Below are 72,089 nucleotides of genomic sequence, written 5' to 3'. Positions count from 1 at the left end.
ACAAGTCAGGAAGACCCGTTACTTCGGCAGACATTCCCACTGCAAAAAAGAGAAAGGGAGAGAGACGGGGAAGTCGGTTAGTCGCAACAAACTATTAATAAAAGCAAGAAAAAACAAGACGGAATGAGCAGAGGCTTCTCACAAATATAGGCACGACCGGCCTCCCGATCACACATAAGAAGGTGAGGATTCACATGATTCCGCCCGAAGACCGCCATCAACACGTCGGCGATCTTTCTATCCACCGCCGACATGTCCTTATAGGTGACCTTAACGAAAGCATTGGATCCCGCCCCGAAACTCCAATAGGTCGGGATAAGCCGTACTCCCTCTAATGACAACCAAAAAGGGTGACGACCTTTAACAGGACGGACCTTGAAATATTTATCCTTAAACCCATGGTAGGAGTCCTCAAACAAACCAAAAATCCTCCGACCCTGGGCAGATCGGAAGGACATGAACCCCTTTTTATGTTTCCCTTCCTTTGAAGGGTTTGTAAGGTTGAAGAAGAAAAGAAAAACACTCACGGACACCGGCAGCTCGAGGTATTCACAAACCATCTCGAAACAGCGGATCGAGGCCCAACTGTTCGGATGCAACTGTGACGGCGCCACGGAAATTCGACTTAGAAGCGCCATTTGGAAGGCCGAAAGCGGAATACGAACTCCGACTTGGGTGAACATGGACTTGTAGAACCAAATCCAGTCGGCAACTCGCGGGTGTTGGAAGTTGATCTCATACAATCGTTCGTGAGGAGCCGGGACGAAAACGTCAAAATTGGCTTCCTCATCAGTCCCTCCGCACAAGTACTCGGCTTGTCGGAACTCGGTGAGCTCATCCTCGCCCATTTGATTAGGCGAGTCCTTCACGTCGGAAACGACCCAAGCATAGGGATCGTACGCCGCAGGAGAAGGGGAAGCCCGGGAAACCGTGCGAGCCATACCTACATGGGGGGACCATCCAGTCAGTCTAAGAGGTCGGTTGCTCAGGCCGAATACAAACACTACCCCCACGACTTCCCGACTAAGGCCCAAACAGGATTAAAACGCAAAAAGACCAAGAAAAACCTACCCTGGAATGGTACTTTCCCCCCTGACACATCTAACCGCCATTAAAAGGCTACGCAACAACAACGAAGAACAAACAGCAAACATGCAAGAACAATGCATAAAAGGGAGAATAGTTCGAAAGTTACCTGAATTAGCAGAAGAAGGACGGAGCAGTTGATGAGGAAAGATGCGAAGGGAGAGACGCGCGAGGGCACCACAAAGGGATGTTGAGGGTTGGGAGCAAGAAGAAGGCAAAAAGGGAGATATGAAAAAGAGAAAGGAGTGCCAAAACTGGCTGTTTAAAAACTGCCTCCCCAGGAAGCGCGAAACGTCTGGGGGCAGAATGGTCTTTTCAGGCGGGGTTTTCCACCCCATAATGAGCATTTAATGCACGGCACTAGGAACGATGCGACGAAACGGTTGCGTGTGCAACCAAAGGACACACGCGTTGGGGGCACGCCCCCCCCCCCCCCCACGAACAGCCGATCAGACGAACCTGAATGAGAGGCAAGACGACGCGCCATTGATAGTTCCCACGACTACCATCGGCGCGTGGGGGCACTGTTACGGCCTGGCCCAAGATCCTCGCGGGTCAACCCGGCCCGAGCTCCACCCGACCCGGTTACGCGCCCTTCAACCGACCCGGACACGCGTCCCGTACGGCTCGCATGTAACTATAGGTCAGCGTCCTTGGAAATATGGGCCTGTCCCCAAGAGGGGCCCACGACTGACATGTATATAAGGGGAAAGCTGGCTCTTCCCCCGAGGTACGTCACCTATTCCATATCATTTTCCCCCTGCCTGCACACTGGCTGACTAGAGCGTCGGAGTGTCTTTGCAGGTGGCACCCCCCTCCTTTCCCTCCAGAACGGGAGCTCGGCTACGAGGCAAATCCGGGCTTAGTACAACTACGAGCAAGGCATCCTCCCCCCATCTCATAACCACCCGACTTGTCCGGCAACCGACTCCGAACAATTTATAATTAATTTTTTATTTATTTTGTCCTTTTTTTATAGGATCATAATTTATATTATACAAAATTTTGATAATAAACGTAGTATATAATAATTACAATTACAAATATTACAAAGTAAGAATAAATAGATAAAATTAATACAAAACAAGAATAGAGTACATCAAAGAATAAAAAAAATGATAAAAATAATAAAAATTTCATAAAATCAACAACATATATCATATGAACAAAAAAATACAATAAAATCAAATTAAAAAATAAAAAATTTCATACACAACATAAATACAATGCAGGAAAAGATAGAAAAAAAATTTATATGAACAAAAAATAATATATTTTTATATAATATATTTTTAGTATTTTTGGTACTCATTTTTTAGTATGTTATAATTTTTTACTATTATTATTATTTACAGTTAATTTTTTTGTTTAATTTACTTTACCTAATAGAATTAATAAATTATATTATAAAAATATAACAACAAACATAATACACAAAAATCACAATTATAAAAGTGTATAATGTCAAACAAATAGTTGAAAAAAAATAATAAATAATAGAAAATAGAACTCATAAATAGAAATAACAAGAATTTTATAAATAATACAATAACATATATAAAGGATAAAGTTGGTAAAAGGTAAATAAATTGTTAGTATCTATGGCTAAAAGCCAGTTAAGAAAACGCAGAAGCTACAAATAGTTGCTTCTTGTAAACGTGATTTTGGCAACAAAATCACTTCTGCGTTCATGAGAAAAAATTTTGCCAAACCAAAAAGTTGAAGCTTTCATGAAATTTAAACGTGCTTTTTCCCTTCTAACGGATTTTCCAAACACACCCTATCTAATTAGGGGTGGAAAAAGACTCCATTCGATCTTGTAGAATAGCCTGCGTTTAACTTGACCTAGTTGATCCAATAAAAAATAAGTCTAAATTGAGACTTTTAAAAACCTAAATCTATCTATCTACTTCTACTTAATCTACTAAAACTGAGTTTTCTCCCAACTAATGAAGATGAGGTGTCGATCCCTCGTGATTCCGTTTTCCCCCCAAAATAACTTTTCTATTTTCTATTCTAAATTATTTTATAAAAAATATCTTTATTATAATTATATTATAATAATTAATATTTAATGAATAATACATAATTATACTAATTTAAGAACATATCTTTATTATAATTATATCAAATCAATATTTAATACATTATTAAACTACTTATCAATTATCAATTGAAAATAGTTTTAATAATAATAATAATAATAATAATAATAATAATAATAATAATAATAATAATAATAATAATAATAATAATAATAATAATAATAATAATGATAATAATAATAATAGTAATAATAGTATATGATAATGATATGATAATTGCACCTATCGTGGTAATTATGATAAGAATATTTGAATCTAGTCATAAAATGATCAAATTTTATGATATTTAATAATGCATATTAATTTTAAATATTTTTAGTCATTTTAATTATATTAATTTTAAAAATATTGATATAATTCTAATTCTTATTCATTATCCAATAATAATAATAATAATAATAATAATAATAATAATAATAATAATAACTTGAAAAACCCGTATATAAACTATTTTAATTACCCGTGTATTATTATTAAAATTCTATTACTTAATAAACTAAAACTGGGTTTTCCCCCAACTAATGGAAGTGAGGTGTCGATTTCTCATGAATCTATTTTTCCGTCAGAATGAATGCACTATTTTCGCTTCTAAGTTTATTTTATAAAGATATCTTTATTATAATTATACTATAATTAGCATTTAAGTAATAATATATTATTATATTAATTTTAAAAAATATCTTTATTATATATAGTTTATATAAAATCAATATTTAATGTATTATTAAACTACTTATCAATTATCAATCGAAAATATTTTTAATCATAATAATAATAATAATAATAATAATAATAATAATAATAATAATAATATGATAATTATATGATAATGGCACCGGTTATTAATAACCAATTTATATTTCTCTAAATAAATTTATTTTAGAAAAATATCTTTATTATAATTATATTACAATATTACAATTAATATTTAATGAATAATGCACAATTATACTAATTTAAGAAAATATCTTTATTATCTATCTATTCTATTATATAAAAATTATATTTTTGCACTTAATAAGAGAACTGATGCGACATGCTCTTAAGGTGTTTCCTAATTTATTTTATTTAATTCGTTACAGCAAATCAATTATAATTAATTAATTATATCAATTAATTAATTTGATTAGACATTCAAATCTCACCATTTATTATAATTTATATGAATTTATTAATTATTTGATTTGATTGGAGTAAATATCGAATTATTTAATAAATAATAAATATAATAAAGAAATATATGAATTAATTTAATTAGTTTATTTTTTTAATACCATCTATTTATATAATAGATGGTATAAAGAAATTTGATAAAGAAATTTGATTTGATCTGGTATAAATAGATTGTATTGAAAAAAATAAACTAATTAAATTAATTCATATATTTCTTTATCATATTTATTATTTATTAAATAATTCGATATTTACTCCAATCAAATCAAATAATTAATAAATTCATATAAATTATAATAAATGGTGAGATTTGAATGTCTAATCAAATTAATTAATTGATATAATTAATTAATTATAATTGATTTGCTATAACGAATTAAATAAAATAAATCAGGAAACACCTTAAGAGCATGTCGCATCAGTTCTGTTATTAAGTGCAAAAATATAATTTTTATATAATAGAATAGATAGATAATAAAGATATTTTCTTAAATTAGTATAATTGTGCATTATTCATTAAATATTAATTGTAATATTGTAATATAATTATAATAAAGATATTTTTTTTAAATAAATTTATTTAGAGAAATTTAAATTGGTTATTAATAAGCGGTGCCATTATTATTATTATTATTATTATTATTATTATTATTATTATTATTATTATTATTATTATTATTAAAATGATTAAAAATATTTTCGATTGATAATTGATAAGTAGTTTAATAATACATTAAATATTGATTTTATATAACTATATATAATAAAGATATTTTTAAATTAGTATAATTATATATTATTACTTAAATGCTAATTATAGTATAATTATAATAAAGATATCTTTATAAAATAAACTTAGAAGCGAAAATAGTGCATTCATTCTGACGAAAAAATAGATTCATGAGAAATCGACACCTCACTTCCATTAGTTGGGGAAAAACCCAGTTTTAGTTTATTAAGTAATAGAATTTTAATAATAATACACGAGTAATTAAAATAGTTTATATACGGGTTTTTCAAGTTATTATTATTATTATTATTATTATTATTATTATTATTATTATTATTATTGGATAATGAATAAGAATTAGAATTATATCAATATTTTTAAAATTAATATAATTAAAATGACTAAAAATATCTAAAATTAATATGCATTATTAATATCATAAAATTTGATCATTTTATGATTAGATTCAAATATTCTTATCATGATTACCACGATCGGTGTAATTATCATATCATTATCATATATTATTATTATTATTATTATTATTATTATTATTATTATTATTATTATTTTCAATTGATAATTGATAAGTAGTTTAATAATGCATTAAATATTGATTTGATATAATTATAATAAAGATATGTTCTTAAATTAGTATAACTATGTATTATTCATTAAATATTAATTATAATATAATTATAATAAAGATATTTTTTATAAAATAATTTAGAATAGAGAATAAGAAAGTTATTTTGGAGGGAAAACGGAATCACGAGGGATCGACACCTCACCTTCATTAGTTGGGGGAAAACCCAATTTTAGTAGATTAAGTAGATATTTATTGATTTCTCTGTATTGATGCTCTTTTTATTTAAAATATTGTGACAATTTAGAGTGTATGTTGTGACCTATGTGATATTCGTTAATTTGGTGTATCTTTTTGGATGGTTTATGTTATAACGTGTTTAAGGAGTTGACTTAAAATTATAATATGATATATAAATTTATAATATGATTTAATGTATGCTAAAATATTAGGACATTATCATATAGATATTTTTTTATTTGTCCGTTAGATTCAACTATTTAAAATCTTAAAAATTATGCAATTATGTAATTAATTGTTTTTTATATAATTATTGTATTGATCATATTAGTGAGACTATTTTCAATATTAATATTTATAAATATGCTATTATTTGTACAATTGATTGGATCATTTTATTTCTTTAAATTTAATTCTATTGAATTAATTATTCAAGGTGCGATCACTATTTCTATTTTCAAAATTTTTTTTAATATTATTTAACAATTCTAATAACATAATAACAATTAAAAAAAGTAAGACAGTACAAAATTGCAATGACGATAAAATTGAAATACCGGTGATAAAATTATGTTGATAATATACATTTGGGTATTACTAACAACTATGTTAGTAATTACTTAAAATAAATAATAAAATAAGTTATATGGTATTATTTTATTTAATTATTACTAATTTATTTGAATTGTTAATAAAATTTATAATTTTTAGATTTATATCTACTCAATTTATATATTTTATTTTATTTTACTTTAACAAAAAATTGAGACGTACATTTTTAATTATTTATTTAAAAAGTATAGCAAAATGAGTTATATCAATTATAATTAAATTATCGATAATTGATATCAATTAATTGATTGTATTAATTTGTATGCTGAATAACATATAATAAATATTGTGAAATTAATTATAATAAATTAATAATTAATAAATAAAAAACTAAAATGGACTTTTTTTATTACTTTTTAATGGCTACACATTTTTATAATTTCACTTTCTCTTTATCTCTTCCTTTCACATTTATTTTTCTTTTAATTTATTGAACTAAATCAATTACACTAATAATTTGTATTAACTAATTAAGTACTTTTTATTGGGTTATTATAATTGTGTCTTTAGACCATAGGTTAAAAATATTATAAAAAATATTTTATAAAAATTGTTGAAAAATAAATATTTTTAAAATGTGTCCTTAAGACACAAATTAACTAAATTATTTTTTAATTTAATGTGTTAGATTCATTCAATTGTATTAATTATAACTAATCAATTGTGTAATTTGATTTTGATTAGGATAAATATTTCATCATTTAATATTTTATTTGATTCATTAAATTACATTAATCATAACTTCAAATATTTAATTTAATTAGAGTAAAAATCAAATTATTTTAATTTTTTATTATTCATTAAACCAAATTAATTATAACTAATTTATTATTTAATATGATCGAGATAAATATTAAATTATTTAATAAATAATATATAAAGCAATGAAATAAATGAACTCAATTAATTCAATTTATTATCTTATTATTTTATATATCCCTTTTCTCCTTCTCTACTCTGTATTTCATATAAAATATTTATAATTTTTTATTTTTGTTCTTTATTTTAATTTTACTAATATTTTTCTATAATTTTGTTTTATATTAATTCTTTTTTTATTTATTTTGATTAATAATTCTTAAGGGTATTATTATTTTATTTAAAGATAATTTAATTTTTTTGTAATATTTTTATAAAAGTTGATTAATAGGTTCTTCTTTAAAATATTTTATTGAAAATTTTTTAATAAGATTATATTTTGATTTTTCTCTTTCATCCTTTGTATTAATTAATTATATTAATCTTCTATTGCAATACATTTTTTATCTACTCCACACATTATCTTTTCTATCTTCTTTTATTTTTCTAATTGTTATTTTTATTTTATTTTTAATTATTTATTTTACTTTTACTCCTCATTGATGATTGGATTTTTGACAGTTTAGAATTTCACAAATGAATTCTCGTTGCAAGTATAGTTTCTAAACTAATCAATAATTCTTTCATACAAAAAGTTGTTTGTCACTAGTACAAACCCCTAGAATTTATAAACCGAAGTATTGAACCTCAGGTCGTTCTCCCTAGGAATTACAATAAAGTGTCTTGTTATTGGTTATGAGTTATTTTTGGGGTTTTGATAAGAAACATGAAAGATAAATGGCAAGAGAGTAAACTAATGGCTAAAAAGGTCTTGGCAAGGGTTGGTGGTCAAGGATCTCTATCCTAATCACTAACCACAATATGAGAATTGGCAATGATTAATCTCATTAAAGCATCCTCTAACTAGTAGTAAAGGAAAGTTAAATGCGATATATCAATCCTAGTCCATACGTCCTAACTCTCCACTAATTCAATTAGTGGGAACTAGAGTCAATGGATCTCAATCATCAATTACTTGAATATTAGCAACTCAAGAAGTCCTAAGTTACCTTTCCAAGCCAAGAGCATAAAATTCTACTCTAAAATCCAACCAAGCATTTCATCAAACACTTGGAAGGCATAAAAGGAAAGCATATGAAATCTACAACAAGAATGAAATCTAACAACAATTATTGCAATGAATCAACAACAACAATCAAAAGGAACACAATTATTATGAATTACTTTGAATTGAATGGAAAGAAAAGAGAAGGAACAAAAGTAGATCTACAACAAAGTATAAGAACAACATAAAGGAAATTACAACAAAAGAATAGAAGAAGAATGAATCTAACAACAAGGAATTGAAGAGTAGAAGTAGAAGAATGAATGAATGAGAATCTAGATTTAAGAACTAACCTAATCCTAATCCTAATCCTAATCCTAGAGAGAAGTGAGAGCTTCTCTCTCTAAAACTAATTTTTCCTCCAAAATTAAAACTAACTAAACTAATGGTAACTAGTATCTAAAGTATGTTCATTCCCTTTCAATCCTTGGCTCTTATATGCAGTTTGGCGCCAAAGTTGGTTGCAGAAACCCTCCAAAATCGCCAGGCACGTGTTGCTTTAATGAGATCACGTGTGGACTGCGACGCGTGCGAGCACGGTACGCGTGCGCGTCCCTGGCCGATTTCGCAATGTGCACGCGAGTGTCTTGTGCGCGTGCGCGTGCTTGGCCGAGATCAATTCTTTGGCTTTTTGTGCTTCTTTCCACTTGCATGCTTCTTTCCTTGCTCCTTTGATCCATGCCTAGCCTATTTCAATCCTGGAATTACTAGCAAGGAGGAATTAGAATTCATCAAGGCATTTTATGGAATCAAGGAGGAATTAGAATTCATCAAAATAAGGCTTAAAAAGCATATTTTTACACTTAAGCACAAATACGGGAGAGATTACAAAACCATGCTAGTTTATAGGTTAAATGAGACAAAAGGTTGATAAAATGCTCTAAATTCAATACAAGATAAACCCTAAAAATGGGGTTTATCAACCTCCCTACACTTAAACCTTAGCATGTCCTCATGCTAAAATAAGAAGAAACTAAGGGGTATGGCATTTATTTGATGCAACTAAACTATATGAACCTATCTAAATGCAACTACCTAAAGTGAATGCAAATACTTGGTTCAAACAAATCAATTCCCAAGAGAACATGTGTAAGCACAAAAGCTATGGCAATAGGAATCAAGTCCAAACCATAATTGTATTGAAACTATCAAAAAGAGTTATAAACTTGCATGAATATAGATGCTAGGGGTGAAAACATGTAATTGAGCATCGAACCCTCACCGGAAGTGTTTACACTCTATTCACTCGGTGTTTAAGGGTTAATTCACTCAATTCTCTTCTAGTCATGCTTTCCAAAATTTGATTTTCTTCTAACAATCAACACATATTCATTGCATCCATACATTCATCATGAGGTCTTTCATTTAGGTTGTAATGGGGTTAGGATCAAGGTAGGATCATTTATGGTTAGGTGGACTAGGACTTGAATCTTTGATTAGCTTAAACTTTCCCACCTAACCTATGCAATGACCTATACAATTAAATACTAATCTAACTACCCATTCTTCACTTTTTCACATACTCATGTATTCTATTTGATTCACATTCCTTATGCATTGATTCTTTTTATTGAGCTTCACTTTGGGGTATTTTGTCCCCTTCGGTTGCTTTCTTTTTCTTCTTTTTCTTTCTTTTTCTATTTTTTTCTTTTCTTTTTCACATTTCCGCTTTTATTTCTTTTTTTTCTTTTTTTTTCAAACTATATGCAAGAACGTCAATGCATAAGGTCCATACATTTAATCAATACATGAATATATTCCCAATTCCTAAATATGGAAGTGTACTACCCCTTTTATCCATCCAATGTTCCCAAGCCTCACCAACTTTGAATAATAAACACTCTCACTAGCCTAGGCTAATCAAAGATCCAAGCAAGGGGCTTTCATTGGTTTTCTGTCTTGGGCTTGTAATGTGCTAAAACGAAAATAAGTTGGTTAATCGTAGGCTCAAATTTGGCTAACAAAGGAAGATAAAAGGTAGGCTATATGGGTAAGTGAGCTAATGAAATGATGGCCTCAATCATATAAATGCATGAATACAAGAAATAAATGGACATATAGAATCAAGCAAATCAAGGATCACAATCATAGAAAGGGAATAATTGCACACAAGAAGGAAAATAAGTGGTTATAAAATGTAACCACATCAATAGGCTTAAGTCTCACAAGCTTGTGTTCTTAGCTCAATACATGCTTCACAAAATATAGAATTCAAGCAAGTTCCATAAAATATATTTTTTCAATCAATTGGGTTGGTGCCTTATAATTAAGTTCCTTGGAAAATCTCGATATTTGACTAAGTATTGTTGTGATTGAAAAAAAAATTCCTAGTTTACCCTTTCCTTTTTCAATAAAAAACAATTTCTTATGCAAAAAGGGTGACTAAGTTTTAACAATTCAAACATGGTTTCTAATCACAACCACAAGCTAAAAAGAAAGATATGCAAAAGGGTATAAAGAAAAGTCCAACTAAAAGTATGAAATCTAGCATCCAAAACATCTAAAATCCAAAATACGTAGTAAGAGTATCCCAAAATAAACCAAAATGACAAGTATATACAAAAGTGCGCAAAATAAGATAACTAGGTAGCATAACTAGAAAATAGCTAAAATGTTCACCGGTCCTCTAATGGTGCCACCGGCAACCTCCCCACACTTAAGATCAAGCATCGTTCTCGATGCTAATCCTGAGGATCAGGGATAGGTACACCGGTAGGCTCTGGCTCTGACAGTGGTACCGGCTGAGGCTGAGTCTCTGTAGTCCGAGGTGGTACCTCCACATGTACTGGCACGTCCTCATGAGTACCCTTAGCATGCAAATCTGCGTGCTCCTCCTCATGGGTCTCCTCATCTGAACCGGAGGACTCTGGAAGAGGTGGCAGCTCAAGGCCCTGGGCTACAAAAAGCTGGTCAAGCCGGTCAAGGCGACGCATGATCTGGCGCTTGTTGCGCTCCATGTAGCGGAAGAGACGCTGAACCAGTAAATAAGTCGGCTGAGGTACGACTGGTGGTGGTAAAGGAAGTGTTGCTGCTGAAGTAGATGCTCCTGCAGGAGCTGATGATGAAGAGGGTGCAGCTCCCTCAACTGCTGCTCTAGCCCGAGATCGGCGGCGAGAGGCAGGCTTCTTGTGCACCTAGGATCCCCATGGAATGGTAACTGGCTCCTTCTGAGGGAGCGGTGGAGGTGGTGATACATCATCCTGGTGCCACGAAACTTCGGCCCTCTGAATCATCTGAGTGATCATAACCGGGAAAGGAAATGTGCCTCTGATACGAGCTCTCCACATAAATCGCTTGATCAGCTGGGGGTGATAAACCTCTTTCCCCCTTTATCACGCAGCTGATCAAGATCAACATAGCAACTGGAATCTCTGTGAAGTGGGTAGTAGGCATGACGTAGTGAGCAAAGATCTGCTGCCAAGTCTTGGCCTCTCGGCTCAGATAACTGAAGTGCATCCCCTTGGGTGCCATGTTCTCAGCATCCATAACCCAAGGGGCATCTGGAGTGGCTACCACTGCTCTCAGTGCCTCAAAATCGAAGGTCATGCAGTGAAGGTCTATCTCAGCCTGTAGGAATGCATCAGTGTCACCGGTCTTAAGCCGGCAGGTAAGGGCATCCTCAATGGCCTGCTCTGTGATAGGTATCTCAATTCCTCTAACAAGCACCGAGTCAAGGGTGTGGCGGAAGAAATTGTAGTAGAACTCCTGCACCCAAGACCGGTTCACCCGGCTCAACTCTCTATCCAGAAAAGCTAAACCTATCCGGTCAATGCGTTGGTGGATGATGTCGGTTAAATCCGATGGAATAACTAGCTTCTTCTCAATATTCAGATTCTTTGAATTGTAGCTTGGGAATCTCAGTTCACAGTAGAGATTGGGAAATTTGACCGTATCCTGAGCCGGTAGTAATTGGTTTGCTTTATCTATGTCATTTAGAGGGTTTTGAGCATAAGCTAGAAGGGAGGCAAAAGTGGGGTCTGATGTTTTCTTCCTCTTTTTGGAGGATGATGCTTTCCCTTTTCTTTTGTCTGACATCCTGAAAAAACAAATATGATATATAAGCACTTAGCCCAGTAGAGGAATAGTAGGCAAAGATGACTTGTTCATGAAGTGAGTTAAGGAAAGAGATTTCTTGGAATGCAAGTAATTACAACGTGGAGAAGGAAAACCAAGTCACAAACCAAGAAAGCAAACAATCAATCACATCATGCTTGTTTATTAAGCTCAATGAGCATCATACCCACAAGAATGGTCAACAAGTTAGTTTAAAACCAAAGAAAGGTTAGTGAGGTAAGTAAGTGAGAAGTTAGAAAAACTGGTTCAAAGGTTAGGAGTAAGATGGTCATTGTCTCAATCAAGAGAAGTTCATGAAAGAATGAAAACAAGCATGCTCACATTCATGAGGGAAATGCAGTCATTGATGATGAAATATGAAATTGCGAAAAGAGCAATTAATTGAAAGCGAGTCATCAATCAATGGCATGGTCACTAGGTTTGCAATAATCGGCGTTGACACAATGAAAGTACACTTCATGTAACTAGGGCAAGTCAGAAACCAATTTGACTGAAAAAAATTACACGTTGAGTATGCCAATTGTTGCAAAAGAAAGAACCATATTTAACAAAAACTGCAAGTGAAGCTCAAATGGTCAGCTTAAGGATTAATTTGAGAATGAGGCATTTGATTAACTTGAGAAGTGAAAATACATGATGATTTAAATAGATGCATATCACGGGAAGCAAAGCAAAGACATGGAAGTGCCGACCGATTCACCCTAGGAACTGAACTTGATGAAGTAAAGAGATCAGAATTTGGAAAGTTACAAGTTCAGTTGCAAGGATCAAATTTTAAGAACAAACAATTTCCAGAAATTTGGGCAGCATTCTGGCAGTAATTTGGATGTTCCCAGATAACAAATAGCAGCAAAAATCAATCATATGAGTTCACATATCAATAGGCAAGCAATCAAAGAAAGCACATGACTCGGACAGCATCAATCAGCAAGGCAGCAGTGAAGCAGAATGCAACAACAGAGCACACCACGCAATATTCAGCATGTAATACTCAAACAAATAAACACAAACGGAGCACTTATCAGGCCTAGAATCCTCTAACCACATCTTAACTACCTAACCGCAATTATATCTATCTATCCTAGCAATTAAAATGAAATTCTAACTAACTAACATTAACTAATCAGTAACTAAGGAAAAGGAAAATGAAGAGAAGCAGGGCAGGGGAACAACCTGGAACGCAGAAGCTGAGATAGAAAGATAGAGGAAGTAGGGGTTGATAATAATGCCGCCCTGTAATGGTGGCGGTGGTGAACCCACGGCGGCGCAGACAGTGGTGCGCGGTGGTGAAGGAGGGGAGATGAGTGAGAGAGAGAGAGAGAGAGAGAAAGAGAAAAAGAGTGAGGGTGATGGTGAGAGGAGGAATGGGCAACGGCGGAGATGGTCGCCGGCGAGTGGTGGTCGGGGAGGGGGGTCTGGGAAGAAAAGGGAGGAAAAGGAGAGACATTGGAGTGAGGGGGTGAGGGTGGAGTGCGAATGCGCGATGAACATCGCGTCCTAGGGTTATCCCATTTTTGAATCGACGCGGGTGCGCACTGTGCGCGTCCGCGTGCATTGATAACATTGGGATCCGACACGTGCGCGCCTTGGGCGCTGATGCGTGGATGGTGAAAATTGGGAAGGACGCGTGCGCGTACGGTGCGTGCACGCGTGCAAGGAGTTGGGCTGGGGGCTTAGTGTTGGCCTAGAGTAGGCGCAACTCTCTGAATTTGGCCTGGAAGTTGCGTCACTAGATCGGCGTGGACGCGGCAGATGCGCGCGCGCGCAGATTCTCTTATAGGCTTATGGGCGCGGAGGCGCGCAGTGCGCGTCCGCGTGATGGGTTTTGGGCCAGGGGCTTGGTGTTGGCCCAACGCAAGCTTAACTCTCGGGTGGTATGTGTGGGATGGTGGCATCAGCCTAGAGATGCGTACGCGGCAAGTGCGCGTCCGCGTGCTTTCCCTTAATGATGTACGGGCGCGGACGCACGTTGTGCGCGTCCGCGTGGGACGAGTTGGGCTAAAGGCACAATCTTCGCCCAAGAGAGGCTCAACTCTCTGGAAAATGTATGGTGGTGCATCCGCTCATGGACGCGTGCGCGTACAGCGTGCGTGCGCGTCCTCCTCTCCCCCCTTTTTTTTAATGCCCCTTAAGCAGAAAAATTTGCCCAGGCGCTCCTTATAATGCCTACAACTCTTTATTTAGTCAACTATCATACAATTCACAAAAATGCAATTTGATTTTGAGGTTTATTCAACTATTAATGAACACAATATACATGTCAATATACTAACAACCAATCTATACAAACAAATCAATGTGAAATGAAAATCTACCTACAATGGCAACTCAAATCACTTATTAAACAAAACTAAAAGAGAATGGAAAGAGTTTACCATGGTGGGGTGTCTCCCACCTAGCACTTTTAGTTTAAGTCCTTAAGTTGGACATTTTGAGGAGCTTATTGTCATGGCGGCTTGTGTTTGTACTCATCCTTGAATCGCCAAGGATCCTTGCTTCTTAATTGGTTGATAGAATTTCCAACCGTCTTCATCGAGCTTGGGTGAAGTTCCACCCAAGATATTCGTTCCCATAGTTGGTCTTCACATAGCGAACCGGGATCCTATATCTTATCCTCACACCCATCTGTGAGTTGAGTTTCATGATTTCTCTGTACGGGTGGTTGGCATAAGTATGGTCAACACATAGAATTCTCTTTAGTCCACCAATTCTTCCTTCTAGACCCATACAAAATGATTCTTGTCCCATCACAATCCTTATACCTTGAAGCTTTGACCTTGGTGAGCTTCACACCGAATTTTCAACCACTACACAATTCTTTCTTACTTTTAATTCCACAAAGAGCTCTAAGTTGTCCATCTGTTTCAATCGAACCATATTCAAGTGAGAAAATAAAGCTTAGAGAGAGAAATTTTACCCACTTGAATGTCGTGTTGGATGGTGACTTGGGAAGGGAGACTTCCCCACACTTAGACAATGCAAGGTCTACTTCCTTGTGCTCTTCTTTGTGTATTTCCACCTCTTGACAAATTTTTTCAATTTCAACCTTTTCCCTTTTACTTGGCTTGGTGTTGTCTTCAAGAGCTTCGGTTTCTCGCCCAATGGGAGGTGATTCAATATTGGATAGGAATTCATTGATGAATAAATCCATCTCTTGATCAACCTCTTCATATTCTTCAATTTCGATATACACCGTGCCAACGTTCTCTCCTTGGTAGATCTCCTTCGGTTTATTCTCTTCTTTATTGTTTACCAAGGATATGGGTGGTTGTGCATTGGTGCACGAAATTGCACTCACACTTTTTGCAATCCGCACAACTAACCAGCAAGTGCACTGGGTCGTCCAAGTAATACCTTACGTGAGTAAGGGTCGATCCCACGGAGATTATTGGTTTGAAGCAAGCTATGTTTATTTTATTATTCTTAGTCAGGATATTAATTAAAATTATCAGTTGGAATTATTAGATTGGAAAAATAAAAGAGAATAAAATCGTTACTTGTTGTGCAGTAATGGGAAATATGTTGGAGTTTTGGAGATGCTTTGTCCTCTGAATTTCTGCAATGTAATATTCAACTCAATTGTTTGTAAAGCACGTCTACGGCAAGCTGTATGTAGGGTGTCACCATTGTCAGTGGCTACCTCCCATCCTCTCAGTGAAAACGGTCCAGATGCTCTGTCACAGCACGGCTAATCAGCTGTTGGTTCTCGATCATGTTGGAATAGGATCCATTGATCCTTTTGCGTTTGTCATCATGCCCAGCAATCGCGAGTTTGAAGCTCGTCACAGCCATTCAATCCTTGAATCCTACTCGGAATACCACAGACAAGGTTTAGACTTTCCGGATCCTCAAGAATAGCCGCCATCAATTCTAGCTTATACCACGAAGATTCTGATTAAAGAATCTAAGAGAAGCTCATTCAATCTGATGTAGAACGGAGGTGTTTGTCAGGCATGCATTCATGAGTTGAGGAAGGTGATGAGTGTCACGGATCATCACCTTCTCTATAATTAAGCGCGAATGAACATCTTAGATAGGAGCATACAAACGTTTGAGTGGAGAAATAAAAACAATTGCATTAATTCATCGAGACGCTGCAGAGCTCCTCACCCCCAACAATGGAGTTTAGAGACTCATGCCATCAAAGTGTATAAAATTCAGATCTGAAAATGTCATGAGATACAAAATAAGTCTCTAAAAGTTGTTTAAATAGTAAACTAGTAACCTAGGTTTACAGAAAATGAGTAAACTATGATAGATGATGCAGAAATCCACTTCTGGGGCCCACTTGGTGTGTGCTGGGGCTGAGGCTTAAGCTTCTCACGTGCCTGGGGCTATTTTGGGCGTTCAACGCCAGGTTGTAACCTGTTTCTGGCGTTGAACTCCAACTTGTAACCTGTTTCTGGCGCTGGACGCCAGACAGCAGCATGATACTGGCGTTGAACGCCAGTTTACGTCATCTATCTTCGTGCAAAGTATGGACTGTTATATATTGCTAGAAAGCCCTGGATGTCTACTTTCCAACGCCATTGAGAGCGCGCCAATTGGACTCCTGTAACTCCAGAAAATCCATTTCGAGTGCAGGGAGGTCAGGATCCAACAACATCAGCAGTCCTTTTTCAGCCTAACTCAGATTTTTGCTCAGCTCCCTCAATTTCAGCTAGAAAATACCTGAAATCACAGAAAAATACACAAACTCATAGTAAAGTCCAGAAATATGATTTTTGCCTAAAAACTAATAATATTCTACTAAAAACCAATTAAAACATACTAAAATCTACATGAAATTACCCCCAAAAAGCGTATAAAATATCCGCTCATCACAACACCAAACTTAAACTGTTGCTTGTCCTCAAGCAACTAGATAAATAAAATAGGATGGAAAGAAATTAAGAAGTAATAATATCTAAGAGTTTTAAATGGAGCTCGTATTCTTATTAGATGAGCAGGGCTTGTAGCTTTTTGTTTCTGAACAGTGTTGGCATCTCCCTTTATCTTTTGAAATTCAGAATGATTGGCATCCATAGGAAATCAGAATTCAGATAGTATTATTGATTCTCCTAGTGTAGTATGTTGATTCTTGAACACAGTTACTTTATGAGTCTTGGCCGTGGCCCTAAGCACTTTGTTTTCCAGTATTACCACCGGATACATAAATGCCACAGACACATGACTGGGTGAACCTTCTCAGATTGTGACTCAGCTTTGCTAGAGTCCCCAGTTAGAGGTGTCCAGAGCTCTTAAGCACACTCTTTTGCTTTGGATCACGACTTTAACCACTCAGTCTCAAGCTTTTCACTTGAACCTGCATGCCACAAGCACATGGTTAGGGACAGCTTGATTTAGTCGCTTAGGCCTGGAACTACTTCCTTGGACCCTCCTATCCACTGATGCTCAAAGCCTTGGATCCTCTTCTTAATCCAATGATTTCTTGTAAATTTTTTTTCACTGCTTTTTCTTGCTTCAAGAATCAAATTCATGATTTTTCAAATCATCAATAGTATTTTTCGTGTTCCTCATTCTTTCAGGAGCCAATATTCATAAAATTCAAGATAAAAATTATGCACTGTTCAAGCATTCATTCAGAGAACAAAAAGTATTGCCACCACATATAGTTAATTATAATTTTTATTATTAAGAACTCGAAAAATAAATTACTTCTTTATTCTAATTATCTACTATTTTATTGATGTCTGATGATGATGAGAAAAATAAATAATAACTTAATTGGGAATAAAACCAGAATAGATATACTAATTACTACTACTACTACTATATATGTTTCCTAAGGTAAATTTCTATAATAAGATTATCACAGAGTTAAAGATAAATTTAGAACTCAACAACCTGTGTTCTGAGAAGTAGATGTTCCTTTGATCTGTGGGGTACTTGGTCCTTCAAGGATTAATTTCTGGTGCTTCAGTTCCCTTAAATCACGCCCTTGCTCTTCTTGTTCCTTAAGCAGTTTGCAAAGCATGCTACTTTGATTGTTTTGTTCTTCCTTTATTTGGTTCATAGCTTCTTGCAAATTGGAAATATATGCCTCAAGATGTTCCCAATATTCGAATTGAGGGAGTTCTGGGAGGACTTCCTGTGCTCTCCTCTTGATTGGATCATCCTGCAGCTGTTGTCTGTCCATTGATATTCTAGTGATTGGCCTCTCAACTGAGATATACTCCGTTATTGCCATCTTCACTCCGGCATCTTTGCAGCGCATAGAAATTAAGCTTGGATAGGCCAATCTGGCGTCCTTGGAATTCCTGTTTTCTATTTTGTATAATTCACACGAGATCAATTGATGGACTTCTACTTCTTTTCCCAACATGATGTAGTGAATCATCACTGCTCTTTTAATAGTAACTTCAGAAAGGTTGCTGGTGGGCAATATAGAACGCCCAATGAAATCCAGCCAGCCTCTAGCTACTAGTTTGAGATCTTCTCTTTTGAGTTGATTTGGGATGCCAGTCGTGCTGGTGGTCCACCTGGCTTCAGGGATGCATATATCCTCTAGAATCTTGTCCAAACCTTTATTTACCCTCATCATTCTCCTATTAAAGGAGTCTGGGTCATCTTTCAGCTGAGGAAGCTTAAAGATCTCCCTGATTTTGTCAGGATGGGTATGAACAATCTTTCCTCTGACTAAGGTCCGATGGTCATAGAGGGCAGCTCCAATTATTCTTTGCCTGTCTGTCTGCCATAGATTAGCATAGAACTCCTGAACCATGTTCCTTCCCACTTTCGTTTCAGGATTAGCTAGGATTTCCCAGTTCCTGTTTCGAATTTGTTCTTGGATCTCCGGATATTCATCTTCTTTCAGATCGAACTTGACTTCCGGGATCACTGATCTTAGACTCATTATTTTGTAGTAATGGTCTGAATATTCTTTAGTTAAGAACTTCCCTTGATTCCAAAGTGGCTTTGGAGTATTCTCTTTCTTTCCTCTTGGGTTGGGTTGTTTTCCTTTAGGGGCCATGATCAAAGTGAGTATGTTTTTGTGATCATGGATAAGCACACCAAACTTAGAGGTTTGCTTGTCCTCAAGTAAAAGAAGAGAGAGAAGAGGGATAGGAGGAGAGCAAGTGTGGAATGGTGGATGAGGAGAGGGGCGCCGAAAGTGAATATAAAGGGAGGGGGTGGGTTTTCGAAAATAAGAAAGAGATATAAGATAAAAGATATGATTTATAAAAGATAAATATGACAAGAAAAGGATATAATTTAAAAAGATATGAATGATATTTAAAAATAAATTTGAATTTTATAATTTGAAAAAGATTTTAAAAGATAATTAAGTTTGAAAAGAAATTGGAAAAAGAGTTTGATTGGATTGAAAAAAAAATTTACGTTTATGTATGAAGCTACATTTGATATTTTGAAAAGGGATTTTAGAAATTAGGGTTTTTAGAAACTAAGATTAAAAATTTTGGAATTGAAGGATGATATTTTGAAACATGTTTATGCAAGAAATCATGAATTGAAACATAAAAATTAGAAATTTTGTGATGAAAAACGAATTTTACCTCCTCCCCACCATCCTGGCATTAAACGCCCAACTGTTGCATGTTTTGGGCGTTTAACGCCCAATTGTTGCTTCTCCTGGGCGTTCAACGCCCAGCTGATGCTTCTTTCTGGCGTTGAACGCCAGGAAGTCCTTTGTCACTGGGCTTTTTCTAAACGCCCAGGACGCTGTCAATCTGGCGTTAAACGCCCAGAAGGTGCTTCTTTCTGGCGTTTAACGCCCAGAAGATGCTCCTTTCTGGCGTTTAACGCCCAGATGGCTACCCTTACTGGCGTTAAACGCCCAGTGGGTGCTTCTTTTGGGCGTTCAACGCCCAAAACATTTCTTACTGGCTTTTTCATGCCAGTGAGCTTCCAAATTTCCTTGCAACTCTGCGAATTCAATCAATTGCTATTTTACCTTTTGAAGATACTCTGACATATATCTGTAAAAATCAATTAATTAGCAAAAACAAATAAAATTAAATTTTGTGAATGGTTGGGTTGCCTCCCAGCAAGCACTTCTTTAATGTCATTAGCTGGACTATTACTGAGCTTTTAATCAAGTCTCAGTTTTGAGCATTCTTGCTCAAAATTGCTTTCAAGATAATGTTTAATTCTCTGTCCATTAACAATGAACTTTTTGTTAGATTCATTATCCTGAAGCTCTACGTATCCATATGGTGATACACTTGTAATTACATATGGACCTCTCCACTGGGATTTTAATTTCCCGGGGAATAATTTGAGCCTAGAATTAAATAGCAGAACTTTCTGCCCCGGCTCAAAGACTCTGGATGACAATTTCTTATCATGCCATCTTTTCGCTTTCTCTTTGTAAATTTTTGCATTCTCGAAAGCATTGAGTCTAAATTCCTCTAGCTCATTTAACTGGAGCAATCATTTTTCTCCAGCTAACTTGGCATCAAGGTTTAGGAATCTGGTTGCCCAGTAGGCCTTGTATTCCAGTTCCACTGGCAAGTGACATGCCTTTCCATACACAAGCTGGTATGGAGAGGTCCCTATAGGGGTCTTGAATGCTGTTCTGTATGCCCACAGAGCATCATCCAAGCTTCTTGCCCAATGGTGCACGAAATTGTGAACAATACTTTTCACAACTCTCATAATCCCCGGTCATGAACTCCAAAAACTTGATAGCTCAATTCCATGGCATTACACAACTTCGCACAACTAACCAGCAAGTGCACTGGGTCGTCCAAGTAATAAACCTTACGCGAGTAAGGGTCGATCCCACGGAGATTGTTAGTATGAAGCAAGCTATGGTCATCTTGTAAATCTTAGTCAGGCAAACTCAAATGTATAATGGTGATGAACGCATAAAACATAAAGATAAAGATAGAGATACTTATGTAATTCATTGGTAGGAACTTCAGATAAGCGCATGAAGATGCCTTCCCTTCCGTCTCTCTGCTTTCCTACTGTCTTCATCCAATCCTTCTTATTCCTTTCTATGGCAAGCTCGTGTAGGGTTTCACCGTTGTCAATGGCTACCTCCCATCCTCTCAGTGAAAACATTTGCCTATGCTCTGTCACAGCATGGGGTAATCAGCTGTCGGTTCTCGGTCAGGCCGGAATAGAATCCATCGATTCTTTTGCGTCTGTCACTAACGCCCCGCCTGCTAGGAGTTTGAAGCACGTCACAGTCATTCAATCATTGAATCCTACTCAAAATACCAAAGACAAGGTTTAGACCTTCCGGATTCTCTTGAATGCCGCCATCAGTTCTTGCCTATACCACGAAGATTCCGGTTAAAGAATCCAAGAGATATTCACTAGAGCCTTGGTTGCTTGTAGAACAAAAGTGGTTGTCAGTCACCTTGTTCATAAGTGAGAATGATGATGAGCGTCACATAATCATCACATTCATCATGTTCTTGGGTGCAAATGAATATCTTAGAACAAGAACAAGCGAAATTGAATGGAAGAACAGTAGTAATTGCATTAATACTCGAGGTACAGCAGAGCTCCACACCTTAATCTATGGTGTGTAGAAACTCCACCGTTGAAAATACATAAGCATAAGGTCTAGGCATGGCCGAATGGCCAGCCTCCCAATGATCTAAGATAGCATAAAACACGAAGGTAGCTACCCCGATGATAATACAATAGTAAAAGGTCCTACTTATAGAGAACTAGTAGCCTAGGGTGTACAAAGATGAGTAAATGACATAAAAATCCACTTCCGGGCCCACTTGGTGTGTGCTTGGGCTGAGCAATGAAGCATTTTCGTGTAGAGACTCTTCTTGGAGTTAAACGCCAGCTTTTATGCCAGTTTGGGCGTTTAACTCCCATTTGGGTGCCAGTTCCAGCGTTTAACGCTGGGATTCCTGAGGGTGACTTTGAACGCCGGTTTGGGCCATCAAATCTTGGGCAAAGTATGGACTATCATATATTGCTGGAAAGCCCAGAATGTCTACTTTCCAATGCCGTTGAGAGCGCGCCAATTGGGCTTCTGTAGCTCCAGAAAATCCACTTCGAGTGCAGGGAGGTCAGAATCCAACAGCATCTGCAGTCCTTTTTAGTCTCTGAATCAGATTTTTGCTCAGGTCCCTCAATTTCAGCCAGAAAATACCTGAAATCACAGAAAAACACACAAACTCATAGTAAAGTCCAGAAAAGTGATTTTTAACTAAAAACTAATAAAAATATACTAAAAACTAACTAGATCATACCAAAAACATACTAAAAACAATGCCAAAAAGTGTATAAATTATCCGCTCATCACAACACCAAACTTAAATTGTTGCTTGTCCTCAAGCAACTGAAAATCAAATAAGATAAAAAGAAGAGAATATGCAATGAATTCCAAAAACATCTATGAAGATCAGTATTAATTAGATGAGCGGGGCTTTTAGCTTTTTGCCTCTGAACAGTTTTGGCATCTCACTCTATCCTTTGAAATTCAGAATGATTGGCTTCTTTAGGAACTCAGAATCCAGATAGTGTTATTGATTCTCCTAGTTAAGTATGATGATTCTTGAACACAGCTACTTATTGAGTCTTGGCCGTGGCCCAAAGCACTCTGTCTTCCAGTATTACCACCGGATACATACATGCCACAGACACATAATTGGGTGAACCTTTTCAGATTGTGACCCAGCTTTGCTAGAGTCCCCAATTAGAGGTGTCCAGGGTTCTTAAGCACACTCTTTTTGCCTTGGATCACAACTTTAATTTTTTCTTTTTCTTTCTTTTTCTCTTTCTTTTTCGTTTTTTTTTCTCGCTTGCTTCTCTCTTTTTTTTTTCACTGCTTTTTCTTGCTTCAAGAATCATTTTTATGATTTTTCAGATCCTCAGTAACATGTCTCCTTTTTCATCATTCTTTCAAGAGCCAACATTCATGAACCACAAATTCAAAAGACATATGCACTGTTCAAGCATACATTCAGAAGACAAAAATATTGCCACCACATCAAAATAATTAAACTATTATAAAATTCAAAATTCATGCAATTCTTTCTTTTTTTTTTCAATTAAGCACGTTTTTATTTAAGAAAGGTGATGGATTCATAGGACATTCATAACTTTAAGGCATAGACACTAAGACACTAATGATCACAAGACACAAACATGGATAAACATAAGCATAAAATTCGAAAAACAGAAGAATAAAGAACAAGGAAATCAAAGAACGGGTCCACCTTAGTGATGGCGGCTCTTTCTTCCTCTTGAAGATCCTATGGAGTGCTTGAGCTCCTCAATATCTCTTCCTTGTCTTTGTTGCTCCTCCCTCATGATTCTTTGGTCTTCTCTAATTTCATGAAGGATGATGGAGTGTTCTTGATGCTCCACCCTTAGTTGTCCCATGTTGGAACTCAACTCTCCTAGGGAGGTGTTTAGTTGCTCCCAATAGTTTTGTGGAGGAAAGTGCATCCCTTGAGGCATCTCAGGGATCTCATGATGAGTGGAGTCTCTTGTGTGCTCCATCCTTTTCTTAGTGATGGGCTTGTCTTCATCAATGGGGATGTCTGCCTCTATGTCAACTCCCACTGAATAACAGAGGTGACAAATGAGATGAGGAAAGGCTAACCTTGCCAAGGTAGAGGACTTGTCCGCCACCTTATAGAGTTCTTGGGCTATAACCTCATGAACCTCTATTTCTTCTCCAATCATGATGCTATGGATCATGATGGCCCGGTCTAGAGTAACTTCGGACCGGTTGCTAGTGGGAATGATTGAGCGTTGTATAAACTCTAACCATCCTCTAGCCACGGGTTTGAGCTCATGCCTTCTCAATTGAACCGGCTTGCCTCTTGAATCTCTCTTCCATTGGGCGCTCTCTTCACATATGACTGTGAGGACTTGGTCCAACCTTTGATCAAAGTTGACCCTTCTAGTGTAAGGATGTTCATCTCCTTGCATCATAGGCAAGTTGAACGCCAACCTCACACTTTCCGGACTAAAATCCAAGTATTTCCCCCGAACCATAGTAAGATAATTCTTTGGATTTGGGTTCACACTTTGGTCATGGTTCTTGGTGATCCATGCATTGGCATAGAACTCTTGAACCATTAAGATTCCGACTTGTTGAATGGGGTTGGTAAGAACTTCCCAACCTCTTCTTCGGATCTCATGTCGGATCTCTGGATATTCACTCTTTTTGAGTGAAAAAAGGACCTCGGGGATCACCTTCTTCAAGGCCACAACTTCATAGAAGTGGTCTTGATGCACCCTTGAGATGAATCTATCCATCTCCCATGACTCGGAGGTGGAAGCTTTTGCCTTCCCTTTCCTCTTTCTAGAGGTTTCTCCGGCCTTGGATGCCATAAATGGTTATGGAAAAACAAAAAGCAATGCTTTTACCACACCAAACTTAAAATGTTTGCTCGTCCTCGAGTAAAAGAAGAAAGAAGAGAGTAGAGGAAGAAGAAATGAGGAGAAAGGGAATGGCTTTGTATTCGGCCAAAGGGGAGAGAGATGGTGTTTAAGGTGTGTGAAAAGGAAGGAGTGAAGGAGGGTTTATATAGGAGAGGGGGAAGGGTGGGGTTCGGCCATTTGAGAGTGGGTTTGGGTGGGAAAGTGGTTTGAATTTGAATGGTAAGGTAGGTGGGGTTTTATGAAGGATGGATGTGAGTGGTGAAGAGAAAGAATGGATTTGATAGGTGAAGGGTTTTTGGGGAAGAGGTGTTGAGGTGATTGGTGAAGAAGAGAGAGAGAGTGGTAGGGTAGGTGGGGATCCTGTGGGGTCCACAGATCCTGAGGTGTCAAGGAAAAGTCATCCCTGCACCAAATAGCATTCAAAATCACGTTTTGAGCCATTTCTGGCGTTAAACGCCGGGCTGGTGCCCATTTCTGGCGTTTAACGCCAGCTTCTTGCCCCTTTCTGGCGTTTAACGCCAGTCTGGTGCCCCTTTCTGGCGTTAAACGCCCAGAATGGTGCCAGACTGGGCGTTAAACGCCCAACAGCTAACCTTACTGGCGTTTAAACGCCAGTAGGTGCGTCCTCCAGGGTGTGCTATTTTTCTTCTTATTTTTCATTCTGTTTTTGCTTTTTTCATTGATTTTGTGACTTCTCATGATCATCAACCTACAAAAAAGATAAAATAACAAAAGAAAATAGTTAATTATAAAACATTGGGTTGCCTCCCAACAAGCGCTTCTTTAATGTCAGTAGCTTGACAGAGGACTCTCATGGAGCCTCACAGATACTCAGAGCAATGTTGGAACCTCCCAACACCAAACTTAGAGTTTGAATGTGGGGGTTCAACACCAAACTTAGAGTTTGGTTGTGGCCTCCCAACACCAAACTTAGAGTTTGACTGTGGGGGCTCTGTTTGACTCTGATTTGAGAGAAGCTCTTCATGCTTTCTTTTCATGGTGACAGAGGGATATCCTTGAGCCTTAAACACAAAGGATTCTTCATTCACTTGAATGATTAACTCTCCTCTATCAACATCAATCACAGCCTTTGCTGTGGCTAGGAAGGGTCTGCCAAGGATGATGGATTCATCCATGCACTTCCCAGTCTCTAGGACTATGAAATCAGTAGGGATGTAATGGTCTTCAACTTTTACCAGAACATCCTCTACAAGTCCATAAGCTTGTTTTCTTGAATTGTCTGCCATCTCTAATGAGATTCTTGCAGCTTGTACCTCAAAGATCCCTAGCTTCTCCATTACAGAGAGAGGCATGAGATTTACACTTGACCCTAAGTCACACAGAGCCTTCTTGAAGGTCATGGTGCCTATGGTACAAGGTATTGAAAACTTCCCAGGATCTTGTCTCTTTTGAGGTAATTTCTGCCTAGACAAGTCATCCAGTTCTTTGGTGAGCAAAGGAGGTTCGTTCTCCCAAGTCTCATTTCCAAATAACTTGTCATTTAGCTTCATGATTGCTCCAAGGTATTTAGCAACTTGCTCTTCAGTGACATACTCATCCTCTTCAGAGGAGGAATACTCATCAGAGCTCATGAATGGCAGAAGTAAGTCCAATGGAATCTCTATGGCCTCATTTTGAGCCTCAGATTCCCATGGTTCCTCATTGGGGAACTCAGTGGAGGCTAGTGCACGCCCATTGAGGTCTTCCTCAGTGGCGTTCACTTCCTCTCCTTCCTCTCCAAATTCGGCCATGTTGATGGCCTTGCACTCTCCTTTTGGATTTTCTTCTGTACTGCTTGGAAGAGTACTTGGAGAGAGTTCAGTAACTTTCTTGCTCAGCTGTCCCACTTGTGCCTCCAAGTTCCTAATGGAGGACCTTGTTTCAGTCATGAAACTTTGAGTGGTTTTGATTAGATCAGAGACCATGGTTGCTAAGTCAGAGGGGTTCTGTTTAGCATTCTCTGTCTGTTGCTGAAAAGATGATGGAAAAGGCTTGCCATTGCTAAACCTGTTTCTTCCACCATTATTGTTGTTGAAACCTTGTTGAGGTCTCTCTTGATTCTTCCATGAGAAATTTGGATGATTTCTCCATGAAGAATTATAGGTGTTCCCATAGGGTTCTCCTAGGTAATTCACCTCTTCCATTGAAGGGTTCTCAGGATCATAAGCTTCTTCCTCAGATGAAGCATCCTTAGTTCTGCTTGGTGCATTTTGCATTCCAGACAGACTTTGAGAAATCAAATTGACTTGTTGAGTCAATATCTTATTCTGAGCCAATATGGCATTCAGAGTGTCAATCTCAAGAACTCCTTTCTTCTGATTAGTCCCATTGTTCACAGGATTCCTTTCAGAAGTGTACATAAATTGGTTATTTGCAACCATTTCAATTAGCTCTTGAGCTTCTGTAGGCGTCTTCTTCAGATGAAGAGATCCTCCAGCAGAGCTATCTAAAGAAATCTTGGATAGTTCAGAGAGACCATCATAGAAAATACCTATGATGCTCCATTCAGAAAGCATGTCAGATGGACATTTTCTGATCAATTGTTTGTATCTTTCCCAAGCTTCATAGAGGGATTCTCCATCCTTCTGTCTAAAGGTTTGGACTTCCACTCTAAGCTTACTCAATTTTTGAGGTGGAAAGAACTTTGCCAAGAAGGCATTGACTAGCTTTTCCCATGAGTCCAGGCTTTCTTTAGGTTGTGAGTCCAACCATGTTCTAGCTCTGTCTCTTACAGCAAAAGGGAATAGCATAAGTCTGTAGACCTCAGGGTCAACCCCATTAGTCTTGACAGTGTCACAGATTTGCAAGAACTCAGCCAAAAACTGATGAGGATCTTCCAATGGAAGTCCATGAAACTTGCAATTCTGTTGCATTAGAGAAACTAATTGAGGCTTAAGCTCAAAGTTGTTTGCTCCAATGGCAGGGATAGAGATGCTTCTCCCATAGAAGTCGGGAGTAGGTGCAGTAAAGTCACCCAGCACCTTCCTTGCATTATTGGCATTGTTGTTGTTTTCGGCTGCCATGGTTCCTTCTTCTTTGAAGATTTCTGTTAGGTCCTCTACAGAGAGTTGTGCCTTAGCTTCTCTTAGCTTTCGCTGCAAGGTCCTTTCAGGTTCAGGATTAGCTTCAACAAGAATGCCTTTGTCTCTGCTCCTGCTCATATGAAAGAGAAGAGAACAAGAAAATATGGAATCCTCTATGTCACAGTATAGAGATTCCTTGAGGTATCAGAAGAACAGAAAAATAGAAGACAGAAGTAGAAAATTTGAACTTATCAAAGAAGATGGAGTTCGAATTTTGCATTAAGGAATAGTGTTAGTCCATAAATAGAAGGATGTGAGAAGAAGGGAGGTAATTTTCGAAAATTAAGTAAAGGATTTTGAAAACATTTTAAAAAATAGTCTTTAATTTTCGAAAACTGAGTAAAAAAAATGATTTTTGAAAAAGATTTTGAAATTAGAAATCAAAAAGGTTTGATTGAAAACTATTTTGAAAAAGATGTGATTAAAAAGATATGATTGGTTTTTTTTAAAAAAAAGATGTGATTGAGAAGATATGATTTGAAAAACATTTTAAAAAGATTTGATTTTAAAAATTAATAACTTGGCTATCAAGAAAAGATATGATTCAAACATTAAACCTTTCTCAACAGAAAAGGCAACATACTTGAAATGTTGAATCAAATCATTAATTGATAGCAAGTATCTTTGAAAAAGGAAAGAAATTGATTTTGAAAACATTTGATTGAAAAGATATGATTTGAAAAAGATTTGATTTTGAAAAACTTTGAAAACTTGAAAAAAAATTGATTTGAAAACAAAATCCTCCCCCTTGTGCCATCCTGGCGTTAAATGCCCAGAATGGTGCACATTCTGGCGTTTAACGCCCAAAACTCTACCCTTTTGGGCGTTAAACGCCCAACCAGGTACCCTGGCTGGCGTTTAAACGCCAGTCTGTCCTTCTTCACTGGGCATTTTAAACGCCCAGCTTTTTCTGTGTAATTCCTCTGCTGTATGTTCTGAATCTTCAATTCTCTGTATTATTGACTTGAGAAGACACAAATTAAAAATTTTTTGGATAATCAAAATGCAACAAGAATCAAATAACAATGCATGCAAGACACCAAACTTAGCAGTTTGTATACTACTGACTCTAATGAGAATGCATATGAGACACACAAAACACTCAAGTCAAAAGAATTTAAAGATTAGAGCCGGAAAACCATCAAGAATAACTTGAAGATTAATGAAGACTCATGCATGAATGCAAAAACATGCAATTGACACCAAACTTAACATGAGACTCTAGACTCAAACAAGAAATATTTTTGGATTTTATGATTTTGTACTTTTTTTTGGATTTTTCGAAAATTAAGTAGAAAAGAAAATAAAGGTATCAAAATTCTTAATGAGAATTCCAGGAATCATGCAATGTTTAGTCTAAAGCTTTAGTCTAAAGGAATTAGACATGGCTAGCCAAGCTTCAGCAGAACATTGCATTCAAGAGCTAAATTGATGAAAATCAATCAGCTTTGGTGATGATAAAGATATCACCTTGAAACACTAGAATTCATTCTTAAGAATTCTGAAGAAAAATACCTAATCTAAGCAACAAGATGAACCGTCAGTTGTCCATACACAAACAATCCCCGGCAACGGCGCCAAAAACTTGGTGCTGTTGCCGGATTTTGGCACTGATGTTACCGGACAAAAAGCTTGCTCAAAACTTGAACAATCCCCGGCAACGGCGCCAAAAACTTGGTGCGCGAAATTGTGAACAATACTTTTCACAACTCTCATAATCCCCGGTCATGAACTCCAAAAACTTGATAGCTCAATTCCATGGCATTACACAACTTCGCACAACTAACCAGCAAGTGCACTGGGTCGTCCAAGTAATAAACCTTACGCGAGTAAGGGTCGATCCCACGGAGATTGTTAGTATGAAGCAAGCTATGGTCATCTTGTAAATCTTAGTCAGGCAAACTCAAATGTATAATGGTGATGAACGCATAAAACATAAAGATAAAGATAGAGATACTTATGTAATTCATTGGTAGGAACTTCAGATAAGCGCATGAAGATGCCTTCCCTTCCGTCTCTCTGCTTTCCTACTGTCTTCATCCAATCCTTCTTATTCCTTTCCATGGCAAGCTCGTGTAGGGTTTCACCGTTGTCAATGGCTACCTCCCATCCTCTCAGTGAAAACGTTTGCCTATGCTCTGTCACAGCATGGGGTAATCAGCTGTCGGTTCTCGGTCAGGCCGGAATAGAATCCATCGATTCTTTTGCGTCTGTCACTAACGCCCCGCCTGCTAGGAGTTTGAAGCACGTCACAGTCATTCAATCATTGAATCCTACTCAGAATACCACAGACAAGATTTAGACCTTCCGGATTCTCTTGAATGCCGCCATCAGTTCTTGCCTATACCACGAAGATTCCGGTTAAAGAATCCAAGAGATATTCACTAGAGCCTTGGTTGCTTGTAGAACAAAAGTGGTTGTCAGTCACCTTGTTCATAAGTGAGAATGATGATGAGCGTCACATAATCATCACATTCATCATGTTCTTGGGTGCAAATGAATATCTTAGAACAAGAACAAGCGGAATTGAATGGAAGAACAGTAGTAATTGCATTAATACTCGAGGTACAGCAGAGCTCCACACCTTAATCTATGGTGTGTAGACACTCCACCGTTGAAAATACATAAGCATAAGGTCTAGGCATGGCCGAATGGCCAGCCTCCCAATGATCTAAGATAGCATAAAACACGAAGGTAGCTACCCCGATGATAATACAATAGTAAAAGGTCCTACTTATAGAGAACTAGTAGCCTAGGGTGTACAGAGATGAGTAAATGACATAAAAATCCACTTCCGGGCCCACTTGGTGTGTGCTTGGGCTGAGCAATGAAGCATTTTCGTGTAGAGACTCTTCTTGGAGTTAAACGCCAGCTTTTATGCCAGTTTGGGCGTTTAACTCCCATTTGGGTGCCAGTTCCAGCGTTTAACGCTGGGATTCCTGAGGGTGACTTTGAACGCCGGTTTGGGCCATCAAATCTTGGACAAAGTATGGACTATCATATATTGCTGGAAAGCCCAGAATGTCTACTTTCCAATGCCGTTGAGAGCGCGCCAATTGGGCTTCTGTAGCTCCAGAAAATCCTCTTCGAGTTCAGGGAGATCAGAATCCAACAGCATCTGCAGTCCTTTTTAGTCTCTGAATCAAATTTTTGCTCAGGTCCCTCAATTTCAGCCAGAAAATACCTGAAATCACAGAAAAACACACAAACTCATAGTAAAGTCCAGAAAAGTGATTTTTAACTAAAAACTAATAAAAATATACTAAAAACTAACTAGATCATACCAAAAACATACTAAAAACAATGCCAAAAAGTGTATAAATTATCCGCTCATCACCCAATCCCTTCTACGGTTAATTACAGTCCGTTCCAGGATTCTTTTGAGTTCTCTATTTGAGACTTCAGCTTGCCCATTAGTTTGTGGGTGATATGGAGTAGCTACCCTGTGGCTAACTCCATAACGAACCAAAGCAGAGTAAAGCTATTTATTGCAAAAATGAGTCCCCCATCACTGATTAATACTCTAGGGGTACCAAATCTGCTGAAGATGTGTTTCCGGAGGAATTTTAATACTGTTTTAGTGTCATTAGTGGGTGTTGCAATAGCCTCCTCCCATTTGGATACATAATCCACTGCCACCAGAATATAAGTGTTTGAGTATGATGGTGGGAAAGGTCCCATGAAGTCAATGCCCCATACATCAAACAACTCAATCTCCAAGATCCCTTGTTGAGGCATGGCATAACTGTGAGGTAGATTGCCAGATCTTTGGCAACTGTCACAATTAAGTACAAACACTTGGGAATCTTTATAGAGAGTAGGCCAGTAGAAGCCACATTGGAGGACTCTTGTGGCTGTTCGCTCACTTCCAAAATGTCCTCCATACTGTGATCCATGGAAGTGCCATAGGATCTTCAGCGCTTCTTCCTTAGGCACACATCTACGGATTACTCCGTCTGCACATCTCTTGAAGAGATATGGTTCATCCCAAAGATAGTATTTTGCATCTGTGATCAATTTCTTTGATTGATGCCTACTGTACTCTTTGGGTATGAACCTTACTGCCTTGTAGTTTGCTATGTCTGCAAACCATGGCATTTCCTAGATGGAAAATAGTTGCTCATCCGGAAAGTTTTCAGAGATCTCAGTAAGAGGGATGGGCGCCCCTTCTACTGGTTCTATTTGGGACAAGTGATCTGCTATCTGATTCTCTGTCCCTTTTCTGTCTCTGATTTCTAAATCAAACTCTTGCAGAAGCAACACCCATCTTATAAGTCTGGGTTTTGAATCCTGCTTTGTGAGTAAATATTTAAGAGCAGCATGATCAGTGTACACAATCACTTTTGATCCTACTAAGTAGGATCTGAATTTGTCAATGGCGTAAACTACTGCAAGTAGCTCTTTTTCTGTGGTTGTGTAATTCTTCTGTGCGTCATTTAGAACACGGATGGCATAGTAAATGACGTGCAGAAACTTGTCATGCCTTTGTCCCAACACTGCACCAATGGCATGGTCACTGGCATCACACATTAGTTCAAATGGCAATGTTCAGTTTGGTGCAGAGATAATTGGTGCTGTGACCAATTTAGCTTTCAGAGTCTCAAATGCCTGCAGACACTCCTTATCAAAGACAAATGGCGTGTCAGCAGCTAGTAGGTTGCTCAGAGGTTTGGCGATTTTTGAAAAATCCTTTATAAACCTCCTATAAAATCCTGCATGCCCTAGAAAGCTTCTGATTGCCTTAACATTGGCAGGTGGTGGTAATTTTTCAATTACCTCTACCTTAGCTTGATCCACCTCTATTCCCTTGTTTGAGATTTTGTACCCAAGGACAATTCCTTCAGTCACCATAAAGTGGCATTTTTCCCAGTTTAAAACCAGGTTAGTCTCTTAGCATCTCTTTAAAACAAGTGCTAGATGGTCAAGACAGGAGCTGAATGAATCTCCAAATACTGAAAAGTCATCCATGAAGACTTCCAGAAATTTTTCCACCATATCAGAGAAAATGGGGAGCATGCACCTCTGAAAGGTTGCCGGTGCATTACACAAGCCAAATGGCATCCTTCTGTATGCAAATACTCCAGATGGGCATGTGAATGCCGTTTTCTCTTGATCCTGGGGATCTACTGCAATTTGATTATAACCTGAATATCCATCCAGGAAGCAGTAGTATTCATGACCTGCTAGTCTTTCTAACATCTGGTCTATGAATGGTAAAGGAAAATGATCCTTTCTGGTGGCTGTATTGAGCCTTCTATAATCAATACACATACGCCACCCTGTAACTGTTCTTGTAGGAACCAGTTCATTTTTTTCATTGTGAACCACTGTCATGCCACCTTTCTTAGGGACAACTTGGACAGGGCTTACCCAGGGGCTGTCAGAAATAGGATAAATAATCCCAGCCTCTAGTAATTTAGTGACCTCCTTCTGCACCACTTCCTTCATGGCTGGATTCAGCCGCCTTTGTGGTTGGACCACTGGCTTGGCGTCACCTTCCAATAGGATCTTGTGCATGCATCTAGCTGGGCTAATGCCCTTAAGATCACTGATGGACCACCCAAGAGCTATCTTGTGTGTCCTTAGCACTTGAATTAGTGCTTCTTCTTTCTGTGGCTCTAAAGTAGAGCTTATGATTACAGGAAAGGTATCACCTTCTCCCAGAAATGCATATTTCAGGGATGGTGGTAATAGTTTGAGCTCGGGTTTAGGAGGTTTCTCCTCTTCCTGAGGGATTTTCAGAGGTTCTATTATTCTCTCTGATTCCTCCAGATCAGGCTGAACATCTTTAAAGATGTCCTCTAGCTCTGATTCGAGACTTTCAGCCATATTGACCTCTTTTACCAGAGAGTCAATAATATCAACACTCATGCAGTCATTTGGGGTGTCTGGATGTTGCATGGCTTTGACAACATTCAACTTGAACTCCTCCTCATTGATTCTCAAGGTTACTTCCCCTTTTTGGACGTCAATGAGGGTTCGGCCAATTGCTAGGAAAGGTCTTCCTAGAATGAGAGTTGCACTCTTGTGCTCCTCCATTTCCAGCACCACAAAGTCAGTAGGAAAGGCAAATGGCCCAACCTTGACGATCATGTCTTCAATCACGCCTGATGGGTATTTAATGGAGCCATCAGCAAGTTGAAGACATATCCGGGTTGGTTTGACTTCTTCAGTCAAACCGAGCTTTGTGATAATAGATGCAGGTATTAGGTTGATACTTGCCCCAAGATCACATAGAGCTTGCTTGGTACAATTACCCTCAAATGTGCATGGTATCATAAAGCTTCCGGGGTCTTTAAGCTTCTCAGGTAAGCTTTTCAGAATGACTGCACTGCATTCTTCAGTGAGGTAAACTTTTTCAGTTTCTCTCCAATCCTTCTTATGACTTAAGATCTCTTTCATGAACTTAGCATAAGAGGGTATTTGCTCAAGTGCTTCTGCAAACGGAATCTTTATTTCAAGAGTCCTGAGATAGTCTGCAAAGCGGGCAAATTGCTTATCCTGTTCCGCTTGGCAGAGTTTTTGAGGATAAGGCATTTTGGCTTTATATTCCTCAACCTTAGTTACTGCAGGTTTATTACCTACAGAAGTGGGTTGGGAAGCCTTTTTAGAAGGGTTGTTATCAGCACTTGTATGTGACTGATCCCCCACTGGCATTTGAATGCCAGGGGGTGGAAGTTGGAGTGGCGTTAAATGCCAACTCCTTATCTGTTACTGGCGTCTGAACGCCAGAACTGTGCTCCTTTTGGGCGTTCAACGCCGGATTCATGCTTGTTTTTGGCGTTGAACGCTAGGAATGAGCATGGTCTGGGCGTTCAGCGCCAGCCTTATTCCTCTCTGGGCTCTAATTGTCCTCAGAGGGATTTTGAGTAGCCATTTGTTCATTTCTTGGCTTCCTGCTGCTTTGAAGTGAGGTATTTAATGTTTTCCCACTTCTTAATTAAACTGCTTGGCATTCTTCTGCTATTTGTTTTGACAATTGCTTTTCTGTTTGCTTTAACTGTACTTCCATATTCCTGTTAGCTATTCTTGTTTCTTGTAGTATTTCCTTGAATTCGGCTAGCTGCTGAGTTAGGAAGTCTAATTGCTGATTGAATTCAGTAGCCTGATCTACAGGACTGAGTTCAGCAGTTACTGTTTTAGCTTCTTCTTTCATGGAAGATTCACTGCTTAGGTACAGATGCTGATTTCTGGCAACTGTATCAATAAGCTCTTGAGCTTCTTCAATTGTTTTTCTCATATGTATAGATCCACCAGCTGAGTGATCTAGAGAAATCTGAGCTTTTTCTGTTAGCCCATAGTAGAAGATGTCTAATTGCACCCACTTTGAAAACATCTTAGAGGGGCATTTTCTTAGCATCTCTCTGTATCTCTCCTAGGCATCATAAAGGGATTCATTATCTCCTTGTTTGAAGCCTTGGATGCTTAGCCTTAGCTGTGTCATCCGTTTTGGAGGGAAATAGTGATTCAGGAATTTTTCTAACAGCTGTTTCCATGTTTTTATGCTGTTCTTAGGTTGGTTATTTAACTACCTCCTAGCTTGATCTTTTATAGCAAATGGAAACAGTAATAATCTGTAGACATCCTGATCTACTTCCTTATCATGAACCGTGTCAGCAATTTGTAAAAATTGTGCCAGAAACTCTGTAGGTTCTTCATGTGGAAGACCGGAATACTGGCAGTTTTGCTGCACCATGATAATGAGCTGAGGATTCAACTCAAAGCTACTAACTCCAATGGAGGGTATACAGATACTACTCCCATATGAAGCAGTAGTGGGGTTAGCATATGACCCCAGAGTCCTCCTAGACTGTTCATTTCTACTTAATTCCATGATGGAACAAGGGAGATGATATGTATGTTGATATTATTTATTTTATAAAAATAAAATAAAAATGGAATAAATAAACACGGAATAAAATAAAAAATTGAAAATATTTTGTGAAGATTTTCGAAAAATTTTGAAATTGAAATCTGAAATTTTTATATAAAAATTTCGAAATTATTGTTTAAAATTAGTTAGAAAAGATATTTTTTTTGAATTTTGAATTTTATGATGAAAGAGAAAAACACATAAAAGACACAAGACTTAAAATTTTTAGATCTAATTTTCCTTATTTTCGAAAATTTTTGGAGAAAAAACACCAAGGAACACCAAACTTAAAAATTTTAAAATCAAGACACAAGAAAAACTCAAGAACACCTTGAAGATTTACAAGAACACCAAGAACAAAAGAAAGAACACCAAACTTAAAATTTTTAGAAAACCAAGATAAATTTTTGAAAATTATATTAAAATTAACAAGAGAACACCAAACTTAGAGTTTGGCACAAGATTAAATCAAGAAAAATTATTTTTGAAAAAAGATTTTAAAAAGAAGGTGCCCAATTGCCAAGAACATAAACCAACGCTATAACCAACTGAGCTAAAAATGTAACGTATTTTAAAGATGTATTATTTTTATGGATAAAAGTATAATTTTTGAAAGTTAATGTTTTGAAAAAATACAAGAAAAACAAAGAAAGACACAAACAAGAAAAACTTAAGATCAAACAAGAAAAATAAACAAGAACAGCTTGAAGATCAATGAAGAACAAAGAACACAAGTTCGAAAATTTTAAAGAAAAATATAAAATATGCAATTGACACCAAACTTAGAACAAGACACTAAACTCACGAAAAAAAATTAAAAATTGCTAAAGAAAAATAATATTTTTTTTGAAATTTTTTTTAAAAAGGGATAATAAAAGATGCAATTCTAGTAAAAAGAAAGGATAAATTCTTCCTAATCTAAGCAACAAAATAAATCTTTAGTTGTTCAAACTCGAATAATCCCCGGCAACGGCGCCAAAAACTTGGTGCATGAAATTGCACTCACACTTTTTGCAGTCCGCACAACTAACCAGCAAGTGCACTGGGTCGTCCAAGTAATACCTTACGTGAGTAAGGGTCGATCCCACGGAGATTATTGGTTTGAAGCAAGCTATGTTTATTTTATTATTCTTAGTCAGGATATTAATTAAAATTATCAGTTGGAATTATTAGATTGGAAAAATAAAAGAGAATAAAATCGTTACTTGTTGTGCAGTAATGGGAAATATGTTGGAGTTTTGGAGATGCTTTGTCCTCTGAATTTCTGCAATGTAATATTCAACTCAATTGTTTGTAAAGCACGTCTACGGCAAGCTGTATGTAGGGTGTCACCATTGTCAGTGGCTACCTCCCATCCTCTCAGTGAAAACGGTCCAGATGCTCTGTCACAGCACGGCTAATCAGCTGTTGGTTCTCGATCATGTTGGAATAGGATCCATTGATCCTTTTGCGTTTGTCATCACGCCCAGCAATCGCGAGTTTGAAGCTCGTCACAGCCATTCAATCCTTGAATCCTACTCGGAATACCACAGACAAGGTTTAGACTTTCCGGATCCTCAAGAATAGCCGCCATCAATTCTAGCTTATACCACGAAGATTCTGATTAAAGAATCTAAGAGAAGCTCATTCAATCTGATGTAGAACAGAGGTGTTTGTCAGGCACGCATTCATGAGTTGAGGAAGGTGATGAGTGTCACGGATCATCACCTTCTCTATAATTAAGCGCGAATGAACATCTTAGATAGGAGCATACAAACGTTTGAGTGGAGAAATAAAAATAATTGCATTAATTCATCGAGACGCTGCAGAGCTCCTCACCCCCAACAATGGAGTTTAGAGACTCATGCCATCAAAGTGTATAAAATTCAGATCTGAAAATGTCATGAGATACAAAATAAGTCTCTAAAAGTTGTTTAAATAGTAAACTAGTAACCTAGGTTTACAGAAAATGAGTAAACTATGATAGATGATGCAGAAATCCACTTCTGGGGCCCACTTGGTGTGTGCTGGGGCTGAGGCTTAAGCTTCTCACGTGCCTGGGGCTGTTTTGGGCGTTCAACGCCAGGTTGTAACTTGTTTCTGGCGTTGAACTCCAACTTGTAACCTGTTTCTGGCGCTGGACGCCAGACAGCAGCATGATACTGGCGTTGAACGCCAGTTTACGTCATCTATCTTCGTGAAAAGTATGGACTATTATATATTGCTGGAAAGCCCTGGATGTCTACTTTCCAACGCCGTTGAGAGCGCGCCAATTGGACTCCTGTAACTCAAGAAAATCCATTTTGAGTACAGGGAGGTCAGGATCCAACAGCATCAGCAGTCCTTTTTCAGCCTAACTCAGATTTTTGCTCAGCTCCCTCAATTTCAGCCAGAAAATACCTGAAATTACAGAAAAACACACAAACTCATAGTAAAGTCCAGAAATATGATTTTTGCCTAAAAACTAATAATATTCTACTAAAAACCAATTAAAACATACTAAAATCTACATGAAATTACCCCCAAAAAGCGTATAAAATATCCGCTCATCATGCACACTCTTCTATAATTTCAACTTCATGTCCAATGGAAGGGGATTCGATTGTAGATAGAAATTCCTCCATGATTGAATCTATCTCATGAGTAGCCTCCTCATATTCTTCAATTTTGAGATGCTCCGGAGGTTGTTGAGATTCACATGGCGATTTCTCATTTCTTAAGTCTTGAACCACTTCCTCCTTTATTTCAATAACCATAGGCCTCTCCAATTGTTCTCTTACTACTACCGATTCCTTTTTCACTGTATTCTCCGATATCTTCTCTATATTTTGCTCTTCCTTAGGTTTTCCACATGTGGCCACGGGGAAAACTTGAGTATTCAAACATTGGTGTGCGAAGGTGTGCACCACCTTGGTCAAATTGGTCACAAACTCGAGTGTATCCCGCTTCATGGCTTCTTGTCCTTGAAGTAACAAAGTGAGAGAATCGTCTATTGGGGCTTGGGGTGAGTATGAAGGTTCATTGTTTTGGAGCGAGGGTTCATGGTAAGAAGGTGGTTCCTCTTGGTAAAATTGTGGAGGTGGTGTGCATTGAGATGGTTCTTGGTGGTAATCTTGATAGGGTTGTGGTGGTTCTAAAGGTTCTTGCTCATAATGATTACAAGGATATGGTATGGATGATTGGTGATATGGTGGATATGGATCATAGGAAGGTGCTTGATGTGGAAGGGCTTGTGAGTATGGTTGATGTTCATGTTGAGGATAAGAGTCATAAGCATATGGTGGTGGTGATTGATTATCACAAAAAGATTCACCATAGCCATTGAATTGACATGCATTAGGATGAGAATTATACCTATAAGTATTCAGAGATTGTTGCCATTAGGAGTGATCAATTCCTTGAGGCTCCTCCCATCTTGGAGTATTCCATCCTTGGTACATGTTACCATTAAAGTCCACATTTTCTACAACACAATTAGAACCAAACTCATAACCAAAGTGAGAATTCATTATGGGAAAACAAAATAAAACTAACTAACCTAGTAATCAAACAAAGGACAACTATTTACGCTATTCACATATGTACAATAACCAATAACATAACACCATTGCAAGTCCCCGGCAACGGCGCCATTTTGATGATTGGATTTTTGACGGTTTAGAATTTCACAAATGAATTATCGTTGCAAGTATAGTTTCTAAACTAATCAATAATCCTTTCATACAAAAAGTTATTTGTCACTAGTACAAACCCTTAGAATTTATAAATCGAAGTATTGAACCTCGGGTCGTTCTCCCTAGGAATTACAATAAAGTGTCTTGTTATTGGTTATGAGTTATTTTTGGGGTTTTGATAAGAAACATGAAAGATAAATGGCAAGAGAGTAAACTAATGGCTAAAAAGGTCTTGGCAAGGGTTGGTGGTCAAGGATCTCTATCCTAATCACTAACCACAATATGAGAATTGGCAAAGATTAATCTCATTAAAGCATCCTCTAACTAGTAGTAAAGGAAAGTTAAATGAGATATATCAATCCTAGTCCATAAGTCCTAACTCTCCACTAATTCAATTAGTGGGAACTAGAGTCAATGGATCTCAATCATCAATTACTTAAACATTAGCAACTCAAGAAGTCCTAAGTTACATTTCCAAGCCAAGAGCATAAAATTCTACTCTAAAATCCAACCAAGCATTTCATCAAACACTTGGAAGGCATAAAAGGAAAGTATATGAAATCTACAACAAGAATGAAATCTAACAACAATTATTGCAATGAATCAAAAACAACAATCAAAAGGAACACAATTATTATGAATTACTTTGAATTGAATGGAAAGAAAAGAGAAGGAACAAAAGTAGATCTACAACAAAGTATAAGAACAACATAAAGGAAATTACAACAAAAGAATAGAAGAAGAATGAATCTAACAACAAGGAATTGAAGAGTAGAAGTAGAAGAATGAATGAATGAGAATCTAGATCTAAGAACTAACCTAATCCTAATCCTAATCCTAATCCTAATTCTAGAGAGAAGTGAGAGCTTCTCTCTCTAAAACTAATTTTCCCTCCAGAATTAAAACTAACTAAACTAATGGTAACTAGTATCTAAAGTATGTTCATTCCCTTTCAATCCTTGGCTCTTATATGCAGTTTGGTGCCAAAGTTGGTTGCAGAAACCCTCCAAAATCGCCAGGCACGTGTTGCTTTAATGAGATCACGTGTGGACTGCGACGCGTGCGCGTACGGTACGCGTGCGCGTCCCTGGCCGATTTCGCAATGTGCGCACGAGCGTCTTGTGCGCGTGCGCGTGCTTGGCCGAGATCAATTCTTTGGTTTTTTGTGCTTCTCTCCACTTGCATGCTTCTTTCCTTGCTCCTTTGATCCATGCCTAGCCTATTTCAATCCTGGAATTACTAGCAAACACATCAAGGCATCTTATGGAATCAAGGAGGAATTAGAATTCATCAAAATAAGGCTTAAAAGGCATGTTTTTACACTTAAGCACAAATACGGGATAGATTACAAAACCATGCTAGTTTATAGGTTAAATGAGACAAAAGATTGATAAAATGCTCTAAATTCAATACAAGATAAACCCTAAAAATGGGGTTTATCACTCATATATAGATTTATTATAATTCATCATATGTTATTTTTTAATTTAAGTGATTTTTAGATTATATTTTACCATTGATACTTTTATTTTGTTTAGTGTGTTTTTTTTAGTCTGTGTTTAATATAATAATATGTAAATATCTATTCTATTATATAAAAATTAAATTTCTGTACTTAATGATAAAAATGTCGTGACATGTTTCTGATGATGGTATTTTTTTATTTATTTCTTTTAACTCATTAAATTTAATTTATTATAATAAATTAATTATATCAACTAATTAATTTGGTTAATCATTTAAATATAATATAATTTATTATAATTTCTATCAATCAATTAATTGTAATTCAAATTGAATTAAAACATCACTATTAGAAAAAAACTGTAAATATTCGTATGAATGGAGCCGGAATTGAGGAATATATATACATATAAAAAATAAAAATTTATTGCACGATTGTTGAATAAAAAATAATCATATATATAAAACAAAATAATTATAACAAAAAATAATTAACATATATGGTTTAAATATTTTTAATAACCGGGAACATGGAGTTTAATAAAATATAATTTATATATTTTTTTATTTATGTATATGTAAATAATTATTTATGTATATATATATATATATATATATATATATATATATATATATATATATAGAATTATTTAACAAAATTAATATATACGTATACATAAATAAAAAAGTTATTATAATTTTTGAAAATTACACATGAACTCTTTTTTTCTCTCAAATAAATTTATTCTAATTATATTACAATTAGCTCATGAATAATGCATGATTATATTAATTTAATAAAATATCTTCATTATAATTATATCAAATCAATATTTAATGCGTTATTAAACTACTTATCAATCATCGATATTTTTAATCATTCTAATTATATCAATTGATATAGTTCTAATTCTCATTTAAGTGCAATAATTTTATTAGGAGATAGTTAATGTATACATTAATAGTGACTCATTTAATTTGATAATAATAATAATAATAAAGGCCTACACGGTACATGCATTATATTTTAAAAAGGTAAAATATATTTTAAAAAAATTAGGGCATCAATAATCAATTGTGATTAATATCAATATCAATAATTAATTCTTATAATTATTTTATACTACTAAAGGATACATATAGTATTTTTTTTATAGAATAAAAAAGGTTGTGATTCATAACATTTTCGTAAAGTTATATTGTATGGACACAAAATTAATTAGATAACAAATTGAATTTAATTAATATGTTTTATTTTTTGCTCATATTTTTTATTAATTATTTTACTTTTTATAATGATAGTAAATATTGATTGTAAAAAAAAATATTGAATGTTATCTATTTTATTTATTTAGAGTCATAATTAAATTTGATATAATTATAGCAAGTATCTAGAATTAATAATAATATGATACTATAATTTTAAGTTGTATAATATAATAAAAAAATATAGCAATTTATGTATGTTTCCTATATAGCAATAATATTATATATATTTATATCTCCCCTTTTAGCACTTTCCTAAACATATTGGCATATAATTAATGTCGATAACATATATATTAAGTAACTATCTCCATTGAATTAATCATAAAGGTTAATAAAATATAATGACATAAATTTTACCTAATTGTAGCAAGTATCTCCATTGAAAATATTTGCTAATTATTACCATGTATAATTAGTTTGATATATATAAGGATTAATAGTGAATTGTTACAATTATTTATCATCTAGAAAATTCGTACCCAAACATAGATCTTCTTCTGTTTATTATTTCTCATACCTAAGGGCTACTAACTACGATTCTATCAACAGTATTGCCTATGGTAGATTATGTAATGAAAAAGATTGAAAAATAAAAGCAAGAATTATAAGGTTATGGAAAGTTCCATCCAAATTTGACAAGAATAAGACGACTTACATAGAAATAATTCTCATGGATGATAAGGTAAGTTGATTATATTTCACGATTCTTTCAAGTAATACTAGGTCCATTTTATAAATATTTTTTGTTAATGTTTTAAGTTTATTTGATAAGTAAACCCTTGTACGAATCAAAGACAGTACAATTTTATAGATTTATAAGTGCTAATAGCCTTTATATTTAATTTGTTTTATATTGTGATAATAGCCAATATATTTGTTGGTGGATTTGACTATTACTATATTATATTTATGATCACATTCAATATATATGTCTGATTTATTGAAGAAAGTAGATTATTAAAATCGATTAATAACTATTTTAGAGTTAATCCAATTAACACTAGATTAAAAAAATCAAACAATGCATAACATATTATTTTTTTATTAATCAAATTATTGTAATTCAAATTAATTTAAAAAAATAATTTAAAATTATAATTTCAATCTTATCACGTGCATGACACGGGTAATTAAACTTGTTTTATTATAGATTTGATTCAGGCTTATAAAATAATTATGGTTCTGAAAATCAGACTGAACCAGTCGGTCGAACTGATCTAACCAAAAATAGATGGTATTAACAATTCGATTCCATGTCTAAAATCACCGATAACAAAACCAACCAAAAACTGTTGAACAGGCCGAGTATTGGTCAGTTGGACCGAAATAAAAACTAGCTAGTTCTCTCTAAACAACGTCATTTTGTTAAATTAAAAAAAAAAAGAGAGCACGTTCCCTCACTTCCCCCCAACCCCTTTCTTTGTCCAATAACCAATACGGAAAGAAAAGCAAAGCTGAAAAGTAAAAACCCTAGCGGCCTAGCTTGCTTCCACAGTTCTACCACCGTCGAACGACTGTCGCAGACCGCGGTTGTCCGCAGCATCCCTGTTCATCCTGTCCCCAACCCCCTGTTCGCTCTGTTTTGTCTTGGCTCGGTGTCCATCCTCCATCTAACCACGGCTTCTCTGTTTGTGCTGCTCACCGTCATCTCATCACCTTCGTGATGCTCTCTATCATCTCATTGTCGTCCTGCTCTCCGTCGCGCTCAACCCCTGTCGAAGGTTAGTGGCAGTGCTCAATCGCTGCATATTTGGTCTATGTTCACTTATCTTTAGGTTGTCACTATTCAATTTTTGCCATATTTGAAAAATGGTCAAGAGAAGCAGTGGATTGTTACTATTATAATTGCAAGGTTGGTTCCATTACACATGTAACTAAAATTTCTCTGAATTTTATGCCTAGTATTTCTAGGAACATTTGGGGTGGATATTGGTGGTTTTCTAAGTGAAACTTATCTTTATATTTCATTGAGTTTTAATCTTTATGTATGGTGTCTCTAAGAACATGTGATATATTGACTGATAATTTGACATGGCTTTTCTTTAGAGAGTGTCTCAAGGTCTGTTATGCAGAGTACATTATCTAAAGGAAGTACTTCTCCTTTCGGCTCTTACTAAGGGAGACATGAAAATAATTGGGGCCTTGCATACTTGTTGTCAAAAATTAGGTAGGCTGTAAGTAATGGAATAGTAATTTCACTAATTTGTGTTCCCTAGGATTTCTCAATCCTTGTTACAGATACATTCTTTTAGTTTTCCGTTGGAATCACACCGATAAAACAACTACATAATAACCTTGATAATTTATTAACTTTCTATTTACTATTATGAGAGTAGCTGAGTTGTTTGTGGTTGTTCACGTTTATAGATTTTTTCTAGCATTTTATACTCATGCATGTCTCATTTAACTTGTCATCCTTGTTGAATGTATGCTAGGTTCTGTCCTTTATAGTAGAAGTAGGTCCAGAAGCCTTTGCATTGGCAGATGCACTCCTGAGGTGAATTGCAATAATTTATTTAGAATTCTTTATTGCTATATTCCTTTCCAATCATTTGGTTGCCAAATAATCAAAGAGTTTTATTTGTTTTTTTTAATGAGCTTCCAGTCAATGAAATTATTGAATGTGACCTTTATGTTGTATTGCGCATAAGATGCTTTTCCATTAAAATCTAGCCATATCTAACGGTCATAAATATTTGGTAACAATTGTAATTGGAAACTTTCATAGGTACTTTCTCATGCTTTTAGATTGGGAGATTGCAGACGTGACACTGTAGTTTTGGTAATGCCATTTTCAGCAAGCTTCTAATTTGTTTATGTAGTACTCTCTAATTGCCAATTGTTGTACAAATGAATGTGTGATGTTTATTGATTGTCTCTCTATTCTCTCTTCCTTTTAACCTCTTGTTGACTGTGATAGAGTTGCTTCCCTATGTTTATTCACTAAAATATTTGTATTTTAATAACATCATATGGCTTTGGTTGATGATATTTCATGTAGTGTTTTAAATTTAGAAGATATTTTAATATTTATATTATACTATAATTATATTTTAGGATGTTTATTTATAATTTATTTATTATTTTATTCTAAAATGATTTTTTCGGTTAAACTATGCTTGGATCAGTTGGACCAGTGAATCAGTGACTAGAGCGGTTCAATGATCGGTCAAATTCTCATAACCTTGGCATGTTTGGCTTGTTAGGTCAGTCTAGACCTCTTAAGGTATATAAATATATAATTTTATTGTATTAAAAAAATACTGATGAGTATGAACGTTTTCAAAAAGGAAAGAAAGCTTGATTCACAAGCAAAAAGTAGAAAGAGAGAACAGAGAATCAGAGAGAACAAAATTGTGTTTCTATTATTGGTAACTGTTTCAGCCCAGTCCAGTAGAGCGGGGACCTAGACCCGAATGCCCGGTCAGCCTAGCGATTACCCGAACCAGAGGGTGACCTGAGCGTCACCCCTCTTGCGTGATCCTTGACAACTGGAGAGGAAACTTCCAGGAAAGAGGACTTGCTCATGTGGGGCCCATGTTAGTACAGACTATATGAGGGGAGGGTCCTACCCCTCCCCCAGGTACGTTACTCACTTGTACGGACACTGACTTGGGCGTCGGAGTCCCTTTTACAGGTAGACCACCCCCCTTCTCACACACGCTGCTTGGTAACCCGGAGGAGCTCGACGTCAAGGTTCATCAACACCAATCTCCCGGCTGTCCCACCTTTTTCACCCTCAGATCTGACCTGTTCGACAAGTGAGCAATCGAACATTGGCACCGTTTGTGGGGAACAACGATAATGGATTTCCTGTTGGGCTCGGTTGGGGAGCAAGAGGAGGAGGAGGAAGTGCACGAGGAGGAGGGAACCCGCCTGATAAGCATAATAGCCTCTATCTCTCGGGAACACATGAGGATCCCCTCTCGTAGGAACGACCCTCCTTCCTGCTCCCCGGAAAGACACCCCTTCGGGGGAACGGGTGGTAACAATGCAAGGATCATGCAAGAGTTGCGCCACCGAGTGCAAAATCTTGAAAGGGAGTTGTCGACTAAGGACCGCTACCGTCCCAGCCTAAGAATCTCCCGTACCCGGTCTCCCCCTAGGAGATCAGAAGCCCGAGGGAGAAGCCCCCGAAGGGACCGTACAAGGCACAGAGCAGACCCACGATCTCCGTTGACCCAGGACGGGTCCAAGGGCCAAGGAGAGAACAGAGAGAGGTCGAGAAGGCGATATGTCCCCATAATCATGGGGGCGACTCCTTCTCACCTATCCATCCTCAAGGTCTAGCTGCTAAAACACTTTGACAAGCCAGCGGATATGAGGTACTGATGTGAGAATTATCGTCGGTCTAGAATTTCTCATTGGAAATAGAACTTCGTTGTAAGCATAGTTCTAAACCAACTAAGTATTCTCATTCAAAGTTTTAAATTTGGTTGTCACAAGTACAAACCCCAATAAAAATAAACCGAGAGTATTTAAACCTCGGGTCATCTCACAAGGAATTGCAATGAAGTGATTAATTATTGGCTATGAAGAAATAAGGAGGGTTTGATTTGATGATTGACAACAAAAGTAAATAACAAGAAAGTAAATGACAATCAACTAATAAAGGAAAGGAAAAGAACTATTGGCTAAGGCATGAAAATTGAGATCAGCATCCTTGTCTACAAACCATATATTGACAATTATGAGGGACCAACCCATCAAGTCTACTTCTATGCTTGAAGTAAGTCAAATAGGCTTGATCAACATCAACCCATAAGTCCCAACCTAGCTACTAATTGACTTAGTAGTAGGCTAGTGTTAACGGTATCAAATTGACCAGTAAGGGTTTTCAAATCACCAATTCAATGAGACCCAATGACTCAAGGTCACCCAATTCCCTTAGCCTAGGCCAAGAGTATAGAAAACTACACTAATACTAGTGGAAACATTTTATCAAACACCTAGAATGCAATAAAAGTAAACATCACAAAATGCAAGAATTAATAAAAGCTATAACTAACATAAGCGAGAAATCAACAATAGCAACTAAGATAAACATAAAAAGACATGGAAACATAAAATTGCATTAAAAGGGAATTAAAATCTACAAGAGTTCATGAACATAAAATCAACAAAATAAAGGAGATGACAAGTAAAATTAGAAGAGCAAAGATGTAATAACAAGAAATTAAAAGGAAAACTAAATCAAAGCAAGAATTAAACCATAGATCTAAGAGAATTTGACCTAAACTACCCTAAATTCTAGAGAGAATGGAGAGCTTCTCTCTCTATAATTCTAACCTAAAATATGATGAAAACTAAACTATCACTACTCCCCCCCATTCCTTTCCAATTCTTGGGTTCAAAAGCATCAGAAATGAGTTGGATTTGGGCCTCCTTGAGCTAAAAAATCACCCCCAGCGTGTTGCCTTTAATGAGGTCACGTGCTGCTTGTCACGCGTACGCATGGGTCACGCATACGCGTCACTGGTAACTTTTCCCCGGGTTGAGAAGTTCACAAACTACACTCCTCTAACAGCCCCAATCGTTGGGGTCTACCAGCAGATAGCCAACAAAGGTATCATGTCAAAACCACGACAACTAAAGGACAGAACAGGCGGGAACGAGAGCCTGTACTATGACTACCACAAAGGCTTCGGGCATAAAACCTATGATTGTTTCAACTTAAATGATGCTTTAGAACAAGCCATTCACGAAGGCAAGTTGGCAGAGTTCTCACAATTTATAAGGGAACCTAGGAGGAGAGAGCACGAGTGTTCTGAAGAGGACAAGAGCCAAGCCGTGAAGCCGAGACAAGAACACAACGAGGACAACGACTGTGGCCTGACCATCGTTAATGTTGTGGTCAAAAGGGACACACCCCCCAGGTCAAAGTCCACAACAAAGAAGGACGCTAAGATCTTGGCCGTATCATCAAGCAACCGTAGAACCCCATCCAGGGAAGCCCCAAGGATATCATTTGGGCCAGAAGACTAATGGTTTCATGACATCCCGGAGAACCCTCCCATGGTGATCACGACAAGAGTCGGAATAGACGTGGTTAAATGAATCCTCGTTGACACCGGTGCCAACTCCAACATCATGTTCAGAAAATGTTTTTGATGACCTGGGGCTTCGAGAAATTGACCTAAAAACTCATCAGCACGGAGTGGTCGGCCTAGGGGACAACTTCATAAAGCCCAACGAGGTAGTCTCCCTCCCAGTTCGCATCGGAGGAGGAGAAGGAAAGAGATTGATAATGGTAGAATTCATCGTACTAAGGGACTCCACGGCCTACAATGTCATCATGGGGAGGAAAATAATCAATGAATTCTCTGCTGTGATATGCGCTAAACTTCTGGTCATGAAATTTGTTGCCGACGATGGATCGGTGGGATCCCTTAGGGGGGACTTGGAAACGGTGGGATCCCTTAGGGGGGACTTGAAAGAAGCATATGCGGTCTTCCTGGCCGATTTGGATGCCAGGATCGACGACAAACCAAGGCTCGAGCCCGAGGAAGATCTGGAGAAATTCAGGGTCGGAGACATGGAGGACAAATTCACCTTCGTGAATAGGAACCTCCCCCATAATCTGAAAGAGCCCCTCATGAAGATCATAAGGCACTACACCAGGAAAGGAGCACAACGGTGAAGAATTGGTGACCCATCACCTTGCCGCCGTAAAACAAGTCCGTGCAAGCATATTCCCTTTGCGTGCCGCAACATCAGCAGCGATTGCATCAGGAAACGCCGCCAAGGATGAGGATCTAATCATATATAATTCAATTTCTATTTTACCCCTTTCTACCTTATAATCCTTAATTGATTCACCAAATTTGCAGAAACCCACGAAGTGTCCTTGGTAGCGCACGAAACACTACCATCGCTGCTCTACCGCGTCACTGCTGCCGATCCATCGTCCTCTCTCCGTCATCGAGCTTTTGCCTCTCATCCACAGTTCTTGAAACCCATACTCCCTCATCCAAGGTGTGCAAAATTCCTAACCTCTGCTGCACCTCGCGCCTCTGTGTGTGTTGTCAATTCGCGTAGCTGCCATCCGTGCTTCTCCCACTGGCTTCGAAGTAGCCCATCTCCTCGATCGTGCGTGAAACCGTTACACCCTCCTCCACCATGCTCCAATCTCATCCATCACCGCCTCTCTCCTGTCACTAGTTAGTTCCTCCAAATTGATGTTCCCTTCTTGTTTTCATTCTTGGTTCAGAATTTTGAAAAAAAATCTATTTCTTTCATTAATTGGGGGTAATTGCTGCTGTTTAAAGTTAGGAATTTCAAGGTATCACTTTTTTTATTTGATTGGTGTGTCTCTGTTTTCGTGTTCATTAGAACTACAAAATTTCAATCAGCAGAAAAGCTTTTGGAGCACACTCTGATCAAGGTTAATTTTCTTTCAACTTTGTCATTTGTTATGAGTATGATGATTTTGATTAACTATTATTGTTCTAGGTATTATCTTATACCCATTAATTGATTCTCCACAACTGACACGCTAGCTAGTTTCTCCAGCAACAAGCCTTGCAAGATCAATGTACCAATAATATTTCAGTAAGAAACATAAAATCAGTAGTATGAATAATCCATTGCCTATTTCATGTTTTGTGGTAGTGAATGATAACTTAGACTTGTTGTATCTCTGCTTATACATATCTAAAGTTTAATTCTTATTCATTATTGGTCCCTTGCCCTAGACACAATTTGATTTTGGAGGCTGCCTTTTGTGCTAATAAAAAATAAATAGTTGGATGGGCATGTATGTAATAATGTTATATTTTTGTTACATTAAATTCTTGAATATTAAAAATGGTGATGTATATAATTTTAAGATATTATACATAAATAAAATATATATTATTTTGAATAATTTTTATTACAATTTAATTTCGGAAGATTGAAGTAATTTTCATCGGCGGTTAAAAACTGCACGGTATAAGCAATGTTTGACCTTGGTTGCCATGAAAAGGGACCATATTAGTAATGCTCTTGTGCCATGCTTATACAATGCTACTCTCTTAACTCTAAGCATATAATAACAGATGAAAAAGGGCCTAAGGGCTATGGCGATAGTATATATTATATATATATATATATATATATATATATATATATATATATATATATTAGTGTCTTTTTCTTTCTTTTCAATTGGTGAATAAAAGATACTGTTAAAGTAATTAACATATGTGCCATGACGCACTACAAGATTAATATTGATTTGAGGGAGTATTTTGATGGAGGTTTTAAAAATCTCCATAATATATTTTATCTATGGCATTTTAAAAAACCTCCACTTATAATTAATTAAAATTCAAAGTTTTGGAATAAAACATCATTTTCTCTTTTTTTCCCCAAAATGTGAGGCACCGAGTTCACTGAGAGAGAATGAAACCCTAAGTTTTCTACATACGTCATTCTTGCCGCTGTTCTCGCTGCCGTTTCCGCCGCCGGTACCGTCACTATTGCTGTGTCCGTTGCGGCAGAGAGCTTCTGGATCGAGAACTTCTGGATCAGGGAGGTTGATGTTTCCCGGTTAGATCCGTTACGAGGATTTCATCGCCAGAATGGTTGCTAAGTAAACTCCTCACATATCAGATCCTTGCAAATTCCATTCGCTCTGCTTCTGGATTTACCTAAATGCGTTCTTTCATTTTTTCAGCTATTTCTGTATTGCTGTTTCTTCTTCTTCTTATTTATTTTTGGTTAACCATGTTATGTGCATTTTGGTTTTTTGCCATATTAATGTCATCATGTAGCTAACAATGGATGGTTTTAGGAGGGATTCAAAAGTTGCTTGGATTGAATATATGTGTATGGTGAGATCCGAAGTGGTCTTTATCTGCTTCTGCTGTAATTGTTTATTGGCTAAATAGACTACGGCCATGGTTGGGCAAATGTGTGTGTTGTGTGTGTGTGTCAAACTTGTGTTCTAATTTCAGAGAAGAAGAACGAGCAGAGCATTGTTTTGGGGGGTTTCAAGTTTCGATTATTTTATTTTTGTTTTTCTGTGAAATTTTGTTTTCGGATTGAATGTGACTCGGAGCGCGCAGCCGAAAGGGTGAAAATGAATGAGGAAAAAAAGATTATTATATGAATATTTTTTCCCTTTGTTTGATGCTTTTGCAGGTTTGAGTTGATAAAGTTTATCAGTTTATTCTGCAACTCATCTCACTCTCACTCTCCAACTATATTTTCTTCCATGTTATCATTATTTTTCAAAAATCTCAATTGGAGGTAAATTACCAAATTTGACATGATAATAATATCTACATTTAATTTACATCTTGAGATGGTGGCTTTTTTTGTGTCTAACAAAACTGATACCAATTGTCCATGGTCCACAGTCCAATTGCATGCTCTACGTTTTTTTTTGTTTCTTTTGTTTCCATGTTTCACTTTGCATTCTTTAGCAAGCTTGTTACATAGTAATGGTTGTCAACTTAACTTTTTCTTCTATCAAATGTAAATGCATCCCAGCATGGTTGACGTTATTATCTACCTATTGTTTCATTGAATTGAATCTCAAATCTAATGCTGGATACTGAATTTGTGTTAGGAAAATGGTTATCAGCTACTATTTCTGAGTGCTCGTGCAATTGTCCAAGCTTATCTAACCAGGAACTTCTTGATTAACCTGAAACAGGTATTGAAAGTTGAAACTAACAGTTTATTTTCAATTATATTGTAGGTTTATTTTTATTCTTTCATCCAGGAATTTATATATGAGATTTTCTTATGAGGGTTTTGTTGGTCTTAGAATGCATGAGTAATTAAGTCCTCATCTGTTTATTTATATCGTGTTTTTCTTTAACTGCCTTTCGTCTTACCTTAAACTTAGATCTATCTCTCTTTAACTGCCTTTAACTGCCTATCTTTCAAGATTTGTTATTTGCTATAATTAAGTGACAAGTGTTGCTCTGAGCCCTGAGCTTGAGGCTAGCGGAGGAAACTTGCTATAATTAAGCGGAGGAGACAAGATTTGTTATCTATAATTACTGATGTTGACTTTTCCAAAGATGCAGAAGCTTTTGTTGATGGATCTTGAGATCTTCCTTTCTTGAGAGCTTCCTCTATTCTGTTGCAACTTTCTTACTGGTATTCCCTTTTATTCTGTATTTTTTTAAGTCAAGACATTAATTACTATTATGTTAGGAGTGATAATTAATTACTTTGTTTTGGTTGGTTGATTTGCATTTTGTATTTTTATTTTCTGTTCTTATTTTTTAAGTTTGACTTATAGAATATATTTAAAATCAATGAGTATTTTTTACTATGTATGTGACTTAGGCTTTTTTACTATGTATGTTTAAAATCAATGATTTAGGCTTTTTTGACACAGGCCTTTCTTTTATTACTACTATAAACACTGCCCTTTTTCCATCTACCAGTTTGATTATTTTCTATGAACATGATTCTCTATCTTTCTTTCTAATTGTGAATTATAATTACTTGATTAATTAACTATTTCCCTTGCTACCTGCTCTTATCAGCTGTCTCTTAACTAGTGTTTTGAGTTACTTCTATTTGCTTATGGTTATTTGTTGTTAAGGCTGAGATTTACTCTAGATTGAAAGCATTTGTATTGGTGCACCCACATATTTGAGCTAATACTCACCTTGAGAGATATTATGCCAAAGCAAAAACTGAGGTACAAAGAGCTTGAGATAGATCTAGCAGTTTACTAGCAGGGCTGTTCTATGTAAATATTTTCGTATTTGTACTTTATCATCCACCACAATGCCATGCTGCAGCTTGAATTATTACATATCTTTGCCAACTTAGAATTTCGCTTCAATGTGTGATAGGCAAGGTTTACATAAAGTTGGGTGTGGAGATTTCTGCTGATGTTGAACTTGTAGAACCATTACAAGAATCCTGTATATGGCGACAAGCTAAAGGTTTAGTTACTGAAATTTCTGGAATTGATGATGGTCTAGGATCCATAGACAAGGTTTTTTCTTTGCCAATTGTAGCATTCTTTGGTGAAGTAGTCTAGTTCTGCAGTTGCCAAAATTTATGTGTTGAACTCTTGGTGCAGGCTAGTGTTGCACAACAGTGGTACGATGAACTGGATGATCTTGCCGCTCCTAAACCCGAAACAGAAATGGTTGTTGAAGATGATAATCTGAATAACAATTTGGTTGTTGACGATAAGAAAATTTGCATCAACTGTTGTGTTTGCAATAGCCCTGGAACAAGTGAGGTATGCATATTTGTTTTTGACCATGCCTTTTTCTCATGTCATTTACTGATTAGAATAGCATACAAGAGATGGTAACATAATTGATGTGCCTTATTCTGTTATCAGTCCAAGTTGTTCTCTTCTGTGGCTGTCTTGAATTAATTTTCTCATTAATCTTGTAAGTTGAGGTATAACTTTCTTCATTATATACATCATTAGGTATATTTCTCAGTCCAACCACTTCACTATTCTTTATAGACTTCCTTTCTGGTGCTTATTTATTCGTTAAATCATGCTTAAGTATGAAATATTTTCCATCTTTACTCTAGATGCATTTAACTTGATATATCTATCATTTTTGTTTCTCTTCTTGATAAGCTCACCTATGTTTGTGCTAGTTTTAGTACATTAGTAACTTGAAGTAGATTGCTAAGATTTATTTTGAATTGGGTCAGAAGTTTTACCACAATTTCTCTTAGGTTTAGTCCCTACTATAGTTATATCTATAAAGTATTGGTTATTTACCTTTGCAAAGCGATAATGTGTAGTCTGTTTCAATTATAAAATGAGTGTTTGTGCATTATGAGAGCCTATATTAATCCTATGAGGTATGTGTATATGTTTAAATCTTTAAATAAATTGAAGATCTGTATATTGAGATTTCATGGAGTTCATTGTTGTTAAATAGGAAGGGAAGCTGAAAGGGTGGGAATTGGATGCATGTGGTGACTGTTGGGTGAGTGAAGGCTGTCTGCTTGATTCAAATGACACTCCTACACCCATTGACGCTTACATGTACAAGTAAAAACCTCGTATAGAATAATTCTAGTAGTTTGATTTAATTTTTTGGACACAATTTTCGTTTCTAAGTTAGCAAACTAGTCTTCTAAGATTTAAATATATTAAGGTGCCTTTAGTTTATATTTTTATTTCTGTTTTTGTTTTTAATATTTTTTATTTTTAAAATTTTATAAAAGAAAAGTATAAAAATAATTTTAATAAAAATAAAAAATGAAAATGCAAATGAAACCCATTCTTAAATTCATGTTTAAATCAATGAATTCAATCCTTACTATTTTTTTAAATAAATATTTTATGTACAGTAAAAATTTTCACTAAATTAATCATTATGTATTTATTAATTTACACATTTTTTATTTTATTGATCCTCCACTTGTTTATTTTCATGTGTATAAAATCAGTATCTTTTTTTTTAAATTTGTCAATATTATAAATATTTATATTTAAAAATAACAATACACCAAATTTATTTTTCATCAGGTTCTTTACTAATTAGGAACTATCACTTCATTTATTGAATAAAAATACCAATACACCAAATTATTCTCTTTATTAATTATTATGTTCTGCTATTTGAGTTTAATTTGCAGAGGAGGCTCGTACTGCTATTAATTATTCTCTTTCATTTTTTTATTTTTATTTTACAAATTAAACTCACTCATGGATTTAATTTCTGGTTTTATTAGGCATTTGCTTGGATTTCTTCTGTTTCTGGGATTAAAGTGGGTACTGGTTTTTCTCTCACCAGTTTCTTGTTATTGCTTTTGAACAAGCACTTGTTGAGGTAAGATAATAATTATATCCTATTTTGTTTTAAATATGTTAGAAGTCTATTATAGCTTTGTAGTTTATTATCTTAGAAATCCCATATATATTTAGTAGTACACATGTCTAGTAATTATTTTTCTCTACTTGAAGTTTAACTAGCAACAATGGATAAATATTGGATTGCTAAGCCACGAAACTCATATGAATATATAGTTGGTCTAGAAAACTTCTTGGATTTTGCATTTCAACATGGAGCAATTGGGAATAGTAAGATAATATGTCCGTGTCCAAGTTGTGGGTTTCGCAAATGGCATGCTCGAAAAGATGTTAGAGATCATTTACTTTACAAACCATTCCCTAAAAATTATGTTGTATGGAACTTTCATGGCGAGAAAGAAGTAACCAAATTCTCAACAAGTGCACATGTCATACACGAGACATTGGCAACTGAACATCCCCTAGATAACATGGTAAATGATGCTTTCGGGATACATATGGATTAGGAGAGTGGTGAAGATTCAGGCATGGAAGATTTTGTAAACGATGAGCCAACAGAAAATCACAGAGACTTTGATGAGTTTCTCAAGGAAGGCAATCAAAAGCTACAGGAAGGAAGCGACTTCACAAAGCTAGAATTCATAGTCAAATTGTATCATATTAAAGTCTTGTGTGGACTAAGTGACAAGGCCATTATCATGATACTTGAGTTGGTGAGGGATGCTTTTAGTTGTGTGAATTTGCCTACGACTTTTGATCAGGCAAAGAAACTAATTCAAAAACTAAGTCTTGACTATGTTAAGATAGATGCTTGCCCCAATGATTGTATGTTGTTTGAGGATGAAGACCCAAACAACATCCAACAAACATGCAGTCATTGTGGTGCTTCTAGGTGGAATTCTAAGAAGAAGAAGAAGAAAAAGCAAGCTGCCAAGGTTTTGAGATACTTTTCGTTGAAACCAAGGTTGCAAAGATTGTTCATGTGTCGTAAAACTGTAGAGCATATGTTATGGCATGCAACAGCGAAGGGAGAAAATGACAAAATGGTGCATCCAAGGGATGGTGAGGCGTGGAAGACTTTTGATTTAACACACAGAGAGTTTGGATTGCAACCTAGAAATGTTCACTTAGGACTTGCTAGTGATGGTTTTAATCCTTATAGATCAATGAGTTCTACTCATAGCATTTGGCCTGCGTTTCTGATTCCATATAATCTTCCTCCTTGGATGTGTATGAAACACACTTCCTTTATCCTGTCAATGGTTATACCTGGCAAGCATAGTCCCGGAAATAATATTGACATATATCTTAAACCACTTGTCAGAGAGTTAAAAGAATTATGGGATGAGGGTATGGAAATTTATGATGCATCAGAACATAAAATGTTTAAAATTCATGCAGCTCTTATATGGACAGTTAGTGATTTTCCTAGTCTAAGCATGCTCTCCGGATGGAACACATATACTGGTTTGGCTTGCCCAACTTGTAATTTTGATGCAAAACCTTGTTATCTTAATCATAGCAAAAAATGGTGTTATATAGGTCATCGACGTTTTCTTGGTAGACAACATCGATTCAGATTAAGTAGAGTTCATTTTGATGGACACACAGAAGAACGTGATCCCCCAACTATATTATCAGGATCCAAAATTCTGGCACAAGTAGAAAATATTGATGTTACATTCGGAAAGAAAGAAAAGTTGAACAAGAAAGGAAAAAGAGGTAGGCAAGCAACTATGCAAAGTGGAGAAAGAGAAGCATCTTTTTTGAACTTCCATATTGGAAAACCAACTTGTTGCGTCATAACCTTGACTTTATGCACATTGAGAAAAATGTATGCGATAATATTTTGTATACTTTGCTCAATGAGAAATCTAAAACAAAAGATAATCTCAATGCCCGAAAAGATCTACAAGACATGGGAATAAGGCGTGATCTTTGGCCAGATGATAATGGAAAATATCACCTTGCTTTGTATTCACTAACACGAGATGCTAAAAAGGTCTTTCTTGCAACTTTGAAGAATGTTAGAGTGCCCGATGGTTACTCAAGTAATATATCTCGATGTATTGATGAGGCACAACAAAAAATCATTGGACTTAAAAGTCATGACTGTCATATTTTGATTGAGCAGTTGCTTCCACTAGCAATCCGTAATGTGCTGCCAAACCAGGTTACCTCAGTTTTGATAGAGTTCTGCTCATTTTTTAGAATTCTCTGTGGTAAGAGTCTAAGTCGTACAGAACTTGATAAGCTCCAAGATCGCATTGTGATTACTCTTTGCCATTTGGAAATGTTATTTCCTCCATCATTCTTCACTGTTATGGTGCATCTAACAGTCCATCTTGTTGAGAAAGCAAAACTTGGGGGGCCAGTCCATTATCGATACATGTATCCTATCGAAAGGTACAATAATGCTTTCCCTTTTTAAAATAAAAATCATTTGATAAAATTGTAGTACATTGACAATTTATCCATGTAGGAAATTGGGACACTTGAAGTTCTTTGTACGAAATAAAGCACATCCAGAAGGTTCTATTGCTGAGGGTTATTTAGCTGAAGAGTCTCTTACTTTCTGTTCTTGGTATATTGACGACATGGAGACTAGATTTAACAGGCCTAGTCGTCTTTGTTATGATCCCCCTTATGAAATGTCTTCAGTCTTGCCCAAGTTAGGTACTCCACATGGAGGCCATTCAAACTTCAATTTAACTAAAATAGAGAAGTTGCAAGCTCATCGTTATGTGGTTTACAATCACGAAGGTGTGAAACCATATATCAATGCCTTTAGAGACCACATTAGGAGAACTTCAAAGGGAAGAAGACTCTCACCTGCAGAGATAGAAAAGAAAGTTAATAAAGATTTTGTTGATTGGTTTCAAGCATTGGTAAGTGAAAATTCATATTTTATAAAGTATACATTGTATATTAGTTAACTAAATAATCTTGACTGATACTTTTTATTTATTTCAGAGTGTGAATCCAGATAATCCATACGAAATGTCAACTGATATAAAGTTTCTTGCACGAGGCCCAATGATGAATGCAAGGAGATTTTCTGTTTATGACATCAATGGGTATAGATTTCGAACTTTGACTAGAGAATTTGGTCTTAAGACACAAAATAGTGGAGTATTCTTAGTCTCTAACACACCCTGCATTGCAAGTATTGCTGATAGAAATATGAGACAAGAAAATTTGCCATATTATGGCAAGTTAGAAGATATAATTGAACTTAACTACCATGGACAATTTGCTGTTGTTCTTTTTAAATGCAAATGGGCTGACACTACTAGGGACAGAGGCTATAAAAAGGACCATTGGAATTTCAATTGTGTCAATTTTGATAGATTAATTCACACGGGTGAGCGTGAGGAACATGAACCTTATATTGAAGCATCTCAAGCACAAATGGTGTATTATGTTGATGATATGGTAAATAAAGGGTGGAGTATTGCTGTGCATGTCAAGCCAAGGGATATGTATGACATAGGTCAAGGAAATGAAGATATAGTGTACGAAAATGAGCCGTATCAAGAGCAAGAACTTGAACAATTATTTGACCCCAATAATGAGTACATCCAATTAGCTACCAATTTATTAGATAGCGATGCTATTGAAGATAATGTAGCTACTAACTTGGCAAGGGATATGTTTGAATGAAAGTTTGTACAAAATTTTACCAAAGGTAACGTTTTATGCTTTTTATTTATTATGTGCTTGACATTTTACCAAAGGTTGATGATGTTATTAATTAATAATATTTATTTATTGGAGCAGATTTCATATGGAAAGACAACCACTAATAATAATTAGTAGAGGCAGAGCTTTGTACTGAAGTTGGAATTGTTACCAGAGGTATTATTATCACTATTACCCTTTTTAATTAATAGTATTTGTTGCTGTTGAGATTTTTCTGTGTGCTGCATGCATTTGTTATTTAATTTGAGTTGCTTATTGGGACTTGGATGAACCCTTGTGTTGGATCAATGGCTGCTGAAAATGTGACGAGTGTTAATTGCAAGAGGGCTACATGCAAGATGGGTAGCAGCACCATTGCTGCATGTTGGAGGTTGTATTTTCAAAATGTTTATTGCAAGGTTTGGAATTCAATAGTTGATGCCTGAGGATATATATATATAGATAATGATGATTTCTTCTTTGACATTCTTACTCCATTCTTCATTGAAAAGTATTGGCAACTCTAAAATAGCTATATGTATGCGGGGTATTAGAATGAAAACAGTAGTTAATAAATCAACAAGCTTCTTTATTTTTTGGAGTGATTTTAGGGATTTAAATACTTGATTTTGATGCACTAAACTAAATTAAAAACCGATTGAAAATGTGAACAGCTATTGATTCCAATTATGTGACTGTTTTTGTAGATATACTCGATGGCTCATGGACCATGACTATCACTATCAGTCGCCATGCCCAAAAAGAAAAAGGCATAAATTACAGGCTTGTGGATGGTGCTAATTCTATGCTACTGTTTTTATATATTAGATGGTGCTACTTCTATGCTACTGATTTTATTTTGAGGCTTTTTTGTAATTAGATGATATTGAAATATTAAAGTTGTATTATTTTACTTTTTAAAGAAAAACAATAATAGTTATGTAGAACAATATCATATGGAATTGTGTTTGGAACTATTGACATTGAGAATATTTTTATATATAGAGTTATATCTTATATTGAGAAATTGTGTTATAAAAGATTTAGTTTTTAAATTTTGATATTAAAAAATAAATTTCTAATTGAGAGTATATGAATGAGATGAGATTAATGAATGATTTGTAATTAAAAATAAATAATTAATTACAGGATTTGTGGAGGTTTGAAAATCACACAAAATAGTTAATTCTTGTTAAATTAAAAAATTAATTTGTGGGGGTTTTAAACTGCCATAAAAGTGATTTAAAACCGTCACAAAAGTCTAATATAAAACCCCCACTAAACACTCACAAAACCCCCACTGAATAGATTGTGGAGGTTTTTAAAAACACCCACAAAAGATTTATTTGGTTTATTATGTCTGTCGAAAATATAAAAGCTTTTTTATTATACTTTCTGTATATTGTGAACCCAGTCTTAATTTATGTTTTGTAGCATAAACCTTCAAAGGGAAAAAAAAAAAAAGAGGCTGATAGGACACTAAACATAGTACTGAAAATTTATTACTCATCTTGACCATATAATTGTGATAAGGTTTCATGTGTCTAACTTGATAAGTATGTGTCTTGTCTTATTTTGTATCTTGTTTTGGTTAAAGTGTTTAATTAGAAAAGTCAAGTATGATCCTTTTCGAATGTTGTCCACCTTATTAACTAAAGTAGTACCATTGCTTAATGATGAGAGATGGAGGGAAAAAAACTTAAACTTTATTAAATTTTGGATAAGGGATGTGATATTTGAAAATTACTTACATACTAAAAGCTAATTCAACAAAAGAAAGGTAGTACATGTTGAGAAAACTTGCAAGCAATGTATTTTAGGGGAGGGAAAAAAGACTCTGGTGAAAAAATGGAAGAAGTTGGTAAAGTTTTGAATCACTAATGCATTCATGCATGTTATCATTTGATTGATGAATGGAATGTTAAAATGAAGAGGTATTTTTAAGTTCTAACTAACATCTTGATAGTGACCCTTTATCCCATTTTTTATTTGTTTGCTTGGTAATCGTTGACTGTTATGTTCAATAAAATGGTAGAGAATAGAGAAGTTGAGTAAAGTGACTTGATTGAAGGCATGCATCTCAGCATACGAATATGTGAATTTTGTTGGAGTGATGATTTTTTTATTCTTGCCCTGCCTTTTTTATTCTTATTTTTTTATGTTTTTTTTATTGAACCAATTATTTGTACTTACATGGTAGAAGACAGGACATGAAAACTATAATATAATATTCTTAGAAGTATATCTAAAATCACATATCTACAATTTCAAGATTCTATTCTCTATCCATTATGACTGTTTAGTTATATTTTTGTTTTAATTATTTTTTAAATCTAACTTTCATTCCTATTTTCTTTTTCATTTTTTAAGGAAGCTTTTATCTTCTTTTCATTTTTTGGACTTGGAACCAGCGATTCTTTCTCCCAGTAATTTTTTAGAAAGCACAAAATTTTACAATGAGTAAGCAACCCGCCTAATATCTTTCGTGTGCCTCATGTTATTCGGGATGTATTGTAACTTTGTTTCTATTTTCACTGAGTTATTCTGCTGCCTCCTACATGAGTTTGCTTGCAGTAAATTATCAAATATTACCCGTGTATTACTCTCCCATCTCATAGTTGTGATAAACTGTTATTGGTTCTCCTGACACATAGCCCATTTTTTTTTAAGTTTTTTTTTGTTTTATGTCTTTGTTTACTGTTTATTTATTTGTTTGTGCTATCTCATTAGATTAGACTTTGATAAGAGCTGGATTAAAAAGCCACGAGGTAGTGCTAAATATAGAGACGGTCTGAATAGATTTCTTGACTTCGCATTTGCCAATGCATCATCCGATAGGATGATACATTGCCCATGTCCTTTGTGTGGGTTCCGGTTTTTCCAAACTAGAGAGGATGCGTACGATCATCTTCTGATGAAACCCTTTCCACCTAACTATACCTTTTGGTTACATCACGGTGAGAGGATTGTAGATGAGAGCTCCAACAGTAGAGAAGAACTAGAACCCACTGAAAATTCAGGAGATCAAATGCGTGACATGAATTGCTTGATGATGGCGAGCAGAAATTGTATCTGGGATGCTCAAGATTCTCGAAGCTGTCTTTTTTGTTGAGGTTGTACCATATCAAGTGCACGTGCGGAGTGAGCGACAAAGCTTTTGGTTTGATTCTAGAGCTATTGGGGGATGCCTTTGAGCATGCAGGGATTCCGAAGACATTGCACGATGCCAAGAGGATCATAAGGAAGCTCGGTATTGAGTATAAGAAGATAGATGCATGTCCAAATGACTACATGCTATACCAGGGCTCTGATCAAGACCTGTCTAGATGCAAACGATGTGGAGCATCCAGGTGGAAGCAAAAGACTTGGAAAAATTTCTTAGTAAGGATCAACACCGTTGTCAAGAAGAATGGGAAACCTCTGCCAACGAAGATTCTTCATTACTTTCCTCTGATTCCACGATTGTAGCGATTATTCATGTCCAGCAAGATATCCGTGGACATGTTGTGGCACTAGAGAGGAACCAACTCTGACGGTTCTTTGAGGCATCCTAGGGACGGCGAGGCGTGGAAAGCCTTCGACATGAGATATACTAACTTTTCTGGCGATCTGCGTAGTGTTCGCTTAGCCTTGGCCAGTGATGGCTTCAATCCTTATGGAAACCTGACTTCAGAGTACTCAATATGGCCGGTGATTCTTATTCTGTACAACTTCCTCCCTGGATTTGCATGAAACAAACTAACTATATTCTTTCCATGATTATTCCTGATCCTAAAATGCCTGGCAATGACATAGATGTCTACTTACAGCCTCTGATCGACGAGTTGAAGCAGTTGTGGACTGGTGTTGATACGTACGGTGCAATTGAGAAGAAAACCTTCAAGATGCATGCTGCGTTGTTGTGGACTATCAGCGATTTTTCGGGCTTGGACAATTTATCTGGCTGGAATACATACGGTGGGAAAGCTTGTCCCACGTGCAATTCGGATGCTGAGACTAAGCGACTCACCTTCAATCAGAAATGGTGTTTCATGGGTCACCGTCGCTTTTTGAATCACGATCACAGATATAGATAGGACTAAAGTAGATTTGATAGTAAGGTAGAGAATAGATCCCCACCTATTGAATTGACTGGCAGGGTGGTGCTGAGCAAAACCGTCGGTTAAGAATTCCTTCTCGGTAAAGGAGAGATATAACGTCGTTGCAAGTATAGATCTCAACCAACAAGTAACACTCGATCAAAGTTTAAAATTTCTATTTAGGCTGAGAGTCTTTCAACCTCGGGTCGTTCTCCCTAGGAATGCAATTGAGAGTGTTACACTTTCGGTTGTGAGGAAGAGGGGGTTTTGAATTAAAGAATGAAAGATTAAAGAAACTAAGCAATAAAAGAACTAAGCAATGATAAAAATTTATATTAAAGCAAGTAAAAGGAAAACAAGATCAAAACTAGTGAAAATGCTATCAATGTAATAAAGCTTTGACTTGGGAATAAGAGGGTCCAAGGAATTCTATCATCACCATAACCACAACTATGATAATTATGATGAGTCAATCTCACCTAGTTAATCCCTAACATCAAGGAGTAAGTCAAGCAAGCATAATTGATCTTAATCCATGAGTCCTAGCTGACTTACCAAACTAGTTGATAAAAAGCTAGCGTCAATGGAAATAAGAGCCAACTAACTACTCACGAATTACCACTAAATGTCAGACATTATGACTCTAGTATCCTAGGAACTCAAACCACAAGCCAAGGTGTGAAAATCTACTCAAAATCTAATGTTGGCATTTTCACAAACACCTTGTGTGCATAAAAGTAAAACATGGGAAATTGTAAAGAAAATGTGACAATTATAACCAACTATCAATAAAACCAAATATAAACAAGCAATCAAACATAAAGGAAGCATGAAACATAAAATTCATTGATCAAAACTTCAAGAAACACAAAATTGCAAATATAAACAAAGTAACTTAAACCAAAGGAAATGAAGGTGCTTTAATTGAAAGGAAATTGAGAGTACTTACAATTAAAGAAGCAAAATCAAAGATCAAAGTTTGCTCTAAAATGCTATAATAAAGATGAAAATAAAAACCCTAATAGAGCAATCTACTCTACACTACTCCTACTCCTATGGAAGCTTCCTATACTACTACTACCTAATTCAAGTGAGCTCTCTTGATAAGTGTTGATGTCCCCTTTATATAGCACTTCCATTCAACATTTCAGCCTTCCAAAAATGATCTAAAGGCCTCCAAATTTGCACAGCACGTGTTTCATTAATGAATTCATGTGCAGGGACCTGTGCGGGCGCACAGACGTATGCGTCCGCACATTCGGCTGAAAGATGACCTGTGCGTACGCACAGGTGCTTGTGCGCACGCGCATATGGAAATTCTCGCTTGTGCGCGCGCACGTGAGGTTGTGCGCACACAGACTTCGCTATGTGTGTTTTTCCTTGTTTTCTTCATGTTTTCTCCCTTGTACATGCTTTCTTCCACTTTTGGCCATCCACTCTTGCCTCTAAGGTCTGAAATCACTCATAAACCATATCACGGCATCAAATGACATAAAAGTGGAATTAAAAATCACTAATCTATGCATTAAAAAGCATGTTTTCACATTTAGGATCAAATTAGCGATCAAACACAAAAGTATGCTATTTGGGTGCTTAAGTGTGAGTTCATATGCTAGAATCCATCCAAATTGAGTCAGAATATATAAGAAAATATGGACTCATCACAGGGATATCTTGAGACAGTTGGAGGGTGTGCACATCTCACTTGGCAAGGCGCAAGCGGTTTGTGGTAAAAGAAGGCGCGGATAGTAGACTATGGTGCAAGACGAGTCTCCTTGGAAAAAGAAGAGTATATTCTTTGATCTACCATACTGGGAGACCAACGAATTATGTCACAACCTTGACGTCATGCACATAGAGAAGAATGTGTGCGCCAATATTATTTTTACCATACTGAACAAGAGTGGTAAATCCAAAGACCACCTAAAAGCTAGAAAAGATCTCCAATTGATGGGAATCAGCCATGACATGTGGCCACTTGAAGGTGGAAAGTATCCATCTGCAGTCTTTACCATGTCTAATCCACAGAAGGATGTCTTTCTGAAGACCATCAAGAATGTGGTCTTTCCAGACGGGTACTCTAGCAACATTTCTTGCTGTGTTGATTTAAAATAGCGGAAGTTATTAGGCTTGAAGAGTCATGACTACCATATTCTAATGGAACATCTATTACCAATTGCATCAATACATGTATTGCCCACCCTTGTGTCTGCCGTCTTGGCAGAGTTATCAACCTTTTTCCGACAAATATGCAGTAAATCCATAGATCTTCAACAACTTCCTCTCCTTCAGAATCGTGTTGTCCATACTTTGTGCCACATGGAGATGATATTTCCATCTTCCTTCTTCACAGTCATGGTTCATCTAACGGTGCATCTGGTCGAGGAGGTACGCCTTGGTGGCCCAGTGCATTATCCGTTGATGTACCCAATTGAGAGGTAAAAATCAAAATAAGCCTTCTCGACCTTTTTTATTAAGATAGCCTGAACCTAGTAGTTTACTTATTATGTTCTCGAAGGTACCTATGTCGTCTCAAGCACTACGTGCATAATAGGGCATAGTCGGAAGGCTTAATTGCAGAGGGCTACTTATCCGAGGAGATCCTCACGTTCTGTTCAAGGGACCTAGATAATGTCGAGACCAAGATCAACCGACCGATGTGCGTTGATGATCGGCTGACCGAAGCTCCATCGAGCGAAAATTGCCTGCATGTTTTCAGAGGTTGGAAAGGCAGTCAGTGCTGCTTCATTTTTACTCTAACAGCAATCGAAAACCTTCAAGCACATCGTCATGTACTGGTCAATTGCATTGCTATAGAGAAATTATTGGAGTAAGTATGGAGTGTGAGTTCTACAAGTATAAAGTGAGCCAATATGGTATTGAGAGTACTGACTTGCAATCAACTTTTTGTGTGAACAGTGACTTCAGAGCATTTACAAAGAGAAAGTTGCAAAATAAAATAAGGTCCCAGTATCACATAGATAGTGTTGTAAACAGAGAGTTTCCCAACTGGTTTAGGCATGAGGTAATCCTTTATATCTTAGGATTCTTACTACCTTTTGATGCTATCTTGCGTCTAATTGTTCCATGCCAGGTTCTCTTTGGAAGCACTAGTAATTCGAACGAGTTGCAGTGACTTGCTTGTGGTCCCATTGCTCATGCTAGACACTTCACGGCTTACAACATCAATGTATTTAAATTTAGAACCATGTCGAGGGAGGAAAGGATGAAAACACTAAATAGCAGAGTTTACGTCACTTCAGATACTAGAAGTTATGCAAGCAAACGGGATAACAATGTTGCTGTTGGCGGTGTCTCGTATTACGGGAGATTAGTAGATATCGTTGAGCTAAACTACAGTGGTCAATTCACGGTAGTTTTGTTCAAGTGTCTTTGGGAAAACACCACGTCGGGCAGAGGCATACAACAAGACGTATTGGGCTATACATGTGTCAACTTTGCCACTCCAATTCACACCGGTGATCGAGAAGATGACGAGCCATACATCTTAGCATCTGAGGCGCGTCTTGTGTTCTATGTGGATGATGAGGTTGACAATGGATGGAGTGTCGTAGTCCATATGAAGCCAAGAAATTTGTTTGACATGGGTGAAGATTATGAACATTGGGAGGTTGACCTTCATCCCCAGTCTTGTATGACTAGCTTGCTTGAATTTGATGTCGAAGGCTTGCGGTTGACACGAGACGGCGATTTAGAAGAATCCTCTAATGACAGCGTTAAAGATTGTGATGATGCCGCCGATTCATAAATACATTTCTTCGTCATGCATTTAGCTCATATTCATAGGAGATTCTGCATAAATAATACTATCATGCTTCACCAATGATTTACTGTGGCTTGAATTTTAGTCATATCATTAGACAATATATTGAACTAATTGAGTTATTTTAGATATTTAAAAACTTATTCTCTTATAAAAAGCTCTTTTATCTAATTGGTTTTTCACAATGTTGTAACCTCTCCTTCAAGTCTTCTTACAATCACATGTTTATATTGTCCTTCTACATTCTTTCTATGTATGCGGCCTATATGGGGAATTGGAGAGCCAAGGCTTCTTTTTGGTTTTCCAAAATCACTGGTTCATAGAGAAGATGATAGATGCATCTCAGTTCTCTTCGTTGGACCACGCAACATCCTTTGCAAGGCAGTTGTGGTTCAAAGAGTTTCTGTATACAATCATGGCTGGATACATTCTCTGGACACAGACACCTCACTCAAGCCATTGGTCATGCGCTTGCTTTAATGATGAAGGTTTGATTGCTGTTGCCCGTTTAAATTTAGAGGTCTTTTTCATATTTTTTGGATGATCAAACCCGATAAAGATTTCAGTTGATTATGTTAAAATTTTAGGAATTGTTTCAATGGGACCGAAGGTACGTCGCTAAATTTGGATTTGGGTTTACAACAAGTACGGACACGTGGTGCTCATAGAAAATACTTAATGAGGTGAAGGTAAATATTCATGTGTTTACTCTTGTATTTTATAAAAGTTTTTTATTAGCAATAAGGAGCATATAGTACTCCATGTCAGCCAAAAATAGCTATGATTAGCTAGCTAGTTATTATACATGTCAAATGCTCTTTCATATTTGGTTAGATAAATACATTTAGTTTCCAGTTAATCTGAATTTTCTGAGGTAGATAATTTGCTTTGCAATTTTAGCTGCTCTAATACTCACTCCATCTCTGACTTATGTACACTGCAACCTTGTGGAACTTTTGCTGTTGGTTTAATTCTTGGTGTACAATTCAATTCTCAATAAGCTTAAAAGGGTATCTGGGTGCTGGTGCACCTGAGGCATTATGGAGTTTACTTTTAAGAAAATCTTTTTCTTATGATAAAAAGAAATAATCAAGCGCTTGTACAAAATTCTACATAGTAAGCTCTGTCCAGTTGTCTAACCCAACACATATTTTATGTTTATAGTGAGATACTTGGTAATTTAAGAATGTGTTTAATTTATATATTTCTTCTACTGAGAAAGTTAATTAAGATTTAAGGTACACAAGGTTAGCAGCAGTATCCTTTACTTCGCATTCTATGAAAAGTTTTGTATTTTCTTTAAGAACCTATCAAGAAATTTTGGTGTCTATGTCATGATGCTACTAAGCACTGAGCTCGTTTATCCCAAGAATTCGTGACTTAAGTCAGGAGCTAATTGTATATTGTGCCTTTTTTTTATAAGGGAAGTTTATTGTAATTTAACTTTTGTTTATTCAACATAGCAAGCAGTGACTCTTACTGCATAGCTGCCTAGAATTACATATTCTAGCCAACCTTGGAGTATGACGTTGTTCTTGTATCATAAAGGCTTCTAAAACTATGTAGTTATCACTCTGCAGTTTCTTAAACCATCGAGCAATATCAGAGAGTAATATCTTTTTAACGTCTATTTGATCTTTGTGTGTTTTCCTTATTATTATTATTATTATTATTATTATTATTATTATTATTATTATTATTATTATTATTATTATTGATTCTTTTCTATGTCAATTATCATATCAAGATTTGGAAATAAAGATTCTTTTTTGGACATTATTTATGCATTATTTATGGTATATTGTCTAGGCACGTTATGAAAACTCTATTGTTGTTGAACTGGATATCGTAGTACTGGAGGAATTCAAACTCATAGAACTTGCCCTTGAACGACTATGGGACAGTAAGAAAGACTTGAATTTTACGAAGTTTATGTAATCTGATTATATTCACACACTAATTCCTCCTATTCTGGGCTTGTTTGGCTATGATGCAACTCTCAGGAATGTCTCGAGACAAGGTTCAAAAGGAATCTGAAGAACCAGAAGAGGTGGTTCCAGATTTAATAGAGGAAGAGGATGTTGTCTCCTCCGATAGTTCTGATGAGGTTAATTCTGCTAGACGGAAGGCTTCCATGCTGTCATATTACCTCAATAAGACGCTAGAAGAGAATGAATATCCTTATAGTGAAATGTCTCCTGAGAAGAAGAATGTGTGGCACTTGGCTATGTGGGCTACATGATACCTGAATCCTTGAGGATAGTACAGTAGATTAGATATAAAATTTTGGTCTAGGTTGTATAGAATAGCTGAGACGTGTTTGTTGAATTTGTCTTGACTTTATAACTGTTCAGTATCTTATGAGGGATTGTGGGGATGCTACATTGAAGGCCAATGGTCTCCCATCTTTTTTATGTCTCCAATTTGGTGAAACATTATTATTATTATTATTATTATTATTATTATTATTATTATTATTATTAATTCTAGCCTTATGTTACATCTGTTGAATAATTAAAATGATGGTGTCAAATGTGAACATGTTAAGGTTTTGGATTCGAGTTTGCGGACAGCATAAGAATCAAGTTTAAGACCATATATAATGGTACAATCTTCTTGCTTGTCCTTAAGCCTGCTGTGATGGCAAGTTCAAAAGGCACACTGTGATCTTTGCCATTGAATTTGTTTGGAACTACAATTCTCCACCAAAAGGCAAGAAAATCTTAGAAAGATCGAATCAGTGGATAAAATTAATTGCATTAGATGTCTACAATGAGCTATTTCTAATACTAAGAGAAGATGTTCTGTACATATATTAACCTGCAGTGGAAGTCAAATTATTCAAGAAGAAGTATTGTGATAGAATTTAGTATATTATGTATATTGAATTTTTTTTCTTTATACCTTGGTAGTATTATGACCATCTAAACTACTCAACTAACTTAACTAATTAACTAACTTAACTAACTTGGCTGGTGTGCTAACATCAACAAAATTTTTTAAATATTTTGTGACCATCTAAAATGGTGTCCATGCTGCTGGCTTGGTTAGCCAACCTACTCTTTATTCCAACCAAACAGTTGGACCTACAATGGTTCATCCATCTGAGTTTGCTTTAAAGGGGTCAATTTGGAAAGATCTTATTGAACCTGGGTTAAGCATTCATTGATTGTTGGGATTGGAATACAAGTGCTTTAGCAGGTAGTATCTATATGTTCATGTTGTTTCAATTCTCTTTCAACACCAAATGATAATCAAATCTGTGCAGTTTGCATGGATAAACATCTGCTCCTTTAGGATGGCCTATGGACTAATTCCAAACATACTCTGCTCTGAGATTTTTCCAACCAGGGTGTGCGGCCTCTGCATTGCTATGTGCATGCTAGTGTTCTGGATTCGAAACATAATTATTACATACATTGTGTTTAACGAGATGTTTTTTCGTGGGGATTTTTTATTTTTTAGAGGATGTGAATCCTTGTTGAAATCTACAGTTGAGGCAATGAGAATAATAATGTGCCTTTGTTCATCACCAACTGCATCTACATTGCAACAAGCTCATTCTAGTACAAGTTTAAGCCTACCACTATAGCAAAATCATTTTCATAGGTCATCTTGTAACACCCTACCATAAAGAGTCTTATGCTTAAGTCATAATTCAGAGATGGCAAGGTATTACGACCTCTAAAATAAAAATTTAGTACGTATAGTAGTATGAATGATTGATTATAACTAGGAGCCTTTGTAGAAAAAGGGGTAAACAAAAACCGCAACTCAAAAGCGCAACACTCCGATCGATAACGTAACGAACAAGGATAAACCAACGCGAGATTATATATATACAAAAGAGTGTCAAAAACGGGAATATCAAGGCTCAAAATCCGGCTGCGAAGATAACCGGTCCGAGCATAACAGTATATACACATGATAAAATAAGGAAAACCCCAAGGAAACCCAAAGGGACACAAATACATAAAACCTATTCTCCAAAATTCTCCCATAAAAGGATTCATCACAGTTTGTATTATTTAATGGAGATAAAGTATCTAAACAAAACATATAAACCAAAAATAGCCCCGAGAACAAAGGATCTTCGCGAGAATAGAAGTCTCCAGCATGCCTCAGCGGGAAACCTCACGTCCTGCATCTGAAAACCACAAAATCCGCATGGGTGAGAACCAGAGGTCCCCAGCATGGTAACAGCTTCCACATATATAATACATAATAATAGAGGAAAGCCAAAGGCAATCCTATAACTCCCTCCAGATAAAATCAAAGCTTATAAACAAGCTAAACCATATAAGGGCATCTGACTAAAGATTCTTCAGTCTAACTAATACTTTCCTTTCCAATTCCTTCAAACCTCCCAACCACCAGCAGGAGTATATTATAGCAAACACAGATATATCAAACAAAGAATATACAAATAGTAGCAGTTAAGACATTTAGACAATTAGCAAGTAATATGCAGTCAAATAGGCAATCTCAAACAATTCACATAGTATGCATATGATGAATGCCTGTCCCTAGTGGCCGATGATATCATCTTGTCGGTTATATAGCCAACCCGACAAGTCCTGGTCGCTAACCATTGGACTGTCCCTCTGTCGTGCATCCCCAAACTCGAGTTATACTCGTTATAAACGTGATCATAAACATGATCCATATCCTTCACCCTCACTGGTGAATATTTACGGGGGTTCGAGCTCATCCGGGCCTTTCACAGTGCCCGGCCACACTTACAACATAGGGTTAACAGAGCTTCGAGTCTCAACCTGGAGCACGTGGTGGCTAGCCACTGCTACTACCCAAGAAAACTCGTACTCAGATAGTGGAAGTGCAATTTCACATTTATCAATAATTCAGCATCAACATGCATGAATTCTCATCCATGGATCAACATCCATACCAGCCATTTCGGCTCACGGTTCAATCCAGAACCAGCCAATATTCATAGCATACACAGCAATTCCGGCTCATGGTTAAATCCATAACCAGCCATTTCATTAACAATTATAGCCTTTCGGCCCATGGCATAACAATCACTTCCACCACCATCCTCCGCATCTCACATAATCATCTTGATCCTCATTGATCATTCTTATTTCCCTTGCTTCACTCGCAAGTTACCTCATTCACTAGCCCCTTTTTACTAGCTAGGCATGCCATAATGATTTAAGACATAAATGGTGAGATCGGAGGCTTAGAAGTATGAGATTTGGCTTTTAAAACTCAAAAATCAACTTTGGGATGAAAACAGGGCCACGCGCACGCGCACTCCACGCGCACGCGTGGATGGCCTCAAAAACTCATCGGCGCGCAAGCGTCGTGCACGCTAACGCGTGGATTCCAAACTTGCCCATCGGCGCGCACGCGTCAACCACGCGTACGCGCGGGTGTTCTCGTGCCCCAGGCACAACACCGGCACAGTTCTGGCATAACTCTCGGGAAAATGGCTGGGCATTGGGTGCAGCACAATCGGCGCGCCCGCGCACATCACGCGTACGCGTGGATGGCACTTTACGGAAGATCGGCACGTACGCGCCAGGTACGCCCACGCGCAAGGGGTCATTCTGCTAAAAATTTTCTAAG

The 72,089-nt window shown here is 36.4% G+C and overlaps 1 protein-coding gene and 1 non-coding gene across 8 annotated transcripts; both read left to right on the top strand.

The window, feature by feature from the left end:
- Nucleotides 1-27,377: 27,377 nt before the first annotated feature.
- On the top strand, nucleotides 27,378-27,481 carry LOC130964962 (small nucleolar RNA R71). Its single transcript, XR_009081024.1, has one exon. It is a non-coding gene; the product is annotated as a small nucleolar RNA R71 (small nucleolar RNA).
- Nucleotides 27,482-43,588: 16,107 nt separating this feature from the next.
- On the top strand, nucleotides 43,589-59,615 carry LOC130962245 (uncharacterized). 7 transcript variants are annotated; one of them, XM_057888402.1, is made up of 13 exons: nucleotides 43,589-43,926; nucleotides 44,252-44,372; nucleotides 44,641-44,702; nucleotides 44,934-45,431; nucleotides 49,538-53,156; nucleotides 53,244-53,408; nucleotides 54,076-54,182; nucleotides 54,875-54,972; nucleotides 55,107-57,359; nucleotides 57,436-57,841; nucleotides 57,927-58,641; nucleotides 58,734-58,811; nucleotides 59,342-59,615. In XM_057888402.1, exons 9-11 carry the CDS (start codon nucleotides 56,770-56,772, stop codon nucleotides 58,614-58,616), a joined length of 1,686 nt encoding a protein of 561 aa, XP_057744385.1. In that variant the 5' UTR covers nucleotides 43,589-43,926; nucleotides 44,252-44,372; nucleotides 44,641-44,702; nucleotides 44,934-45,431; nucleotides 49,538-53,156; nucleotides 53,244-53,408; nucleotides 54,076-54,182; nucleotides 54,875-54,972; nucleotides 55,107-56,769; the 3' UTR covers nucleotides 58,617-58,641; nucleotides 58,734-58,811; nucleotides 59,342-59,615. The 7 variants fall into 7 exon arrangements, 3 of the variants coding, with proteins under 3 accessions (XP_057744385.1, XP_057744387.1, XP_057744386.1); XR_009079765.1 differs by lacking the exons at nucleotides 55,107-57,359; nucleotides 57,436-57,841; nucleotides 57,927-58,641; XR_009079762.1 differs by lacking the exons at nucleotides 55,107-57,359; nucleotides 57,436-57,841; nucleotides 57,927-58,641 and having other exon boundaries at nucleotides 54,076-54,188.
- Nucleotides 59,616-72,089: the final 12,474 nt, after the last annotated feature.

Source organism: Arachis stenosperma, chromosome 2 (assembly GCF_014773155.1).
Source record: "Arachis stenosperma cultivar V10309 chromosome 2, arast.V10309.gnm1.PFL2, whole genome shotgun sequence".
In the NCBI taxonomy this organism is placed as follows: Eukaryota; Viridiplantae; Streptophyta; class Magnoliopsida; order Fabales; family Fabaceae; genus Arachis; species Arachis stenosperma.
This window is presented reverse-complemented; position numbering and strand designations above follow the sequence as displayed.

Bases quoted from the DNA above. Each gene is read 5' to 3' on its own strand.
- LOC130962245 (XM_057888402.1), top strand. From the start codon at position 56,770: ATGCACATTGAGAAAAATGTATGCGATAATATTTTGTATACTTTGCTC. The intron at 57,360-57,435 runs GTACAATAATGC...TTATCCATGTAG, and splicing joins TACATGTATCCTATCGAAAG to GAAATTGGGACACTTGAAGT. The intron at 57,842-57,926 runs GTAAGTGAAAAT...TATTTATTTCAG, and splicing joins TTGATTGGTTTCAAGCATTG to AGTGTGAATCCAGATAATCC.